This window comes from Carcharhinus amblyrhynchos, chromosome 4 (genome assembly GCF_965287045.1).
Source record: "Carcharhinus amblyrhynchos chromosome 4, sCarAmb.v2.hapA, whole genome shotgun sequence".
In the NCBI taxonomy this organism is placed as follows: Eukaryota; Metazoa; Chordata; class Chondrichthyes; order Carcharhiniformes; family Carcharhinidae; genus Carcharhinus; species Carcharhinus amblyrhynchos.
This window is the reverse complement of record NC_137327.1, coordinates 73,722,985-73,795,073: the sequence shown is the minus strand read 5'-3', so window position 1 is coordinate 73,795,073 and position 72,089 is coordinate 73,722,985. Positions and strand designations below refer to the sequence as shown.

At 43.5% G+C, this 72,089-nt stretch overlaps 1 protein-coding gene across 1 annotated transcript; it reads right to left on the bottom strand.

The window, feature by feature from the left end:
* Positions 1 to 23,311: 23,311 nt before the first annotated feature.
* Positions 23,312 to 69,874, bottom strand: LOC145342446 (sodium- and chloride-dependent neutral and basic amino acid transporter B(0+)-like). Its single transcript, XM_080188008.1, has 14 exons — positions 69,806 to 69,874; positions 69,077 to 69,230; positions 64,050 to 64,181; positions 61,187 to 61,354; positions 52,538 to 52,676; positions 49,043 to 49,175; positions 41,651 to 41,791; positions 38,849 to 39,077; positions 35,483 to 35,608; positions 30,549 to 30,667; positions 25,290 to 25,389; positions 24,863 to 24,972; positions 24,590 to 24,760; positions 23,312 to 23,461 (listed from the first exon to the last, which is right to left on the bottom strand). Exons 1-14 carry the CDS (start codon positions 69,872 to 69,874, stop codon positions 23,312 to 23,314), a joined length of 1,941 nt encoding a protein of 646 aa, XP_080044134.1.
* Positions 69,875 to 72,089: the final 2,215 nt, after the last annotated feature.

Sequence of the window (72,089 nt, the reverse complement as noted above, 5' to 3'; positions counted from 1 at the left end):
AGCTTGCACTGGTGCCAGAAAAATGGATTAATTAAATGGAGGTTCTCAGCCAGAATTACTGCTGCTGATAATGGATCAGTTATATTAGTCTAGCACTTTCCAAGCCTCAGAATACCAAAAACATATTACAAACAATAAAGATCAATGAAGTGTGGCTACTTCATGGATATAGAGCTGAATAATACAGGGGGTATGAACAGCAGGCTTCTAGCCTCCAGCAACCACGTTAATGTGGAGCCGTAGAGTATTGAGAGGCTGATTAACAAGGGCCGAGTGCAATATCTGCCCCTCATTATTGTGAAATTCCTCCCGTCTGGAGCTGCAGGTCAAATGAACGGTCAACAGCCCATCAAGTCCAGGCAAGCACCAAGCAGGCTTCAATAGTCACTGCCAGGGCTGCTGGAGAAGATAGGACCGTTATGCCTTAGATCCCTGGAACAGGTAAATCTAGGCTTTTGAGCTGGGAGGGTTTGGGTGGGTTAGAGGGAGGGGCAATGTTAGGTATTGCGCAAGGATATTTTGCACTTGCGCAAGGATATTTTGGCCTTGGACGGAGTGCAGAGGAGGTTCACTACGCTGATACTGGAGATGATGGGGTTGGACTATGAAGAGAGACTAAATAGTCTGGGTCTGTACTCGTTGGAGTTTAGAAGGTTGAGGGGGATCTTATAGAGACGTATAAGATAATGAAGGGGATGGATAGGGTAGAGGTAGAGAGATTCTTCCCACTCAAAGGACAGCAGGACTAGAGGGCACAGCCTCAAGATAAGTGGGGGGGGGGCAGTTTAGAACGGAGTTGAGGAGGAACTTCTTCACTCAAAGGGCGGTGAATCTCTGGAATTCTCTGCCCGTTGAAGTGGTGGAGGCTTCCTCGCTAAATATATTTAAGTTACGGGTAGATAGGTTTTTGGTAGGCAAGGGAATTAAGGGTTATGGGGAGAAAGCGGGAAAGTGGAACTGAGCCACTTCAGATCAGCCATGATCTGATTGAATGGTGGGGCAGGCTCGAAGGGCTAGATGGCCTACTCCTGCTCCTATTTCTTATGTTCTTATGTATTCAGTTTAAGTTGCTAGAACCTACAAACTGTACACTAGGTTTTAATAGAAGTGGCTGCAGAGATTGTGGGCCCATTGGTTGAAATATTTTGTAACTCGCTAGATTCCAGGAGAGTAACAGAGGATTGGAAAACAGCCAGTGTGATGCTCTTGTTCAAAAAGGGAGAAAGGCAGAAGGCAGAGAACTATAGGTCAGGTGGTTTAACATCTATTATTGGAAAGATGCTGAAATTAATAATCAAAGGAAATAGTTAATCATTTAGGAAAGCTGAATATAATCAAACCTAGTCAACATGGTTTTGTGAAAGGTAAATCTTTATTGACAAATTTACTCTAATTCTTTGAGTATGTAACAGGGAGGGTAGATAGAGGGAAACCTATAATTGTAGTTTATTTAGATTTCCAGAAGGTGTTTGACAAGTGTTACATAAAAGGCTGGTGCATAAAGTAAAAGTCCATGGCATTGGAAGAAGTGTGTTAGCATGAATTGAAAACTGGCTGTTAGATGGAACAGTAAAATCAAGTGTAGTATTGACATGCTGCACTTGGTTGAAGTCATTAGGCTACATTTCAGCTTCTTTTGAAGCAATTTTTTAAAGCAGCATCTCGGCCTTTTGGCTAAGATGCAAATTAGATCAAGCCTTGGAGGAGGAGCTATGCCTACTCCAATCAGCTTGGATCATGTAGATCAAGCCCAAGACAGGAGGTGAGAGCCCTGTCTTGTCAGCTTGGATCGGGAATGTCCCAACTTGTTGGGACTCTGAATTGGCTTTAATTTCGATTGGATTGTAATAAAGTAAACAAAAAAAGTAAGAATTCTCACAACACCAGGTTAAAGTCCAACAGGATTATTTGGAAACACAAGCCACTAGCTTTTGGAGCACTGCCCCTTCATCAGGTGCCCCACTCCCAATTCTTGGGATGACAGGGCTGTCCTATCAAAGGAAAGTAACTGGTCTGGTTCTGTATTCCTTGGCGTTTAGAAGAATGAGAGATGAACTTATAAGATTATGAGGGGGCTTGACAGGGTAGATGGTGAGATGTTTCCACTAGTGGAAGAGTCTCGAACAAGGGAGCATAGCTAAAAGACAAAAGGTCATTTAAAACTGAGGTGTGTTGAAATTTCTTCTCGCAGAGGTGGTGAATCTCTGAAATTCTCTACCTCAAAGAGTGGTGGAGGCTGGATCATTAGAAGAAGAGGTGAATAAATATTTGATAGATCGAGGAAAAGAGAGTATGGGGAAATGGCACAGAAAAGGAATTGAGTCTGGCATAGATTAGCAATGCTTATATTGAATGCAGGGCAGGCAGACCGACTCCTTGCTTCTATTTCTTGTGTTGTGCTCTTGTATGAGGGAGAGTGGGTGAGAAGGAAGGGGAAGGCCGGGGGGGGGGGGGGGGGGGGGGGGGGGGCGGGGTGGTTCAACTGAAGTAGGGCCCACACTGTGATCAGCAAAGCACAGCCCCCAAAGAGTGACCCCTCCCTTCTTTCCCATCCTTTAAACAGTTTATCACGTATGTCCCTCTGGACAAAGGGGTAGAAGGAATCATGAGCTAGGCTTGAATACTTAAACACTGGGAAATCTTTAATAAGATGCGCACTCATTCACAGTAAGGTCTAAGATTGCCCAGTAGTGTCCCATACTGGGCGGAGCTAAAAACTACTAGCATTTTTAGGACAAACTACCTTTTAGGCTAAATTGCTGAGAAAGTTAAAATGGAGTACACATTTCACTGTCTATGACAGTGAGGCATTCCAGCAGCAATCCCAGTCTGAAATATTCTCATTAACATGATACTTGAGATCTCACCAGCTCCCTGTCCACCCCCAAGCTCACCTCCACAATGTGGAGAGGGTGGGCAAGCAGTGATGTCAACAGCCTGCTCTTCATACTTAAATGAACAATCAAGGGTAAATGATGGCTTCTCGTCAAGCTAATTGATCTTGATAGTGTGCTGCCCATGCCAAGCTGAGAGCAGGATGCTCCATTCTTCACCTCAATTGTGTGATACGTGTACTATATTGTATGTTGGGGTTAGGGGTGCCTCTAAGACCATCGGTTAGGTAATCCCTGGGCAATTTTGTGTGTTTCCCCCCCCCCACCCCTCATTTTATATTCTCCCCCCACCACCACAATCCCTCACTCTCTCCTCACGACAAATGGACAGGCAAATTCAGCCCACTGTTTGTAACATATGGAACTTGAAAGCCAATTATCACACCGCGATGTTCCACAATTAAGTTGTGACAATTTGATAATCTATGATGTTGATTGAGTGATGACAGTTTGACAGCATACACAGGGGAGATATCCTCCATTTTTCCTCAGTGAAACACTACAGAATCTGTCATACCCAAGCCCAAACTTGACCTCAGTTTATCATTGAATTGAGAAGTTGACCTCTTTCACAGTGTAACATAACCTCAGTACAACACTACACTTTGGCAAATCTGACTACAAGGCTAAACTCCTTTCCCCACTACAAGCACAAACAAAAATGGGAGAATCCATTAAAGAAAATTGTGTAATGTTCACCTGAGGAATTGAATGATCTCCTAAGGGAGAACTATTGTTCACTGAGTCAGTGAACTAGTCGATGTTTGAGAACACCACTACAGTAACTGACTTCATTAGTAAGCATGTAGAAGATTCTGTGCCAAAGAAGCAAATCCGTGTGTTTCCCGAATGGGAACCATGGATGATCCAGGATACCCACTGCTTGCTGCTGAGTTGTTCAAGTCAGGCGACTTGACCTTTATAAGAAATCCAGATATGATCTAAGGAGATCCATCAAAGATGTCAAAAGATAGTACCAGACCATGCTAGAGCCCCAGGCTAGCCACCCAGACTCCCACCAACTATGACAAAGTCTGCAAGACATAACAGGCTACAAGATGAAGGCATGCAGAATCACTGGTACCAATGCATCCCTCCCTGATGAGCTCAACTCATTCTATGGTCACTTTGAGCAAGAAGTCAGTGAGAGCAAGCCCCCATGCCGAGAAACCCATGCCAAACTTGTATTCAAGGTCACCATCATAGACATCACATAAGCCTTTTTGAAAGTCAACTCACGGAAAGCGACTGGCCCGGACGGGGTACCTGGATGAGCGCTCAGATCCTGCGCGGACCAGCTAGTGGGAGTATTTGCAGACATCTTTAACTTCTCTTTACACCAACCTGAGATCCCTATCTGCTTCAAGAAGGTGACCATAATCCTGGTATCAAAGAAAAGCCATGCGGCATGCCTTAATGATTATCACCCAATGGCTCTGACATCGATCATTATGAAGTGCTTCGAAAGATTAGTCATGGCACAAATCAATTCCGGTCTCCCAGATTGACTGAATCCATTACAATTCGCCTATCGCCACAACAGGTCCGCAGCAGACATTGTCTCCCTTGCTCTACACTCAACCCTGGAACACCTGGATAACAAAAACACCTATATCAGATTCCTATTCATTGACTACATCTCAGTCTTCAACACCATTATTCCTACAAAACCCATCTCCAAACTCTGTGGCTGAGGGCTCAACTCCTCCCTCTGTGACTGGATCCTAGGCTTCCTAACTCTGAGATCCTCTATGATTTGCCCAGTTAAAAGGCTTCAATTTAAGGTATTTCTGTCTAATGTAACTAATTGTGCTATGCTTTAAGCTAATTTGGCCACATCAGCTTGGAATTCTGGGTCCAGCCAAGAAACTTAGCTGAATTCTCTGAAAGTATGATATAAGGTAAACAAGCTTGCTCGTAAGATAAACAGAAGCTTTCATGGCCACACCTGGAAGTGTTTCAATGCAGCTAGAGATTGCTTGTACCCAGTGTCTTAATAACGCAAGATTAATATTCAATTATGTTGTAGATACAGATTGATGTTTAGTTAGTTCAATGATGTGGCGATGCTGGCGTTGGACTGGGGTAAACACAGTGAGAAGTCTCATAGTACCAGGTTAAAGTCCAACAGGTTTATTTGGTAGCAAAATCCACTGGTGGGAGTTAGATGGGAATGTGGAATTCAAAACACAAACAGGTCACTCAAGGTCAGGCTTGAGGGGCCGGAGGAACTAGTTCTGTTTTTATTTTGTATGTTTGTAAGTTCTTTAAGTTCTGGTACTGGATTACAGCTCACAGGTTTGAAACCCATCAAAACAAATTGCGTAACTGAATTCAATAATCAAAGAACCTATGAGCTCAAATTAGAAATAGCAGTAACTGGTAATGTGGTGTTGCAAAAACCCATTAACGTCCTCCATTTAAAAAGTCAGTGCCACCCTTACCAAGACCTACCTTTATACAAGTTTACAACCGAGCACCATATCATTATCTCTCACTGCCCTCAAATGGACTGTAACAAATCAGGTGAGTCCCTGATGAAGGAGCAGTGCTCTGAAAGCTTGCGCTGCCAAATAAAATTGTTGGACTTCAACCTGTTGTTGTGAGACTTCTTACTGTGCTTACACTTTTGAACGCAGTGGAACACGAGAGGGATATTCATTACATGAAAGATTGGAGGAGGCCCACCTTTCTCTCCATCTCTGCATGGGAGGCTATCACCAGTGCAGTCCCCCCCACACGAAGACCTGTTGCCTCCCCCCAACATTGACCCACCCACACCTGCCCCTCACTAACCCCTATTGTCCGCCAAACTAATACCTGTTGCCTCCCCTACACAAACACCTGTTGCCTCCTCAGCATTAACCCACGTGCCCCCCCCACTAATCCCTATTTTCCTCCACACTAACTCCTGTTGTGCCCAAATTGACCACTGCTGCCCCTCCACACTAACCCCTCTGCCCCTCCATCTAACCTCCCCGCCCCTCCATTCTAACTCCTCTGCCCCTCCATACTAACCCCTCTGCCCCTCTACATTGATGCCTCTGGCCCTCCACACTAACCCCTACTGCCCCTCCACACTAATCTCTGATGCCGCTCCACACTAACCCCTCTATCCCTCCACACTAATCCCTCCTACCCCTCCATACTAACCCCTCTGTCCCCCTATGCTAACCACTGTGTCCCTCCACACTAACCCCTCTGGCTCGTCCACATTAACCCCTGCTGTCCCTCCACGCTAACCCCTGCTGCCCCTCCACACTAACCCCTGTAGACCCCCACACAAACCCCTGCTGCCTCCTTGAACCTTGCAACTCTCCTCTGTCCCTTGCCCCCACCTCTCCATCCCTAACCAAGACCCTTGAAAAGCTTCATGCCTACATGACTCACACCTGGTATCGTCACACACCTCGCCTATGTCTGCCCTCTCCTGCCCTCCCCGTGGTCTATTCATCCTCCCTCCCCCAATCCAGCCACCACACACTTTCCACCTAAATTCCCTCTGACTGCTCCCATTATCCATGCTCCAGCTACCCAGCGTGGTTAGTTCTGACATGTACATGCCATGTTAGTCTGGTCTTGTTTCACACCCGCTGGCAGGCTAGATGATGGGACAGGGTGGACAATTCCAGGCAGCTGGTCATTTGAATCCCACCAATGAAATGCTAAATGAGTTCCGGATGACCTTTGGCAGGAATGGCAATGCACCATTATTCTGCCATAACAGTTGGGGCTGAAAGTTCCTGCCATCATTTCCCACCATCGGGAAACTCATTTTCCCCCTCCCACATATTGTCAGCCCCCAACATCACAAACTCAGCCACTGGTGGGAGGGAGCAACTCCACCCACTGTTGTTCTCCATTTAGCAGCAATCGGTCGGTAGTTTGGAAACACCCTGAACCCTACGAGAGACTGTACAATTCACAACAACCAAAATCCTCAAATCATCAGCACCTCTCATAGTTTTAGATGAATTTACTGTTATATTTTGATAAAATATTCTCCATGTCCTCTGGAGGGTGCGTTTGAGGTCAGCTTGGAGGGATTCAGATAGAAACAATTTTCCCCAACACATTTTTGAACAATGATGAATGATTCTTTCACTTTCTTAGAGATTAGATGTGAACCTTAAAGAGAGACTTTAGTCCTAAGTCTTCTGAACTTTTGAATACTCTGGTGAAGGATGATTCCGTTCCTCACCAATCCATAAAACTCCTTCCAAGCTGTTTAAAATGGGTGTAGCTCTGATTACACAGATTCTGGTGATCCCAGTGTTCCCTGAGTATTCCAGCTGTAATTAGTCCATTTCAATATGAAACATTCTGATCACAGATTTCTTTGCAACAGATTCAGTAAGAAAGTGCAATTATTTGAGAGGAGAAATTTATAAAGGGAACAGTGCTGAGTGAATCTTGAGCAAAGTGCAACTTTGAATATGTTTGCTTAAGGAGGGGGGGGGTGGTGTTTATCCTGAAACCAGAAACTTCAAGTGATCCGTGACTGCATTCGGTGTTTAAGTGGTTCAGTTGTGTCAAACACTCATGCCCATTAAGATGGATGGGGCGGGGAGGGGGTGGGGTTTGGTGGTAGCCAGGTTTCATATTTGTGTAAGCTTTGAGAGGTTGCAGTATCCTCTTCCATTTGCTGAGTGGGCTGCCCCTCAATTTGTGGCTGCACTTCAATCCCACACTCCTGATCTTAGACCACCTGGTATAAAGGGGGCATGAGCAGGTCAGTGGACCTCCTCATTGGTTTTGAAAGGTTTGCCCCAGTGCACAAAATCTTCTTAAGAGTCAAATGTCTTGTTCAAATGAGCAATCTTTATTACTGGCATGCAAGGAGAAGCTCTATTTTTTCATGTATGGATTCGACAGTACAATGTTTGAGCAGTCAATTTATACAGTTTCAAACATTTCACTTGGCCTGCTTCATCTTTAATTAGATCCTTCCACCTTATTCCTCAATCTTGCCTTTCCTGAATGTCATGTTTCTCTCTGTCTCTTCTTCCCTCTCCAATCTTTCCTCCTCTTGATTAGATCATTCATATGACTCGATCTGACGGACAAGCTTCTCTCAAGTTTTAGCAGCTTACGTTTTATGCCAGGTATACCATGATCCCCATTACAGTTTATTTCTGGGCCTGCCCAAAGTGGCCATGAAAAGGTCCCAGTGATAGACAGTCAAGGGTTATTTGGCCCTTCTGCCTGCCTCTCCCTTCCATGCCTATATACATGTCAGTGTATCTCTGAATATGGAGCATGCTGCATCTGTTGGTCCTGGAGGTTTGTTGGAAAAGTGGAAATCTAGAAACTGGAGCATGTAGCCACTCCTGGAAATATCACCTTGGATGGATTAACATTAAGATTTTTAGTTATTGTTTCAATGTATTAATAATGCCCCTTTCAAAATCTAAGGCAAAGGCTGAGAGAAGCATAGGCTCCTCGGATCTCCTCCTTGCTCCTGAGACAAAATAAAATGAGTCTTGGAACTTGTACACTCCACCAAAAAATTTCAACTGTTCAAGGGAAGATTCAGCCATCAACAGACAAGAAAGCATGTTTGATATTGGCAAGTGTAGGGTGGGCAGTACCTTAGAAGTAGTGTTATGATCTTGATGGAGACCAGTAGTTTTCAAAAAGGAATTTGAATTCCAGTCATTAACTGAAAGAATTATGTCATAAGGTTTCATGTTTTAAAATAAAAATACTTTATAAAAGCTTTCTACCCATCTCAATACACTACTCTAATCCCATGTGTTTTAGTTTTATAGACTAATCTCTTATGTGGGACTTTGTTGAAAACCATTCAAAGTCCAAATAAAGCACATATGGTGGCTGTCCCTCATCAACACTATTAGTTTCACCTGCAAAGAATTCCTATAGATTTGTCAAGCATGATTTCTTCTTTCATAAATCCATGCTGACTGTGTCTGATCCTGCCATTGTTTTCCAAGTGCTTTGCTATTAAATCTTTGATAATGGATTCTAGAGTTTCCCTACTACCAACATCCGGCTGACTGATCTATAATTCCCTGTTTTAAGGTAAATACACAAGGATATTTCACATGGGATTAGGAGTCATTTATTACCTTGGATAGAAGGTTGGCTGACCAACAGAAGGGGGCACATGACATGCATAGGCAGCTGAGATCAAGTGAATCCCTTGAAGAGTATACCGGATGTAGGAGTAGAGTTAAGAGAGAAGTCAGGAGAGCAAAAAGGGGCCAAGAGACTGTTTTGGCAGATAAGGCAAAGGAGAATCCAAAGAACTTCTACAAATAGATAGAGGGCAAAAGAGTAACTAGGGAAAGAGTAGGGTCTCTTAAGGATCAACAATGTCATCTATGTGCAGATCCACAAGAGATAGGTGAGATCCTAAATGAATATTTCTCATCAGTATTTAATGTTGAGAAAAGCATGGATGTTAGGGAACTTGGGGAAATAAATAGTGATGTTTTGAGGAATGTACGTATTACAGAGAAGGAGGTACTGGAATCTTAAAGCGCATCAAGGTAGATAAATTTCCGGGACCTCATAAAGTGTATCCCAGGACTTTGTGGGAGGCAAGGGAGGAAATTGTGAGTCCTCTAGCAGAGATATTTGAATCATCGATAGTCACAGGTGAAGTGCCTGAAGATTGGAAGGTGACAAATATTGTGCTTTTGTTTAAAAAGGGGTACAGGGAAAAGCTTGGGAACAACAGGCCAGTGAGCTTCATATCTGTGATGAGTATGTTGTTGGAAGGTATTTTAAGAGATAGGATCTACAACATTTAGAGATGTAAGGATTGATTAGGGACAGTTCACACGGCTTTGTGAGTGGGAAATCATATCTCACAAATTTGATTGAGTTTTTTGAAGGGATAGTCAAGAAGGTAGATGAGGGCAGTGCAGTTGATGTTGTCTACATAGACATAAGCAAGGTCTTTGACAAGGTACCGCATGGTAGGTTGTTGCATAAGGTTAAATCTCACAAGATCCAGGTTGAGGTAGCTAAATGGATACAAAATTGACTTGACAGAAGCCAGACGGTGGTTGTAGAGAAATGTTTTTTAAACTGAGGGCCTGTGACCAGAAGTGTGCCTCAGGGATCTGTGTCCTGGGACCACTGTTATTTGTCATTTACATTAATGATTTGGATAAGAATACAGGAGGCATGGTTAATAAGTTTGCAGATGACGCTAAGATTGGTGGCATAGTGAACAGTGAAGAAGGTTATCTCGGATTGCAACAGACCAATGGGGTTACAAATGGCAGATGGAGTTTAATTTAGATAAATGTGAGGTGATGCATTTTGGTAGATTGAACCAGGGCAGGATTTACTCAATTAATGGTAGGGTGTTGGGGAGAGTTATAGAGCAGAGATCTAGGGCTACATGTTCATAGTTCCTTGAAAGTAGAGTCACAGGTAGACAGAGCGGTGAAGAAGGCATTCAGCATGCTTGGTTTCATCGGTCAGAACATTGAATACAGGAGTTGGGACGTCTTGTTGAAGTTGAACAAGACATTGGTCAGGCAACACTTGGTATATTGTGGACAGTTCTGATCACCCTATTATAAAGAGGACATTATTAAACTAGAAAGAGTGCAGAAAAGATTTACTAGGATGCTACTGGCACTTGATGGTTTGAATTATAAGGAGAGGCTGGAACTTTTTTCTCTAGAGTGTAGAAGGCTGAGGGGTGACATTATAGAGATCTATAAAATAACATGGGGCATAGATCAGCTGGATAATCAATATCTTTTCCCAAATGTAGGGGAGTCTAAAACTAGAAGCCATTGGTTTAATGTGAGAGGGGAGAGATACAAAAGTATCCAGAATGGCAATTTTTCCACACAGAGGGTGTGGAACAAACTGTCAGAGTTAATAGTAGAGGTGGGTACAATTGTTTACGATTTACATAGATGATTTGGAGTTGGGGACCAAGTATAGTGTCTCAAAATTCACAGATGACACTAAGATGTGTGGAAGAGCAAATATGCAGAGGACGCTAGAAAGTCTGCAAAGGGATATAGATAATCTAAGTGAGTGGGTGAGAGTCTGGCAATGTTGGTAAATGTGAAGTCATCCAATTTGGTAGGAATAACAGCAAAATGGACTATTATTTAAATGACAAAAAATTGCAGCATGCTGCTGTGCAGAGACAACTAGTACATGAATCTCAAAGAGTTGGTTTGCAGGTGCAGCATTTAATTAAGAAGGCAAATGGAATTTTGTCCTTCATTGCTAGAGGGATGGAGTTTAAAAACAGCGAGGTTATGTTGCAGCTGTATAAGGTGCTGGTGAGGCCACACCTGGAGTACTGTGTACAGTTTTGGTCTCCTTACTTGAGAAAGGATATACTGACACTGGAGGAGGTACAGAGATTCACTAGGTTGATTCCGGAGTTGAGAGGATTGGCTTATGAGGAGAGACTGAGTAGACTGGGGCTATACTCATTGGAATTCAGAAGAATGAGGAGAGACCTTATAGAAACATAATATTATGAAGGGAATAGATAAGATAGAAGCAGGGAAGTTGTTTCCACTGGTGGGTGAAACTAGAACTAGGAGGATAGCCTCAAAATAAGGGGAAGCAGATTTAGGACTGAGTTGTGGAGGAACTTCTTCACACAAAGGGTTGTGAATCTGTGGAATTCCCCGCCCAGTGAAGCAGTTGAGGCTACTTCATTGAATGTTTTTAAGGCAAGGATAGATAAATTTTTGAACAGTAAAGGAATTAAGGGTTATGGTGAGCGGGCGGGTAAGTGGAACTAAGTCCACAAAAAGATCAGCCATGATTTTATTGAATGGTAGAGCAGGCTTGAGGGCCAGATGACCTACTCCTGCTCCTAGTTCTTATGTTCTTATTAACAATTTGTTATGGATCCAACCAGGGATCGGGCTATTTTGGGTCTGCTAATGTGCAATAGGGCAGGTTTAATAAACAATTTCTGAGTTAAAAATTCCCTAGGAAACTGTAACCATAACATGGTAGAATTTAGTTTGAGAGTGAGAAACTTGGGTCATAAACAACTGTGATAACTTAAAGAAGGATAACTACAGAGGAATGATGGCACTGTAGGATTCTATAAATCTATGACCCATTGCAGTAAATAACCTGATTATAGTCTGTAAGTTGCCTCCAAGACAAGTTAATTCCTTCCTCAATATGATCATCTTCCATAACAGGAAGCTGTTCTATATCCATGTCTGAGAATTAGAATTCAATGTGAGTGTTGGATCATTCAGGAATAAAGCCCACTTACTGTATCTTATCTGAGTGGACCTTTTTCATCAGATGCTGGTGCAAACTGATCGTAAATCTGCCCTTTCAGTGTGAAGAGTGTTTTTCTTGAAGGGGCCATGATTTGACAAAGCAGTGTACTATCATTGTTAAGCCTCCTCTTTATTGTATTGCTTTTCAACATTGGATAAATTATAGGAATGAAACTGAACTGGAACGATTTGGTGTTCACTGTAAAAAAAATACCAACTGCTACCTTGGGGGAAGTCCAGACATGGATATTGATTTGAACTTGCAAATCTCTCTGTTCCAAATCGAAGGCTTTCTCTACATTACCATACAATTTCTGGCATCTGGGGGAAAATAAATGGGCCTTTTGCCACCTTGCTCACCCCACCCAACCTAACATACAGAGGAATCAGTGTAAAGGACTGAGCAATGTTTAGAAGCCCTAAACTGGTGTGCAGATTCTTCAATATCTTAGGATCCTGAATCACTGTCAACTTTTCCTCATAGGAATGGGTTATCCTTGACCATTTCCAATAATGTGGAGATATAAAATATCAACTTCCTCTCTGATAAACTGACTCTCTATAAAGTTGATTAAATATCCAGCAGCAGTGAGCCGGGACAAAATAACATCAGCCACATTTAAGTGATCCTGTACATCACTATTGGAAAGGTAGACACCGGGTTCTCCAGTTTCCCCTCATAGTCCAAAAGACATGCTGGTTAAGTGCATTGGCCATGCTAAATTCTCCTTCAATTTACATAAACTGGAGTATGCAATTAGGGGATTTTCACAGTAACTTCATTGCAGTGTTAATGTAAGCCCAGTTGGGACATTAATAAATAAGCTTAAAAAAAGACTTGAACATGAATCTGAAATAAAAGCAACAAGTGCTGTTTTTGAGTCTGCTGACTCTTCTATTCCTTTTCAGTTCTCTAGAAATGTGCTTAATTATACAGTTGGAGGTGGGGATAGGTCAGTGATAATTCAGTGCTAAGGGGAGATTGACAAAAATGTCATGGTGCTGAGACAAAGGGGCTGTTAATGGTGCCATTAGGGAATGCAGAGAGCTAATAGAGGTAAAGATAGGGTGGCAGGATGTGTCAATAGGAGACAAGGGGTCAGTGCTTTATGGGAGCAAAGCTGAACAAGGGGTGGCTGGCCATGAGGGGTAGATAGTGCTGGGACATCACATTGGCCATGAGGGGATCCAAACAGCAGAAAACAAAAGGGTGGAGTTTTGTGTACACAATCTAATCTTCACAGTCTAAAGTTGTTAAACTCAACATTAAGTCCAGAAGGCTGTAATGTGCCTAATTGGAAGATGAGATGTTATTCCTTTGACATTTGGACATTACTAGAACATTGCAGCAGGCTAAAGAGGAACATGCAGACATGAGACCAAGATGCTGAGTTGAAATGGCAAGCAACAAGAAAATTGGCATCATGCTTGAGGATGGAATGAAGATCATCCCAATATAGAGGAGCCGCATCATGAGCAGTGAATGTAATAGACCAAACTGAAGGAGGTGCAAGTGAAATGTTGCTTCACCTGAAAGGAATGGTTGGGGCATTGGACAATGAGGAGGTAAAGGGGCCGTTGCTACCCCTTCCCAGTAGTTAACACTGCTGCCTCACATCGCCAGGGACCCAGGTTTGATCACAGCCTTGGGTGACTGTATGGATTTTGCATGTTCACCCCATATCTGTGTGGTTTTCCTCCAGGTGCTCCTGTTTCCTCCCATCCAAAGATGTGCAGGTGAGGTGGATTGGCCATAGTGAAAACAAATTATCCATTAGTGTCCCAAGATACATTTAGATGGTTGGCCATGGAAGATATGTGGGTTTACAGGGATAGGATAGGGGTATGGGCCTAGGTAAGATACTCTGTCAGAGTCAGTGCAGTCTCAATGGGCCAAATGGCCTCCTTCTGCATTGTGGAGATTCTCCTGAATCCAATCCAATCCAAAAAGTTTTAAGTATTGATCCTTGCAAGGTTTTGTTAGTTTAACTTTATTTCTGGAATAGTAGCTTTTCCTTTATTTTTTAAAAAGGTTTCAGAATTTTTCACGCCCTCTCTTTTCGAGAATGAGGATCCTGATACTACAACCTGCCATGTGCGGTGACTTTCAGTTTGAAAAGTTTTCGTAGGTTTACTGGTAGGTTTTTTTTTTAGAAACAGCCTACCGACTCTTTATTCACACCAGAGTCGCAGTCGAGAGAAAAGAATAAGTTAGCATCAGCCCAGAGTACTTCCTTTTGATTTTGAAAAGTAATCACTACTCTTAGCCTTTTCTAATACTCAATTCCCATAGCCAGATTTACCATAACGCAATGGTGGTGTGGTTTTCTGGAAGGGGTTCCTTGTCACCAGATACCAGGTCTGAGGTGATTTTCTTTTTGACTGATTTGTTGGAAAATGCTTCTCATCAACAGATTTACCTAAAACTGATGTTTGTAAGCAATCTTGCTGGAAAACACACGTCATTGCCAGTTTTATCTTTCACTGTCGTACATTCTTGTGGTCAACTCGCTTGTACAGTAGCACCTGAGGGGAGGAAGAATTTGATTTTAAAAGAGAGTCATGGACAAGGAAAATAGCATTCACATCCCAATGAGATTCTAGGTTTCCCTTCCTGTACCAGACCTCTGAACTTTTGAAAATTTTGAAACTTCCTGCAGGGCCCTGCTGGTCTCGGTAATGACTACTGCTCCTGATGACACCACTGAGGCTGCTGAACAGTTGTCCAGCCCCCTGCTGCTGCTCCCAGGGTCAGGCTGCCCATCCTGAGTAGGCCGGCTACCTTAATGGCAGCCTGTTAATTAGTTGCCGCCCGTAAAATTCAGCGAGATGGCTTGTCCACCACCTGTACTTGCTAGTGATACACATTCCCTGTCATTGTTACGTCTTCCACCCAAAGTTCAGGCCATTAACTTTGTTTTTTCTCCACCGATGCTGCCCGGCCTAATGAATATTTCCAACATTCTCTGTTTCAATTTAATATTACAGTCTACCCTGTGTTCCAAGTGTTACTCAACATGGAGGAGTATTGACCCACCAGCCGAGGGTGGGCAGCATGTAGTAATCAGCAAGAGATTTTTTCTTGTCCATTTTTGACAGAATACCATAGGGGTTCATGGTGTTTTAGTTTCAGGCTGTGGGATTGGCCATTTCAGACTGCGATAAGGAGAAATTTCTTCACTCAGAGGGTAGTGAACCTGTGGAATTCTCTACCAGAGTAGGATGTGGAGGCCAAATCACTGAAATATATTTAAGGAATATATAGATACAATCAAATCACCAAATGTATCAAGGGATGTGGGGAGAATGCGTGAGTATGGTGTTGAGTTAGAGGATCAATCATAGCAAGTTGGAGGGGCCAAATGACCTACTTCTGCTCCAATTTGTTATGTTTCTCTGCCTGCAGTAAGTTTTGAGGACTCCCAGTGCCACTCCTTCCTCACAGCATATCACTGATGAGCACCTCTGGTGAGTCTGCCAGTGGGTAGATCCAGGGTGCCCAACCAATACAGAATTCCACCTTTCATCCAGGATCAGACCTCCCAGGATGCATTCATTCCAGGATTTCTACTGACTTGCCAGGTTTTGTTTCTGCTCATGTCCAGCATGAAAGGTTTGTGGAGTCCTCTCAGGGCTTTTCTACGGTTGGCGGAGACAGGGCGGGGGGGGGGGGGGGGGGAGGTGGGGGGGGGGTGGGGTTGTGGGGGGGTGGAGGGGGTGGAGGGGGTGTGGGGGTGTGGGGTTGTGGGGGGGTGGGGGTGTGGGGTTGTGGGGGGGTGGGGTTGTGGGGGGGTGGGGGGGTGGGGTTGTGGAGGGGGTGGAGGGGGTGGGGGGGGTGGGGGGGTGGGGCGGTGGGTGGGGGTGGGGGGGGAAGGGGGTGGGGGGGTGAGGGGGTTGGGGGTAGGGGGGGTGGGGGGGGTTGGGGGGGTGGTGGGGGGGGGTGGGGGGGGGAAGGGGCGGGGAGGTGTTGGTGGTGGTGGAGGGTCATTCCAAGTTGTCAATATCAGAATTGGAGTGGATCTCATGGCTGCAGGTCATCTCCTCCCGCACTCACTCACAATCTCTCACTGGCATCTCTTCCATCCCCAGTCAACGCTGGAACCTCCCCCATCCCCAATCTCTCACTGGTGCCTCCTCCTCCCCCAATCTCTCACTGATACCTCCCTGTCCCTCATTCTCTCACTGATACCTCCTTCTCTCTCAATCTCTCACTGATACTTCCTCCTCCCCTAATCCCAATCTCTCACTGACACCTCTCCCATCTCTAGTCTCTAACTGGCCTCTCCCCCATCCCCAATCTCTCACTGGTATCTCCCCCTCCCTCAATCTCTCACTGGTACCTCCTCCTCTCCTACTCCCAATCTCTCACTGATACCTCCCCCATCCCCAATCTCTCACTGGTCTCTCCCCCTCCCTCAATCTCTCACTGGTACCTCCTCCTCTCCTACTCCCAATCTCTCACTGATACCTCCCCCATCCCCAATCTCTCACTGGCATCCCCCCCCACCCCCCACTACCAAGGTTTAACCAACAATCCCACCCCCTGCCATTCCCCCTTACTCTCAAGGTTGTATCAGTATCCATATGGTGCAATGCCGCTTATTTTCCTTGCCCAGCAATGCTCATGCTGAACAGGTCACACTCAAACTTAAAGGTGAAGGAGTTTGCGATTTTGGCTGTAAAGTTTGATCTGATATGTATGACAATGTAATAATTTTGCTTGATTTGTCATAGAAATAGTCCACTCAACTTTACCACAAATCCCCTGATGGAATTGAGGAGGACTTTGACATCTATTGAGATGTGTAAAATTATGAGAACCCTAGACAGAGTTAATAGAACGGATCTTTTTCCCTCAGAAGGGAGATCAGTAAATTTGGGTTATCAATTTAAGTGGATTAGTAAAAGGATTAGAAGGGAAATCAAAGAATTTTTATTTTGTCTACAGGGTGATCAGGGCTTGGAATTCATTGTCTGAGAGGATAATCAAGGCAGAAATCCCCATTGCATTAAAAAAAGTCTACATTCTTGAAGTGCCATAACATATAGGGCAACGGACCAGGAGTTGGAAAATGGGATTAAGCTGGATAGTTTTCTCTGCCAGAATAGGCACAATAGATTGAATCATCTCCTTTGTAACATTAAGTGCTTATGTTTCCATGTTCCTAGATTGAATCAGACTGTTGCTCAATTTTTATGGTTATTGCGTACACATAAACATAAATCTTCCTTTAAATTTTCATTTCAGGCATAGTAAGAAGTTGCACATGGTTAGGAACTTCCTTAGAATCAGGTCTCTTTCTATCCCTTTCCCCTTTGTGTTGTTCCATGTATGGACCCCATTTACGGAGCTGATGTGCAAGCGGCAGTAATTTTCTGTGAAAGGAAAAGTGGGATGATTCATATGTCTGTTTCTTTTTGCTGTCCATTATCACATTACTGGAAAACTCCAGATCCTAAATAGAATTTTATTTTATTCATTCATGGGACATGGGTGTCGTTGGCTAGCCCATCCCCAGTTGCCCTTGAGAAGGTGGTGGTGAGCTGCCTTCTTGAATCGCTGCAGTCCTTGTGCTGTGGGGACCTACAATCCATTAGGGAGGATCCAATCCAGCAAATGCGAAAGAATGGTGAGTGGCTTGGAGGGGAACTTGTATGGTGTTCCCATGTATCTGCTGCCCTTGTTCTTCTAACTGAAAGTGGTTGTGAGTTTGGAACTGGCTGTCTAAAGATCTTTGGTGAATTGCTGCAGTGCGTCTTGTAGTATACATTGTTACTACTGAGCATCAGTGGTGGAGGGACTGAATGTTTGTAAATGTGATGTCAATCAAGTGGGCTGGTTTGTTCTGAATGGTGCCAAGCTTCTTGGGTGTTGTTGGAGCTGCACCCAACCAAGCAAGTGGGGAGTATTCCATCACATTCCTAACTTGTGCCTTGTAAATGGTGGGATAGGCTTTGAAAACCATTAGGTTTTTAAAAACTGTGACAAAATTACTGAATGGTATAAGAAAAGATGTGAGTTCTTATCATGTGGGAACAGGTGAGGAGGAAGATAGAATTTTATATTCCCATGCCAGTGGATTGGTAGGTGGCAGGGTGAATGTAAGATTTCTCGGCATGTCTTCCCGCTGGGTACCCGCCCACTCTGATCTCTCCATTTGGTTGGGCAAGGCCCAGATCAGATTGCCTGCCCTTGCCTTAATCGCCATGATAAACCCAGCCTCAATTCTCAGCCTGGAGGGAGGAGTTCCAGGCCAGGACTGTGGCCTGGAAATTGAACATGTTCAGGCCTCAGGTAGGAACAATTGGGGAAGAGGGGGAGCCTCATTTTAACATCTGGCAACACCCACCTCCCATGAAGGCGAGGTCCCTGCTGGTCCCCCCCATTGGCATCTACACCACCAACACCACCCTTCCCAGCATTGTCAACTACCCCTCTCCCCCACTTTCAACACCCTGAGACTCCAAAACTTACCTATTTCTGGAATCCTGGGGCCCAGGCCTTTGGGGGCTGTTTGCAGTTCCAGTCTTGGCCACTGCAGCTTCTGGCACCATTGGGCTAGACAGCTGCTGGCCAATCAGTATGGCTGGCAGTTCTCTATACGGCAGGACCTCCTCCTGAATGAGGGTGGGGGGGACAAAAGTTCAGCCTCCAGCCAATTAGCACTGTTGCGGTGTGAAATGTGAGTGGGGCAGGCATTATTGGTAGCGACGTATTTTTTCTGCTGGCTCTTCAGTAGCAGGAAGAGAAACTCCACCATCTTAAAAATCATGGTGGAAGAATTGTGGAATTACCTCAGTTAAATAAACACTTCCTAACACCCAATAATTACCTAATTCATGGCTTATAGAACAGATCACTGAAGCGTTCCCACACATCCTGACACAGTTAGAATAGAAACCGTGTTGTGCTGAGAGATTTTGGGAGTTGGGGCCCAAATTGAATTGTTGACCTTAAAGGCAAGAATCTCTGTTACCTGAGCGACGCAGCAATGGGCATTGTGTCCAGCAAGTTAAGAGAATTAAATACATGACTCAAAGAGTGATATGGAAAGAAGAGGTTTTGATTGAAGGACCATTGGCCCCAGTACTGGGGAAAGAGGGAACTGTTCTGTGAGGATGGGCTCTACTTAAACTGGACTGGAATTATGCGGCAAATTGTGTAAAAAGGGCCATGGATAGAACATTAAACTAAAAGGCCTGGGAAAGAGGTCAGGTAATGGGAGAATTAGCAATCTGAAGAGAAAAATTAAGGCAACAGAGCATTATAGCAACATTTATAAAAACAAACAAGAGTGGCACCGGTAGGGACAAAGAGTTTAATCATAAATTCTAGATGCAAAAAATTAATTAAAGGCTCTTCATCTGTGTATATGAGGGATTCATGATAACGTACATGAACAGGCAGCACAAAGAAAGATAAATGGTTTGGATCAAATCACTATTAAGAAGACAAGAGCCAAAATTTTCCAACACTTCTCATGGGGCAAGATTTTCTAGTCCCACCAATAGTGACACCCTGACCCTTCGTAGCACATCCCCTGTGATGGAGATATTTAATGATGCTTTCATGTGTTCAGTTTGATGAGCAATGCCTCAGATACCAGCTATCTTGTCAACATTCAAGCTTGGACTGATAAGTGGCAAATAATGTTCATGCCAGTCAGTACCAGGCAACAGTTATATCCATTAGAGAATCTAACATCCCCTTGGCATTCAATAGCATTACCATTACAAAATCCCCTCTATCAACATACTGGGGGTTACCATTGACCAGAAACTTAGCTGGACCATTGATATAATTACCATATAAACAAATGCTGGAAAATCTTAGCTGGTCTGGCAGCATTTGTCGAGAGAAAATAGAGCTAATGTTTCAAGTCAGGTGACCCCTTTTCATCCAAACTCAACATTAGCGCTCAACGTTAGCACAGTTCTTTTTCCACAGATGTTGTCAGACCTGCTGAAATTTTCCAGTGTTTTCTGTTTTTATTTCAGACATTTGGCAAGATGTAACAAATAGTGTACCAGAGGATCAGAGCTTGGGCAGCAACTTATTTTATAATTCCTATAAATGTCCTGGATGAAAGGATTGTAGGGACGGTTACTAAATTTGTTGATGACACAAAGACATGCAGGAAAGTAAGCAGTGAAGAGGACATTAGGAGGTCACAAACAGCTATAGATAGGTTAAGTGAGTGGGCAAAGATATGTCAAATGGAATACAATGTAGGAAAATGTGAAACTGTCTATTTTGTCAGGAAGAATAAAAGAGCATATTATCTAAAAGGGGAGAGATTGCAGAGCTCAGAGTACTAGAGGCTTCTGGGTGTCCTAGTGCATGATTCACAAAATGTTAGTGTGTAGGTACAGGAAAAGTAATGGAGTATCGTTGTTTATTGTGAGGGGATTTAAATTCAAAAATAGGGAGGTTACTCTTCAATTGTACAGGGAACTTAAGAGACCACATCTGGATTATTATGTACACTATTGGTCTTCTTATTTAATGAAGAATTTAAATGTGCCAAGAGCAATTCAGAGAAGGTTTATGACCAACCTTCTCTGTGGGGAAAAAAAATCAATTTTACCAGGGACAAGAAGATAATTAATGGGGTTTGTTAAAAGTTGGATAAACGAGAATCTGGAAATCTGTGTTGTCAGGACCTAGGTGACTGGAGGGAGGGAGGATTTTTCAAAGTGTACTCTGCAGTTGATAATTGTACACAGAAAAATCTGACCAAGTGGAATGGTTAATTAAGGTCCATCGAAGATTCAATGCAGTGTGGCAAGGAGTTATGAAAGTCTACTGAAAACCCAGGAAGAATTTTTGGGACTGTTCTTGATGCCATCTGTCTTCTGTAAGTGTTTGTGGTATCAGCTTAAAATGAAATTTATTGCATTAATTAAGATATTATTTGTTTTCTTTGATGTTTGAATTATGTTGATTTTCATGTTAATGTTACAGCAAAGTTTTAAAAAGTGAAATATTATCCATTGGATCCTTTCCATTGGGGTCGTTTGCAGATTTCTTATCTCTTTAAAGATAACTATTTGTCTAGTTGGGTAGCCTATGTTAACTGCATTGTGAAAAAAAAATGTGTAGAATATCAACCAGGAGAATGCCTGAACACACACATTCTCAAATTAATTTGATTTTAACAAGTCCTGTTGATTGCTGCTGATTATTTATAAGATTGTTCAATTTAATCATTTATCAAGCAAAGTATGGCCAAAATCTTGACTGAAGACTCTCAAATGCATCAACTAAGGCAAACATTACCAATGGCAGAATTTTCCCCAATATCGGCAAAGGCAAAGGCAAGTGGGAAAAGCTTGCCAGCACCGACGGTGGCTTTCTTCTGTGTCATATGGGATAGAGAGTAAAAAAGGAAAGGACAATCCCATGATGTCATGCTGGTGGGGGGATGGTTCTGATTGAGTTCACCCCATTAGCAAATTCATGTTTGAAGATTGCGGCACCGTTTTTAAAAGACCAGCCCAATTAACAAAAATTCACTTGAAATCCCCCACACCATCACCATTTCCACCACCCTCCCACCCCTCCACCATTCCCACCCTCCTCCTACCCCTCCACCATGTAATCCCCCCCACTGGCCCCAGGGATTCCCTTGGCTTTGCTCCCACTGCCCAAAAACTATCCACAGGCACTAGCCTTGACAATGCCCCTTGACACTGCCCTGCATTGCTCCCTGGCACTGCTTGTGTAGTGCCCAGGCATGACCCACTTCCCACGGAGCAATGCATTCATCTGCGATCCTCTGGGAGGTTTTCCCTCCTTGGGAGATCAGCTGGGTTGCATACCATGCTGCCCACACGCCAACGTGCATAGACTTTCCTACAGGTGTAGGATTCAGGCTTAGAGGCCTGATAATTATATGCTAATGTGTGGAATTGATGGGCCCTATTTTACCATTTTGGGTGGACTTGAAACTGGGAAATTTTCTGATCTGACTTTTAGATCCATTCTCAGGCACCCCCATACGCACTCTGACTGCAAAAATATCAGTGAGTCAGAATCGCACTGCACAAGCCTGTGGGCAGGGCTTAACCTACCTAAAATCCTGCAGCTCCAATTGGCACCTCCAACTGTGCATGCACAGAAAAAAAAATTATAGAATACTGCTCCCCTGCCTTCCGGGTTGGAAAATGCCTCCCCCTGGCTCCCACAGGCATTGTCCCACACCCAGAACATTACTGACCACCTTATCCCCCCAACCCCTCTGCTACCCAGACCGATCATAGGTCCCTCCACCAATCTCAGGCATACTGCCAGCAGACCCCCTTTCACCCCCCCACTGATCACAGGCAGATTGGCAGCGGACCCACCTTGCCTCCCCCCAATTGATCCCAAGCGGAGAGATCAGACACTAGGCACCCACCTCTTCACCAACTGGAGCGCCTGAATCAGACTTCTATGGACCATGTCTGTTTCATGCCGATTCTGGTTGGGCGAACACAGTGGTAAAGGGGGAAGTGCTGGTAAGTTTGGGCCTGCAGCCCATTAAGTCAATTTAAATGCTTGAAAATTCATCTAAATGGCCATTGCACCCGTTTCCGTGCACTTCGATTGCAGTCATTTTCGGGCCTTGGTAAAGGGGAAACTGGTGCGGAAGTGGGCGCAGATTGCGCTACTCGCCTCACGCCCAACTTTACCAAGTTTTCATGTCCAAAAATGGGCACAACGTGATGGTCAAATCGAGCCCGATGTCTCAACGTTCAACATCAGGCCATACATTACATCCCTGGCTGGGGGAGGGGATTATCGCACTATGCTTTTATGTCAATGTGAAACACAATTTGGACATCTTGTGAGATTTTCCACTCCCGTCACCAACTACACCCAATAAAAATGGGAGGGAAAATCCTAGCCCAAATTACTTACTTGAATCATAAGATTTCAAAAGCTCATGAAAATCTTGTAACCGATACCATTTTAACAACAGACAATAGCATTTATCATTGCTTTGCAAAAGCAATGTGAAAAGCAATGTGAACATCCAGAAATGTGATTCTCAATAAAAGAAAACTATAATCTCCACTTTGAGCTATTATTCAGAATGGAAAATATTTACAGTACAATTTCCATTTTCAAAAATCATTATTTACAAATGAATTGCAAGTTCAACAGGAACATATTCCTTAGAGATTTGACATAACTTGATTAATATTAGGAAGCTTCACATTGTTAAATTTTTGTTTAGGGTAGGTCTGGTTCTTGTATCTTTCCCCTCTGTGTTGTTCCAAGTATGGACCCCAGTCTGGCGTCGATGTGCAAGCTGCTGCAATTCTCTGTGAAAAGGAAAACGAGAGGTTTAACAGTCTGTGTTTGGTGTTTCTGGACTGTGAATGGGATGAATGCTGACAGGCTTGCATTTCGTGCCATTTACTGTTGGAACCCAGTGTTGCCTGGTTTAACAAATTGAAATGGTTTAGTATCATCACTTTCATTTGATTAAATTATTGATCCAAAGTGCGAATATCTGTTGAAGTTCAAAAGGAGCAAGTGCTTGTCATTCTATGATTCCTCATTGACCTGGAATCATTTACCTTTAAGTACGGGTGGCACAGTGGTTAGCACTGTTGCCTCAAAGCACCAGGGACCTGGGTTCAATTCCAGGCTTGGGTCACTGTCTGTGTGAAGTTTGCATTTTCTTCCCGTATCTGCATGGATTTCCCTTGGGTGCTCCAGTTTCCTCCCACACTCCAAAGATTTGCGGGTTAGGTGGATTGGCCATGCTAAACTGCCCCTTAGCATAAGGGGGTCTAGCTAGAGTAAATGTATGGGGTTATGTGGATATGGCCTGGGTGGGATTTTGGTCGCTATAGACTCGATGGGCCAAATTGCCTCCTTCTGCACTGTAGGATTCTATGTAAGAAAAGTGGAGTTGAGGTAAAAGATTAGCCATGATCATATTGAATGGTAGAGGTGTCTTGAAGCACTGTATGGTCTACTGCTGCTCCTATTTCATATGTTCTTATTTTTATTCTGAATGAAGCCAATTCAATTTCCAGATCATAATTCTTTGACCTCAACCTGCATCAGCACCAAACCATCAGAATAATAACTTCCCTTGTTTCCCAGCTGAGCTCTATGTGACCACAATTTTCTTCAAAAACACTGCTTTTAATTGGTCCTAAATTGGCAATTATACACAGCAAAATAAAAGAATGAGTGGTATGAAAAATATTCTACTGCAATGCCTGTTGTTCAATATTCATGAAGTCAAGGCACATTGTTAGCCCAAAAAACAGGACTTAGAACAAATGCTGTCCAGTGTTCTTTAACATAGTGGACTTACAAATGCCTGGCATTCACCCTGGTTCAAAATGAGAAACGTTCTCTGCTACTCTGTACGGATATTCCCCCATCTTCCAGAATTCAAACTTTATTCAAACCATATTAAGTTGTCTCCTTACCTGACACAAGGTGGCACCCTTAGCTTGGATTATTTTCACAGTCGCAACAATGGGAATCCACATGATACATGAGATGATCATACACCAGCCAATTACTATTGCCCAGACAGGATATTCAACAGTTCCATATGTTGGTCGGGCAAATGTTGCTAATGACCAGATTAAAATTGCCTGAATGAAATGAACACATAAAACGAGATCAGAAATAGTAGAGATAATCTGCAGCTTGATTATTTTTAGTCTAACTCCTTAAAAGATGGGACATCTCCTCACTGCCAGCAAACACGGAGAGATAAAAATCCAACACGTTTTCCACCATAGCCAGAAGAGCCAGTTCCTTTCCCCAATCATCATCTCAATGTCTTTGATGAATCTGTTTACCCCTGTGGAAAACAAGAAAGCAGAGAGACACAATCACTTGGTTTGTCCAGTCTTCAGGGCAGCATGTTTACTGTAAAAATTAATCTCGTTCTGGGTGTCACTAATAACCAGGCTACATCATAGAAAGGATTTCAAACAGCATTAGCAAGCTGGTCATTGTAGGCCTATGGGCTAGCCTATTTGACGACTATAGGAAATTTTATTTTCACGGCTGTCTTTGAAAGGATGCCCAAGATAATTTGACCACTTATTTTGGTAAAATGTTGAGACCATTACTTTTTTTCATTTATGGGTTGCATTATGTTTCTGTTCTGCTTACCATAGATCCAGCTGATACCAAGGAACTCCAGACCACCAGTTATAAGGAGACCCCAACCAGCACAGAAATGATCAATTAAATTCAGCCAATAAATCCCAGCCTGAGAAGATAATGGGAGAGAAAAAACACTGCTTAAACTACAGCATTTTATCTAAACTGAGAAAATTTTCTCCATTACAAACCAATCATATCTTGTGCTCCAATGAAGTTCAACTTGAGGATTGACATCTTGTCTCTTGATCAGACATTTTACAGCCTTCTCGAGATTCAACATTGAGGTCAACAGTTTCAGTTTGTAACCACTGTCCCCATTTTATTCCCTTTCTTGTTTTGATTTGAACTTATTTTTCTCCCTCAATCAAATCACAAAAAAATTTTGGTCAAAACCACAGGGATAACTCCCCTGTTTTTTGTTCAAAGTAGTGCCATGGAATCTTTGTGGCTTACCTGAGACACCAAACTGGGTCTCAGTTTAACTTCTAAATGAAAGATGACCAATCCAGCAGCACTCCCTCAGCACTGCGTGGAGTGTCAGCTCAGATTGCAGTGTTCAAGTCCTGGAGTGGGACACAAACCGAAACCTTCCGAGTCAGAGGCACAAATGCTATTGATTGAGCCACTGCTGACACAAATCTCACAACCAACAGATCAGAGGAACATAGGAGCAGGAATAGGCACCTCGCTCATCAGTTACCTTCTCTCCGTCATAAGGTTGAAAACGGGGATATTCAATGATGCTTTCACAGTGTTCTGTTCCATGAACAATTCCTCAGATACCAGTAGACTTTGTCAATGTGCAGCAAGACTTTGACAAATTTCAGGCTTGGACTAATAAGTGGCAAGTTATGTTCATGGCACATAAGTGCCAGTGACTGTATTCGTAAGAGAGAATCTAATAACCTCTCATGACACTCATTTGCATTACCATTATAAAATCCCCTCTTAATACCCTAGGGGTTACCGTTGACCAGAGACTTAGCTGGATCATTTATACAATTATAACATTAACAAATGCAGAAAAAGCTTAGCATTTGTGGAGAGAAAATAGAGCCAAAGTTTTGAGTCAGATGACCTCTTTTCATCCAGACTCAGCAATGGAACTGTTCTCTCTCCACAAACCCTATTAGACCTGCTGAAATTTTCCAGCATTTTCTGTTTTTATTTCAGATTCCAGCATCCGCAGCATTTTTCCTTTATTATTCATATCTGCAAAAAAAGCAGATCAAAAGCTGGGAATTCTGCAGACATTAACTACTTTCTGACCCCCTCCCTCCCCCTCCTCCCCATCCTCAAAGCCTTTGTGCAATTTACAAGGCACAAGTAAGGGGTATGATTGAATACTCCCCATTTGCCTGGATGGGTGCAGCTCTAACAACACTCCATCCACAATATTCACTTCCTTCATCATCAACAAGACACACTGCAAGATACACTGCAGCAGTTTGACAAGGCGTCTTCCACGGAAGCTTCCAGTCTCTGACCTCTGTAACACCGAGAAGGATAAAACAGATGCATGGAAAAATTGTCACTTCCAAGTTCCCATCCAAGGGACTCACCATTCTGACTTGGAAGTGTATCACTGCTCCTTCATTGCCACTGGGTTAAAATTCTGGAACTTCCTTCCTAACAGCACTGAGGGTGTACCTACATCACATGGACTGCATCGGTTCAAGAAGGCAGCTCACCCAGACTGCCTTAAGAGCAAATAGAAATGGCACCTAGACAGTAGCACCTTATTCTAGAAAGAATTTTAAAAATTGACTCCCCCAACTCTGCATAATTCCCATATTCTATGAGAATTTTGAATCTTTTGCAATTGGTTGCCAAGATTCCAAAGTAATAATTCATTTTCCAGCTCTGATTATACCCACCTGACACATTATAACAACTGGTCACACAGACAGAATCATCATGATCATAGAATCATGGAAATGTTACGGCACAGAAAGAGGCCATTTGGCCCACCGTGCCTGTGCCAGCCAAAGAAATGAGCCATCCAGACTAATCCCACTTTCCAACATTTGGTCCATAATCCTGCATCTTACAGCACTTCTAGACATCTTTTAAGTGAGTTGAGCATTTCTGCCTCTACTGCCCTTTCAGGGAATGAGTTCCAGATCCCCACAACACACTGGGGAAAAACAATGATCCTCATCTCTCTTTTAATCTTTCTATCAATCACTTTAAATCTATGCCCCAAGTCACTGACCTGTTTATTAGACAGTCTCTTCCCATCAATGCAAGTACTTCATCTCTTTGTGTTTATCGCCTTCAGTACTTCACACTCTTCTTCCTTAACTACAACGTCTGCATTGTCGCCCACTTTTGTGAAGACAGATGCAAAATATTGATTCAGAATAATACCTACATCATCTGCCTCTACACATATGTTGCCTGTTGTAGCTTTAGATATCACGATGAAGAAGCCTTTAATTACAACAGTGATTTATTGAAGGAAAAATAAAATGTGACTGGGTGGCCAATGGTAACACAACAATAATAACAACAGCATTATCAACTGTGAAGGCAATGGTGACACTGGGAATTGAGTTGGGGACTTTGGTCAAGTGAAAATTAAACACAGATGCAGATATTTGAAACCTTGTCTCCAGTGACAGCTCGAGACTCACAATCGTAAGTGTTCCCTGGAGACAAAGAACCACAAGGGAAGACCTACATCGGGAATAGATCTGTTTACACTGATCCTCTTAAATTTTCTCCTTTAAATACCTCCCACAGCTCTAACATTGATTTACCTTTAAGTCACTGTTTACAGTCAGTTTTTGCTAAATCACTCCTCAGCTTCATAAAAATGACTTTGTCCCAAATTAGAACTCAAACTCCCGTTTTATTTGTATTCTTTTCCATTATTACATTAAAACTTACTGAATTATGATCACTACTATCAAAGTACTCTCCTGCTCCCACTCCTTCCACTTATCCTAATTCATGTCCTAAAGCAAAGTCCAGAACCATACCCCCTCTTGTTGGATTTGCTACAAACTAGCCAACAACTTTCTCTTAACTGCACTTGAAGAGTTCTGTTCCCTCAATTCCTTTCATACCAAAGTTATTCTAGTTAATATTGGGGCAATTAAAATACCTGATTGCAAGTCCCTTTCTGTTTTTGCACTACAGAGATTTGCAACATATTTGCCCTTTCATCTCCCTCTGACTGTTTAGGAGTCTAGAATATAGTTGTGTGACAAATCATTTTGTTCCCTAACTCAATGCATACAGCATTTATGAGGATTTTTCTAACATTCAACTATCCTCACAGCTTTAGTTGTTTCTTTGACTAAAATTGACTGAACCCTTCCTTCCTTTACCACCCCTCCTTTCTATCTGACCTGAAAACCCTGTAACCAGGAATGTTGAATTGTCAAACCTTCCCTCTTCAAGCCCATTTCTGTAATAACTATTTCATCATACTGTCACATTTCTATCAGTGCCCTCAGCTTATCTGCTTTGTTTGCTATACAGTAAGAAGTCTCACAACACCTGGTTAAAGTCCAACAGGTTTATTTGGCAGCACTAGCTTTCGGAGCCTCAAGCTCCTTCTTCAGGTGAGTGAGGACTTGTGTTCACGAACAGGGCATATGAAGACACAAACTCAATTTGTTATATGCCCAGCACTGAAGTATATACCCTTTAGCACTGACAAATTTTTCTAACCTTTGTTTCCTCTACCTTCCAGACTCATCCATTAATTTCTTACATAAGAACATAAGAAATAGGAGCAGGAGTAGGCCATCTAACCCTTCGAGCCTGCCCCGCCATTCAATAAGATCATGGCTGATCTGTCGTGGCTCAGTTCCACATTCCCGCCCTCTCCCCATAACCCTTAATCCCCTCGCTTTTCAAAAACCCATCAACCTGCGTCTTAAAAATATTTAGCGAGGCAGCCTCCACCACTTCAACGGGCAGAGAATTCCAGAGATTCACCACCCTTTGAGTGAAGAAGTTCCTCCTCAACTCTGTTCTAAACCGCCCCCCCTTTATCTTGAGGCTGTGCCCCCTAGTCCTACTGTCCTTTCTGAGCGGGAAGAGTCTCTCCACCTCTATCCTATCCATCCCATTCATCGTCTTATATGTCTCAATGAGATCTCCCCTCATTCTTCTAAACTCTAACGAGTACAAGCCTAGTTTATTCAGTCTCTCCTCATAGCTCAACCACCTCAACTCCGGTATCAGCCTAGTGAACCTCCTCTGCACTCCCTCCAAGGCCAAAATATCCTTGCGTAAGTACGGCGACCAAAACTGCACACTCCAGCTGCGGCCTCACCAATGCCCTATACAGCCGCAGCAAGACCTCCCTACTTTTATATTCAATCCCCTTCGCTATGAAAGCCAGCGTCCCATTTGCCTTCCTGACCACCTGCTGCACCTGCAAGCTGGGTTTTTGCGACTCATGCACAAGGACCCCGAGGTCCCATAAGTGATATGTGGCTGAACTCCAGACTTCATAACCTTTAATTCCTTTGGATAACAAAAATCTCAAATATAAATTTACAGTTGATCTAACCTATATTGTTATTTGTGGAAGAAATTTCCAAACATTGAAACATAGAAGATAGGAGCAGGAGGAAGCCATTTGGCCATTCGAGCCTGCTCCGCCATTCATTATGATTATGGCAGGTCATCCAACTCAGTAGGCTAATCCTGCTTTTTCCCCATAACCTTTGATCCCATTTGCCCCCGGTGCTACGTCCAGCCGCTTCTTGAATACATTCAATGTTTTGGCATCAACTACTTCCTGTGGTAATGAATTCCACAGGCTCACCACTCTGATGAAGAAATGTCTCCTCAACGCCGTCCTAAATGGTCTACCCTGAATCTTCAGACTGTGAACCATGGTTCTGGACTCCCTCATCAGCGGTTCACCAAACCCTTTACTACCTTTATATAGAAATCCTTCCCGAATTTATTCCTGAAAATCTGGCTACCTATTCATAGTCACATGAATGGGAGGCAAACAGAGCGATACAAATGTATCGATGCAGGCGTAGTGAGCCCAAGAGCCTCTTCCTGTGCTGTATTGTTCTTTGTATTTACCTTCCATTTATAACTTTGTTCCTACTGATTCTACTCTCCAGTCTCTAATCCCCTTGTCAAATTAATTTAAACTCTCCTCGATAACACAAGCAAAACATCTCACAAGGTATTCAGCCCCAACACTGTTCAGTTGCAAAAGCCTCTTAAGTAGAGCGTCTGAAATCTAATGATAGCAATCTAATAATCTATTAAAAAACTTCCTACCTGAGTTACATAAACCAGGCCGAAAAGAAACAACAGCAAACATGTGACACCAGCCAAATAATTTTGTTTTGTTCGCTGAAGTGCAGGGAACCTGTCCTGTAAGCTCGTCGTAATTGTTTCTGGTGAAATATAATATATTGGACTTTCATAGCATCTGGCCCATTTTTACTGAGCCAACAAAAACTCAAGTTTCATTAAAGACAGACGCGTATTTGTTGCTTCAACCTACTGTTCATACATCATAGAAAGAAAGTAAAGATTGTGTTTTATCTTTCATGATCTCAGAATATTCTGAAGTACTTCATTATCAATGAAGTGTATGTTTATGATTGGATAGGTAGTGACCAACCTGTACACAGCAGGCAGGATTTTCTAGCCGCACTTGCCTGGAAACCAGGAAGTCCCACCCGAGATCAATGGACCTTTCCATAGTCCACCCCCTTGCCCGCTAAATACCTGTGGTGGGTGGGACGGGAAAATTCACCCTAGCATGTTTCGCACAAACAGCAATAAGATGGTGATCAGTTAACTTATGATGTTAATTGGGTGATCAACATTGATCACCCAATTGAAGAAATCACTTTGTTTTATTTCCACCTGAGGGGGCAGATGAGCTCCAAGCTGCGGTTTGCTCCTCTTGCTCCATGTGGCAGGCTGGGGACAGTTTCAGTCTCCTGGGTCAGCATGTGAGCAGGGTGTGTCTCCAGCTACAGCTTCTGGAAGCTCGAGTTTCAGAGCTAGAGCAGCAGCTGGAGACACAGTGGAGCATCCGTGAGTAAGAGAGTATCGTGGATAGCACATTTAGAGAGCTGGTCACACTGCGGGCTTAGAGTCTGCAGGCAGGAAGGGAGTGGATGACCACCAGATAGAGCAAGAGAGATAGGTAGGTACTGCAGGAATCTCCTGTGACCATTCCCCTGTAAAACAGATATACGGTTTTGGATACTGTTGAGGGAAGTGACCTCTCTAGGGTAAGCAGCCGCAGCCAAACTCATTGTACTATGGTTGGTTCCACTGTAGAGGAGAGGGATAAAAAATGTGCCAGTGTAATAGTTGTAAGGAATTCAAATGTAAGCTGAATAGACAGGTATTTCTGAGGTTGCAAACGAGACTCCAGGATGGTATGTTGCCTCCCTGGTGCTAGGGTCAAGGATGTCTCAGAGCAGCTGCAGGACATTCTGAAGAGGGAGAGTGAGCAGCCAGTAGTCGTAGTACACATTGGTACCAATGACATAGGTAAAAAAAGGGATGAGATCCTAAAAGCAGAATACAGAGGGTTAGGAAGAAAGTTAAGAAATCAGATCTCAAAGGTAGTGTTATCAAGATTACTATCGGTGCCACATGCTAGTCAGAGTAGAAATGAGAGGATATATCAGATAAATACATGGCTAAAGAGATGGTGTCGGGGGGAGGATTTCAGATTCCTGGGGCATTGGGATCAGTTCTGGAAGAGGTTGGACTTGTACAAATTGGACGGGTTACATCTGGGCAGGACTGGGACTGATGTCCTAGAGGGAGTGTTAGCTAGAGTGGTTGGGGAGGGTTTAAACTAATATGCCAGAAGGATGGGAACCTACGTAAGGAGTCCAAAAAGGAGAGAGCCAGGACAAAATGTGGAGAGAAGGTTCGAACTACATCAAAAATCAGGAAAAAAGTTAAAAGGAAGGAGAACTCGGGAGATGTTATTAATGGAAGTGTTAGAATTAAAACAGAAGGTACAAAAACTAGAATAAGGGCACTTTATCTGGATGTTCATAACATTCGAAACAAGGTAAATGAGTTGACAGCACAAATCATTGCGAACGAGTAAGATTTGGTGGCCATTACAGAGACATGGTTGCAGGATGGTCACAACTGGGAGTTGAATATCCAGGGGTATCAGACTGTTCAGAGGGATCAACACAAAGATAGGGGAGGTGATGTAGCTCTGATTTTTAAGGATGACATTAGGGCAGTAGTGAGAGATGATATAGGTTCTATGGAAAAAAAGGCTGAATCCATTTGGGTGGAAGTTATAAATAGTAAGACGAAAAAGTCATTGATAGGAATAGTCTACAGACACCAAATAATGACATCATGATGGGGTGAGAAATAAACAAAGTAATTGATGCATGTAAAAATGGTATAGCAATTATCATGGGGGATTTTAATCTACGTATCAATTGGTCAAGCCAGGTCAGTCGAGGCAAACGTGAGGAGGAGTTCATAGAATGTATCTGTGATATCTTTCTTGAACAGTATGTAGTGGAACCAACAAGGGAGCAAGCTATCCTAGATCTGGTCCTGTGTAATGAGATGGGAATAATTAATGATCTTATAGTTAGGGATTCTCTCAGAAGAAGCGATCACAGTATGGTTGAATTTAGAATACAGATGGAGCATGAGAAGGTAAAATCCAATATCAGTGTGTTGTGCTTAAACAAAGAAGATGACAAAGGGATGAGGGAAGAGTTGCTAAGGTATATTGGGAGCAAAAACTTAATGGTGGGACAACTGAGGAACACTGGAGGACTTTCAAAGTGATCTTTCACAGTGCTCAGCAAAAGTATATACCAGTGATAAGGAAGGACTGTAGAAAAAGAGATAATCAGCCATGGATATCTAAAGAAATAAAGGAGGGTTTCAAATTGAAAGAAAATGCATACAAAGTGGCAAAGATTAGTGAGAACCTCGAGGAATGGGAAATCTTTAAAGGTCAGCAGAAAGCCACAAAAGAGCTGTAAAGAAAAGTAAGATGGATTATGAGAGTAAACTAGCTGAGAATATAAAAACAGATAGCAAAGGTTTCTACAAATGTATAAAACATTTAGTCCAAAGCTGTGTGGGTTAGGTTGATTGGCCATGCTAAAATTGCCCCTTAGTGTCCTGAGATGCATAGGTTAGAGGGATTAGTGGGTAAAATATGTAGGAATATGGGGGTAGGGCCTGGGTGAGATTATGGTCGATGCAGACTCGATGGCCTCTTTCTGTACTGGAGAGTTTCTATGATGATGATGATGAAAACAAAAAAAGAGTTTGGTCCTTTAGAGAATGAGAAGAGGGATGTAATGACTGTAGATGAGAAAATGGCTGAGGCATTGAACAGGTATTTTGTGTCAGTCTTCATAGTGGAAGACACAAATAACATGATCAAAATTGATGACAGGAAGGCTATGGCAGGTGAGAACCTAGAAATTATCATTATCATGAAAGAGGTAGTGTTGAGCAAGTTAATGGGGCTAAAAGTAGACGAGTCTCCTGGTCCTGATGGAATGCATCCCAGGATACTAAAAGAGATGGCGGGAGAAATAGCAAATACACCAATGGTAATTTACCAAAATTTGCTGGACTCTTGGGTGGTTCCCGCAGATTGGAAAACAGCAAATGTGACACCACTGTTTAAAAAAGGAAGTAGACAAAAGGCAGGCAACTATAGGCTGGTTAGCTTAACTTCTGTAGTAGGGAAAATGTTTGAATCTATCATCAAGGAAGAAATAGCAAGACACCTGGATATAAATTGTCCCATTGGTAAGATGCAGCATGAATTCATGAAGGGAAGGTCACGTCTGACTAATTTGGTGGAACTCTTTGAGAACATTACATGTGCACTGGACAATGGGGAACCTGTGGATTGGTGTATCTGGATTTCCAGAAGGCATTTGACAAGATGTCACACCAAAGACTGCTATGTAATATAGAAGTGCATGCTGTTATGGGTAATGTATTAGCATGAATAGAAGATTGGTTAACAAACAGAAAGCAAAGAGTGGGAGTAAATGGATGTTTTTCTGGTTGGCGATCAGTGACTAGTGGTGTGCCTCAGGGATCAGTATTGGGACTACAACTGTTTACGATTTACATAGATGATTTGGAGTTGGGGACCAAGTGTAGTGTGTCAAAATTCGCAGATGTCACTAAGATGTGTGGAAGAGCAAAGTGTACAGAGGGCACTGAAAGTCTGCAAAGGAATACAGAAAATCCAAGTGAGTGGGTGAGAGTCTGGCAGATAGAGTACAATGTTGGTAAATGTGACGTCATCCATTTTGGTAGGAATAACAGCAAAATAGACTATTATTTAAATCGTAAAAAATTGCAGCATGTTGCTGTGCAGAGAGGTGCACTTGTACAGAAATCTCAAGGAGTTTGTTTGCAGATGCAGCAGGTAATTAAAAAGGGAAATGGAATTTTGTCCTTCATTGCTAGAGGGATGGAGTTTAAAGACAACGAGATTATGTTGTAGCTGTATAAGGTGCTGATGAGGCCACACCTGGAGTATTGTGCACAGTTTTTGTCTCCTTATTTGAGAAAGGATATGTAGCACTGGAGGGGGTACAGAGATTCACTAGATTGATTCCGGAGTTGAGAGGGTTGGCTTTTGAGAAGAGACTGAGTAGACTTGGCTATACTCATCGGAAATCAAAAGAATGAGGGGAGATCTTATAGAAACATACAAGATTATGAAGGGAATAGGTAAAATAGAAGCAGGGAAGTTGTTTTCACTAGCAGGTGAAACTAGAATTAGGAGACATGACCTTAAAATAAGGGAAAGCAGATTTAGGACTGAGTTGAGGAGGAACTTCTTCACACAAAAGGTTGTGAATCTGTGGAATTCCCTGCCCAGTGAAGCAGTTAAAGCTGCCTCATTGAATGTTTTTAAGGCAAGGATAGATCAATTTTTGAACAGTAAAGAAATTAAGGGTTATGGTGAGCTGGCGGGTAAGTGGAGTGCAGTCCACAAAAAGATCAGCTATGATCTTATTGAATGGCAGAGCAGGCTCGAGGGGCCTACTCCTGCTCCTAGTTCTTGTGTTGCCTTGGTTTTATGTTTCATCAAAAAGGTGGCTCAGAGGGTCAATTTACTCTCATCAAAGTGATAAGGCAAACTGAGCAAACTACATGACTTCCTTTTATCAGAATAGAAAGAGTTTGGTGAAATAAATTAATATCACACTTACCTACAGATGCAAACTGACTGTCAAGTCCCAGAGAGAGCAGCATGAAGAAAAATAAAATGGACCAGAAAGGTGCCCCTGGCAACTGTGCAAGGGCTTCAGGGTAGGCAATGAAAGCCAAACCAAAACCTAAACAGTGGATAGAATTTAAAAATTGTAATGTTACTGTGGCTTTAATAAATGTACTTTTTATCATGTTTCTTGTAAGGAGTACATTTGAAATTCAGCTTTGATATACATGGTGCTGATTTGTCTGAAATAACGTGCAGCTCCATGCTGAGAATCCAGGATAGTAATGGATCTTAGCTAATGGGGTGTTTGGTGAAATTGTGTTAATGCATTTGTGTTCACTTGGGTTTTTCCTTGGGGTTTCAGATTAGGATTTTGATTAGGTTAATTGACAGACTCAGAGAATGGATGGAGCTACGTTTATAGGAGGGACAGCTTTTTTTTTAAAAGAAGTAAGTAAGTTACTGCTGGGTTTTGAAAGAAGCAAGAGGTGCCTTTCTATTTCTATGTCTCTCTCTGGATGCTGCTGTTTGGGACTGGCAGAAGACAGACTTCATTCCATCTCTCTCTTCAGAAGTATTTAAAAAGCACTATTAACGAGTACAAGCATGTAAGCCTGATGTTTTCTAAATGATTTTGAAGAGAGGTTTTACATCTGTAAGAGGAATATTGCTTAAATTAGAACTGAGACAGGTTAGCAGTTAAGACTTATATCTTGACCTGTTTAAGAATTTCAGTTGGTAAATGTTAAGTTAATTCATTTGTTAAATTTTGTTAAATAAAGTTTGTTTTGATAAAAGCCTCCCAGTCTGTCAGTTGAATTATGCCTGGAGTGAAACATCATATACTCACACTAATGTCAAAATAGAAAATTGTTAGGTTTTACTCTAACTTCATAATATACATTGGGTGTTTCTGATCTGTACCTCAATAGTATTCAATTAATGCAATTTAAAGAAAAGTATGATAAGCCAAGACCATTTATTTAAATTAGATGTACAAGTCTCTCAGATTTTGTTTAGTGGCTTTGATCATTTTATGTAAATTCCAGGGACTAAAACAAATCCAAGAGTTTTAAAATCATTGTAAATGACGAATTGAACTGAAACCTTTTATCTTTCACATTGTGAATGATACAGAATAGAATCTTTCAGAGCCACACCATAACTGGATGTGCTGCAGGAGATTTAATGGCTAAGCCAGAAGTTAATTGACATTTGGTGGGACTGGATGATCCAAGCAGTGGGCAGACTGGATCATCCAGTCCCAGTGTTAGTTTTCCATTAACTCTCCTACCTAGGGCCACAATACAGCATGATAGCCAAGGTCTGCTGTTACTACCCAGCCTGCATGTTGGGGTTTTTTTATTCTTGAAACATTAACATAACTTGCGGGCAGATCCACCCCCTCCAACATCCTCCTCTTTGTTAGGGGGCAAGCAGAGAGGAGAGTGATGCTTTTGAGGAGATCTGGAAGATAAGAATGCTTAATTTTGAACTTACTTTTTCAGAGTCTTTTTTCTCCAGAGTAGCAGGAATCAGGACTTACCTTCGAGGTTTCGGCCTCATTGTTCCACCGGAGTAAGCAGAGAGGGGAGCAATTCTTTTCAGGAGAGCTGGAATGGAAGAGTGCTTAATTTTGAACTTACTTTTGGCCCCAATCTGCAGGGAGCGGTTGGAGGGCAGAGCTGAGCATAACTACCAGCCGGGAACTGGAAATTGGCGTGGGGAATTCTGGGAAGGTTTATAGTTTGCTTTTATAGTGCGGGCGCTGTGGTTGCTGGTTAAAAGTGTTTTATTTTTACCTGTACATAATTTGGGCCGTTCCACAGGGATCAGTGCTGGGTCCTCTGCTATTTGTGACTTTCATCAATGACTTAGAGGAGGGGGCTGAAGGGTGGGTCAGTACATTTGCTGATGACACTAAGATTGGTGGAGTAGTGTATGAGGTGGAGGGCTGGTGTAGGCTGCAAAGAGACATTGATAGGATGCAGAGCTGGGCCAAAATGGGGCAGATGGAGTTTAACTCTGATAAGTGCAAGGTGATTCATTTTGGCAGGACAAATTTGAGTGCGGATTACAGTGTCAATGGCAGGGTTCTGAGGAATGTGGAGGAACAGAGAGATCTTGTAGTTCATATCCGCAGATTTCTGAAGATTGCCACTCAAGTGGACAGAGCCATGAAGAAGGCCTATAGTATGTTAGTGTTTATTAACAGGGGGTTTGAGTTTACGAGCCGTGGGGTTATACTGCAACTCTACCGGACGTTGGTGAGACCACATTTGGAATATTGTGTGCGGTTCTGCTCACCTCACCATAAGAAGGATGTGGAAGCATTGGAGAGAGTGCAAAGAGATTTACTAGGATGCTGCCTGGTTTGGAGGGTAGGTCTTATGAGGAAATGTTGAGGGAGCTAGGGGTTGTCTCTAGAGCGGAGGAGGATGAGAGGCGATTTAATAGAGGTTTATAAGATGATGAGCGGGATAGATAGACTGGACGTGCAGAGACTATTTCCTTGGGTGGATGTAGCTGTTACTAGGGGGCATAACAATAAGGTTCATGGTGGGAGATATAGGAGGGATGTCTGAGGTAGATTCTTCTCTCAGAAAGTGGTTGGGGTGTGGAATGCACTGCCTGCTGTGATAGCGGAGTCAAACACTTTAGGAACTTTCAATCGGTTATTGGATAGGCACATGGAGCACACCAGTACATAGGGAGTGGGATAGCTTTATCCTGGTTTCGGACAAAGCTTGGCACAACATCGAGGGCCAAAGGACCTGTACTGTGCTGTAATGTTCTATGTTCTATGACCAAGAGGAGAGGGAGCTCAGCTGTGTCGCCAGGCTTCTCAGACACCACTGTGGCTCTGCCCACATTGTAAGGTGTAGGCACTTTAGTTACTTCGATAAGAATGGTGATGACAGTGCAGTGAACCCAGCTGACTGTGTTTTTTTAATTGTTTTATGGATGTGGACATTGCTGGCCAGGCCGGCATGTATGTCCCATCCCTAACTGCCCTTGAAGAGGGTCAGCATTGCAGCAATGCCCAGAAGCTAATGCCTTCATGTTTCTGTTAAACTTTATAGATCCACAGCACAAAGTGGTTGGTTCAGGAATAAGAAACTGGACTGACGAACCATCAGCTAACTAGTAATGGCAAGATCATTTGTTTGTGGTGACTGGACACATCAGCGCCTGTTTAATTATATGTCATTCAGGGATGTTTGCAGATGTTTCAGAGATTACAATTCAATCTCTTCCCCATATTTTTCATGAAACTGCAAATATTGACCAGGACACACACACCTCTTCAGGTTAGAAACATTTTAACAGAAGACAGTAAATTTAACTCTGCATTCACCTGACTTTGCAACCTCTGAAACAGGCTTGTCTTGTACATGAGCCATATGTCCCAGGATGGAGAAGACAGCAAATCCAGCAAACACACTCGTAGCACAATTAACAACACAGCCAATGATGGTGTCTTCGTAACAATTGTTGTGGAATTTGTTGTAGGATGACAATGTTGTTAAGCCTCCAAAAGCCACTGAGATGGAGTAAAAAATTTGCGTTGCAGCATCTTTCCAGACCTGGTAGACAAAAAGTAAAATTTATCAATGGTAGAAGATTTCCGTTCAACCCACTCAATAGATAAAACTACATAACCATGTGGAACATGGATGAACTTACTAAATGAAGTTTCCTCTTGTCAATTGTATCTCCGTTAAACAGTAGATCCACCATTCTATTTCTCTGTCCACTACCTGCTGTCAAATTCCCTCCTGGAGTCTCACTTTCCACTGTCAGCCACATTTTCTATTCAGTGATTTGATTTGTTGCTCGCAGCTTGTACACTGACATCTGGTAACCTCCATCCCTTTAGAGAAAGCATTAAGTAGTCTCACAACACTAGGTTAAGGTCCAATAGTTTTTTTTGATAGCTCAAGCTTTTGGAGTGCTGCTCCTTCATCAGATGAGGGCAGGATTTGTTTCACAAGCAGGGCATATATAGACATAAACTCAATTACAAGATAATGGTTGGAATGCAAGTCTTAACAGGTAATCAAGTCTTTACGGGCGCAGACAAAGTGAAGAGAGCATTAAGCACAGGTTAAAGAGGTGTGCATTGCCTCAAGTCAGGCCAGTTAGTGAGATTTTGCAAGCCCAGTCAAATCGTGGGGATTCCAGATAGCAGGACGTGAACCCAATATCCCAGTTGAGGCCACCCTCGTGTGCGGAACTTGGCTATCAGTTTCTGCATGGAGATTCTGCATTGTCATGTGTCTTGAGGGCCGCCATGGAGAATGCCTACTCGAAGATCGGAAGCTGAATGCCCTTGACTGCTGAAGTGTTCCCTGACAAGAAGGGAACACTCCTGCCTGGTGATTGTTGAACAGTGTCCATTCATCTGTTGTCGTCACATCTTGCCAATGTACCATGCCTCAGGACATTGTTTCCTGCAGCGTATCAAGTAGATGACGTTGGCCGAGTCACAAGAGTACATACCATGTACCTGGTGGATGGTGTTCTCACGTGAGATGATGGCATCCATGTCAATGATCTGACACATCTTGCAGAAGTTGCTGTGGCAGGGTTGTGTGGTGTCATTGTCACTATTCTCCTGAAGGCTGGATAGTTTGCTACTTACAATGGTCTGTTTGAGGCTGCGTGGTTGTTTGAAGGCAAGTAGTAGAGGTGTGGGGATGTCCTTGGTGAGGTGTTCATCTTTATCGATGACATGTTCAAGGCTCTGGAGAAAATGTTGTAGCTTCTCCTCTCCAGAAAAGTACAACAAAGGGTACTCTGTCGGTTGTGTCCTGTGTTTGTCTTCTGAGGAGGTTGGTATGTTTTTTCATTGTGGCACATCAGAACTTTCAATTGATTAGTTAAGTGCCATATTCTGTTCTTACGAGGGCATCTTTCAGTTTCTGTAAGTGTCTGTTGTGATTGTCCTCATCAGAGCAGATACTGTGTATATAGAAGGCTTGTCCATAGGGGATGGCTCCTTTAAGGAGCTTAGGGTGGAAGCTGGAGAAGTGGAGCAACGTGAGGTTATCAATGGGCTTGCGATACAGTGAAGTGTTGAGGTGAGAATCCTTGATAGAAATGCGTGTATTGAAGAATGCAGCCGACTCCAGAGAATAGTCCATGGTGAGTCTGATGGTGGAATTGAACTTGTTGATGTCATCATAAAATTGTTTCAGTGATTGTTCGCCATGAGTCCGAAGAAAGAAAATGTCATCGATGTATCTAATGTATAGTGTCGGTTGGAGGTCCTGTGCGGTGAAGAGGTCTTATTTGAACCCATGCATGAAGGTGTTGGCATATTGAGGTGTGAGTTTGGTCCCATGGCTGCTCCATGCACCTGGGAGAACTGGTTGTTGAAGGTGAAGAAGTTGTGGTTCAGGATGAAGCAGATGAGTTGTAGAATTGAGTCTGAAGATTGGCAGTTGTCGGCGTTGAATACTGAGGCAGTTGCAGCAATGCCATCGTTGTGGAAGATGCTGGTGTAGAGCGCCAAGACATTCATTGTGATGAGGAGTGTTCCTGATTCAACTGTTCCATGTGTGCTGAGTTTCTGTAAGAAGTCTGTGGTATCATGACAGAAGCTGGGGGTTCTTTGTATGATGGATTTCAGGATGCTTTCGACGTAGCTGGAGAGGTTCTCACACAGGTCTCATTGCCTGATACGATGGGACGGCTGAGTGTGTTGGCTTTGTGTATCTTCGGGAGGCAGTAGAGATCTCCAACACGGGAGTACGTGGGATGAGAGTACGGAGGGTGCTTTGCAGGTCCAGATCAAAAGTCTTGATCAGTCTATTGAGTTGACGGGTGTGTTCTTTGGTCGGATCTGCAGATAACTGTCTGTAGTGTTCCCGTTGTTCAGTTGTCGGTACACTTGTTTACAGTAATCCGTTCTGTTCAGTATGACGTGTCTACTGGTTTGATGACAATGTTGTGGTTGTTGCTGTTTTTGATACAAATCCTGCACTCAGCTGATGAAGGACCAGTACTCCAAAAGCTTGTGCTACCAAATAATCCTGTTGGACATTAACCTGGTGCTGTGAGGCTACTTAGTGTGCTAACCCCAGTCCAACACTGACATCTCCAAATCAAATTTGCTGAGAAAAGTAAATGAAATTGATTTTTGGGATATGTTTACCTCAGCATCAGTCAGTTTGGAGAAGTCTGACTGGCTTCCAATGTAGAATTCAATTCCTTTATAGGCTCCCTCCAGGGTAAGACCTCGGATCAGGAGGATGGTCAGAACCACATACGGGAATGTCGCAGTGAAATAAACCACCTGACCATGGAGAGGAGATTGTTAGATTTTCTTGTATTGCTGGTACAACATTTATGTTATTCAATGGGAAACTGATAGGATGGTAATCAAAGTAGCAAACTATACAAAGGGTATGTTTAACATTGTGCAGTTGTATTTAAATTGTAACTGAATTTAAATATCATCACTTGCAACTCTCATTCCTGTAGAAAGACAGATGTATCTGGAACTGAAGAAGACCATTTGATTCATGTCAAGGGATTAGAGAACAACACGTTGTGATCTCTCTCAGACTCCGCCCCAAAAGTACTTTGAGTCCCTGTTGAATTTTGCTTTTACAACCAGGTCATGCCGTTTTCCGTGGCTGTTTACTCAATACTCAACATCCCTTTGCAACTAAATGCAGCTAAATCCCTGTCCTAAGTTTAGGGCTTAGGATTAACCCTCTTATTGTGGACCCTGGAAGCATTTAAAACATAATGAAGGTGAAATACAACTTTGACATGAGCAGAAAATATAAAATAGATCAACTGTCCATTATACACTCCTGATAGATTTCCCTGCCCTTTAAAATTGGTGGAAAAGTAAGTTAAATATATAACAAATTGCATTTTTGTCACTGCCAAAGTGGGACTTCAATCCTGTTGATATTTATTTTGCCTTGATTATTGAGGATTTTGAAATCATCAGCAGAAAATGTTCAAATACTCAGCAGGTCTGGCAGTATCTGTGGTGAGAGGTGAATTAAAGGTCAGGGTGACTCAGGAGCTCTTTACAAATGGCCCATGGCTCCCGATTTCTGACCCCATTGCCAAGCTGCCTGCTTTTTAGGTCTACCATTTCAAGGTGCAGGTTGGTTTGGGTCAACATTTCACCTCTGGTGCTCCTATTCTGGCTGGCTCCATTGCAGACCTTTTAATGGAGTCAGGTCAGGATTTTAAGGAATCACAGTTCACATCCCATCAGAGCAATTGTGAACCATGGTCTGTATAAGGGTATCTTTTAAAACATGAGTTCAAAAGATCCTCCTCAAGCCATCAATGCCAAGTGTGAGGACATTGTGATAAAGCAGAGAAAAAAAGAAATCCTATAATTGGGAACGATGGCTATGAGTTTAAAGGAAAATTTGGCTTTTTTAAGGTGGAAATCTGGCAGATTGTGTGGGTTGTTAGAACAACAGCATTGACGTGCAAATTAACGTAACAGCACTGGGAACAAATATTTACCTGAACCAAGTTAGTTCGATGACTAGGGACATTTCACATTTACATTCTAAAATGTGAGCTCATGTAATAAAGGTAAGAGTAACTTCTGAGAAGCTCCTTTCAGATAAGAAAAGATCAAAAAGAAAGACAGTATATCAGAGACAAATTCATCCTATGCAGGGAGCTGTTTCGAGATCTTAGCCTACAGCAGGAAGCTGTGTTTATTTCCAACAAGTTCTGTCTGAAGAAAGCTAATTTTGAGAAGCTAATTGTCGCTATTCAAATTGGAAGCAATACCAAAAAACATTGGTGTCCAGTGTGGTAACTATTGCTGGATTTTGTCTATAGGTTTTAAAACCTATGAGATAGTTTTTGGGGAGGCTTAGCTCTGAAGTTAGGAAAATAAAGGAGTTTGAAACTGGGTAAATTTAAAGTCATTGTGGACAGCCATTAATGTGGTTAACTACATTTTTATCTGTATTTCTTGCTCTGTGTTTTACTGTTAAATAAACTTTTATATCATTTAAGATCACCACAAAAGCATTTTGGGCTTTCACTGGTCTTCGTATCTTTCTATATTACACCAAACTGAAAAAGTAGAGTCATGATCACACATTCCAAAGTTTTCTACCAAGTTTTGGAATACCCTGACATTTGACATCAGTTATGCTCTTAACACAATGTAAGCTGCTCAAACAACCCCATGGCCCCTCCTGCCTCCCATGCCAAGCTATGCCCATCCACCCACTCCATGGCTCCTCAGTGCCTCATGCCATGCAATGCCCCTCTAAACTGCCCTTGGTCTTTCATGCCCCCAATGCCAATCTAATGCATTTTCAAGCCCATTATTGTACAAAACATTGCATAGAAGCATTGGACTTTATAGTGACAACTGGGTGCATAAAAAGATAAGAAAAATAAGCCATTTGTTCATTACTTTCTATTGCATTTAAAAGTAATTTCTTTGCAAGGCGATAAATGTTTCAATACTCCTAACTCTATAACAGAAACTGCAAACCCTTGAAACCCCTTAACCTTGTGTAAATAAATATTGTGAAATTGACAATAGAGATCAGATCGATTGTCAGAAAAACCCATCTGGTTCACTAATGTCTTTTAGGGAAGGGAATCTGCTATCCTTACCTGGTCTGGCCTACATGTGATCCAGAGCCACAGCCATGTGGTTAACTCTTAACTGCCCTCTGCAAAGGCCGAGCAAGTCAGCTGTATCAATTGCTACAAAGTCTCAATGAAATGAAACCGGACAGACCACCTGGTATTGACCTAGATACCAGAAAAGACAACAACAAAACAAACAGCCCTATCGATCCTGCAAAGTCCTCCTTACTAACATCTGGGGGCTAGTCCCAAAATTGGGAGAACTGTCTTATCAACTAATCTGACCTTGTCGTTCTCATAAATCATACCTTACAGATAACACCCCAGATACCACCATTACCATCTCTGGATATGACTTGTCCCACCAGCAGGACAGACCCAGCAGAGGAAGTGGCACAGTGCTATACAATCAGGAGGAAGTTGCCCCTAGGTGTCCTTAACTTTGACTCTGGACCCCATGAGGTCTCATGGCCTCAGGTTAAACATGGGCAAGGAAACTTCCTATTGGTTACTTTGTACTATCCTCCTTTGGCTGATGAATCAGTATTCCATGTTGAACAACATTTGGAGAAAGCACTGAGTGTGGCAAGGGCGCAAAATATACTCTAGATGGAGGATTTCAATGTCCACCACCAAGAGTGGCTCGGCAGCAACACTACTGATCAAGCTGGTAGGGACCTGAAGGATATAACTGCTAGACTGGGTCTGCAGCAGGTCGTGAAGGAACCAACAAGAGGAACTAACATACTTGACCTCATCCTTATCAATCTGCCGGCTGCAGATGCATTTGTCCATGACGGTATCAGTAAGAGTGACCAGCGCACAGTCTTTATGGAGATGAATACCTGCCTTTACATTAAAAATAACCTTCATCGTGTTATCATCATGCTAAATGGGACTGACTTCGAACCAATCTAGTAACTCAAGACTGGGCAGCCATGAGGCGCTGTGGACCGTCAACAGCACCACAACTAAAAAGCGGCACAATTTGCAACCTCATGGCCCAGCACGTCCCCTACTCAACCATTACCATCAAGCCAGAGGATCAACCCTGATTCAATGGAGAGTTCAGGAGGACGTGCCAGGAGCAGCACCAGGCATACCTAAATATGTGATGTCAATCTGGTGAAGCTAAAAAACAGGACATCTAAAAAGCATGCCAGATGGCAAAAACAGCAAGTGATAGACAAAGCTAAGTGATCCCACAACCAACAGATCAGATCTAAGCTCTGCAGTCCGTCCACATCCAGTCGAGAATGATGGTGGATAATTAAACAACTCATGGAGGAGGAGGCTGTACAAATATTCCCATCCTCAATAATGAAGAAGTCCAGCACATCAGTGCAAAAGATAATGCTGAAGTATTCACAGCAATCCTCAGCTAGAAGTGCCAAGTGGATGATCCATCTAGGCCTCCTCCAGTGGTCTCCAGCATCTCAGATGCCAATCTCCAACAATTTGATTCACCCCATACGATACCAAGAAATGGTTGGAGGCACTGGATACTGCAAAGGCAGCGGGCCCTGATAACATTCCGGCAATAGTACTGAGGACTTGTGCTCTTGAACTTGCCGCTCCCCTAGCCAAGCTCTTCCAGTACAGTTGCAAAACTGGCATCTACCCTATAATGTGGGTAATTGCCCAGGTATATCCTGTACACAAAAAGGACAAATCCAACCCGGCCAATTACCACCTAATCAGTCTACTCTCGATCATCAGTAAAGCAATGTGAAGGGAGCATCAACAGTGCTATCAAGCAGCACCTGCTCATCAATAATCTGCTCAGCGATGGGTTTCACCAGGGTCACTCAGCTCCTGACCTCATTACTGCCTTGGTTCAAACATTGACAGAAGAGCTGAGTCCCAGAGGTGAGGTGAGAGTGACAGCCCTTGTCATCAAGGCCGCATTCAACCGAGTGTGGCATCAAGGAGCTCTAGCGAAACTGGAATCAATGGGTGTCAGGGGGCAAGCTCTCTGCTGACCCAGTCGCTGGGTCAAAATCGCTGGAGGTGGTGGGGGAGGGAGGGGGGGGTGGGGTGTGGGGGTGGAGGTGAGGGGGATAGGTGTTGATGAGTACAATGCTGATGAGTACAAAGTAGCCACTGTACAGGACTACTTTGAGGACATCCCTAAAGCATTTCTGCTGTTCTCCAGGGAGTCTCCTATTGTGATTGATTTCCAAGCCATGACGTGACTTTTTAAACCACATAGGAAGATGGTTGTGGTTGTAGAGGTTCAGATATCTCAGCTTCAGGAAATCTCTGCAGGAGTCCTTCAGGGTGGTGTCCTAGGCTCAATAGTCTTCAGCTGCTTCATCATTTGCCTTCCCTCTGTCATAAGGTCAGAAATGAGGATGTTCAATGATTGCACAATGTTCAGCACCATTCACGGCTCCTCAGATACTGAAGCAGTCCATGTTCAAATGCAACAAGATCTGAACAATATCCAGACTTGGGCCGGCAAGTGGCAAGTAACATTCGCACCACACAAATGCCAGGTAACAACCATCACCAATAAGAGATACGCTAACCACCACCCCTTGATATTCAATGTGTAACCATCACTGAATCCCCCCCTGTCAACATCCTTGGGGTTACCATTGACCAGAAACTCAACTGGAGTCGTCACATAAACATAGTGGCTACAAGAGAAGGTCAGAGGCTCCAAAACACTGTGGTGAGTAAATCACCTCCTGATTCCCTGGAGCTTATCCACTATTTACAAGGCACAAGTCAGGAGTGTGATGGAATACTCCCCACTTGCCTGGATGGGTGCAGCTCCAACTACACTGAAGCAGCTTGACACCATCCAGGACAAACCAACCTGCTTGATTGACATCACATCTACAAATATTTAATCCCTCCCCTACCGACATTCAGTCGCAACAGTGTATACTATCTACAAGATGCACTGCAGCAATTCACCAAAGCTCTTGAGACAGCACCTTCCATATCCACAACCTCTTCCATCTAGAAGGACAAGGACAGCAAATAAATGGGATCACCACTATGTTCAAGTTCCCCTCCAAGTCATTCACCATCCTGACTTGAAAATATATTGCTGTTCTTCACAGTCACTGGGTGAAAATTTCTGGAGGAGGTAGGGATAGGGGGGGTCAGAAATAGTGGTAAGTGGGGTGTGGGAGTGGAGGTGAAGGGGATGGGGGTGGGGTGGGGGCAGAAATACTGGTGAGTACAAAGTAGCCACTGTTCAGGAGTACTTTGAGGACATCCCTAAAGCATTTCTGCTGTTCTCCAGGGAGTCTCCTATTGTGATTGATTTCCAAACCATGACATGACTTTTTAAACAACAATGGCCCCAATAAATAATCTGGAAATCCCGCTCCATGCTAATCCAGCTCTATACTTGGTCTCTTTCTTTATTCCATTACCTCCTGTGCCCCTCATCATCCCTTAGCAATTAAAAACTTCTGGCCCATGTCGTGACTTCAACAAGGTCCATGAGTTGGACCTGCTAGAATATGAGCTCCCTAATTGAGGGCTAGCTATCAACAGATCCAGGCAGCAGGCGATCAATGGGGTCGTCCATCCCGACTGTCTGCCCCTCTACCGTGGCTATATTTGCAGCCAGGTGGCCCTGGAGAGGGAGCATGTGGTGTCCACGGGCGCAGTTGACACCTTCTGTACCCCATGGGCACCGCAGGGGCTGGGGTATAGTATAAAACCTGGAAATCACATTATGATTTAAAGTTTTAAGTTTCCTTTGTTTTTTGTGCAGGCTGTTCCCCCTCCTTTTGGAGAGCTGCCCCTTTTAATTTGTCCCTAAATTAATTTGAGTTTGCTGACTTGTTTGGTATGCAAAAGAGCTCCCTATTTGAGAGCTCCAGAAAATAAGTCCCTAATTGAGGGCTGCGATTTGATTTCTGGTTCGAGCTGTTCCCTCTCCTTTTGGGGAGCTACCCCTTTTAATTTGACCCTACGTTAATTTGAGTTTGTTTATTTGGTTGATAGGTATTGAAAGTGATCCCTAATTGAGGGTTAAACTATTAATCCAGAAACTCGGCCAATGTCTGGGGACTCGGGTTCAAATCCCACCACGGCAGATAATGGAATTTGAATTCTACATTAAAAAAAACCTGGAATTAAGATTGATGTTTTAAGTTTCCTTTACACTTTGTCTTTTATTTTGGGTGGCTCCCCTTCTTTTGGGAGCTGCTGCTTTTAATTTGTCCCTGATTTAATTTGAGTTTGTTTACTTGTTTGGTATGCAAAAGAGCTTCCTAATTGAGTGTGGTTAAGGCTGCCCAATCAGCGAGCTCTACACAGACACATCATTGGAGTGTCTTGGTCACTGGCACTTGGGATGAATATGCTGTACTGGGAAATTCCTGTCTCTCTGTTCTTACATCTGAATTTACTTAAAACCTCACCTTTCTCTGGCTTCTCCAAGTTCTGACACGTTTGACCTAAAATGCTAACTCTGTTTCTGTCCACACAGCTGCTGTCTGTTTGCTAAACCTTGGCTGTTTTTTTTTCACATTTCCCGCATCTGCAGTATTTTGCTTTAAAACAATTTTCTTCCGTTTTTAGACAAAGAGGTGCTTACAAAATCCGGCAAACAGTAATAACTGCTGATTTAGGAACAGTTCTTTGTGCAAATTAGTAGCTGGGAGGATCTTCTTGATAGGGGAGTGGGAATTCTGAAATCCTTTAGGGGATAATTAGATATTATAGATTGTTAAGAGTAGGTGAATCACTTTCACATTGCGACAGCTATGGTCAATTTTGGAGAATTATGACTGTTGTTATGAGTGAGATTATCAGATCTCATCCATACACATGTTCCTTATGCATTTTGGATTTCTAACACTCCTGAACAAATTCTATTAACATCACTTATGCGATAAACCAATTTGCTTAAAAAATATATTTTAAATTGTATATATTTTAATGCAGGGATCTGACTGTGCATCACTAATTATTTTACCTTTCCTGAAGATTTGATTCCTTTCGATAACGCTGCCCCAACAATGAGCCAGGCCAGAAGCAGACAGAGGGCTAAATACCAGACTATCTCCCCAGTCTCATCAATTGAACTGGAACGATCCAAAACAACTTTACTGAATAAAACACCAGGAAACATCTTATGTTAGGACATTTATTCATTAGCACTGGTACATAAAATACAAATAGACATGGTGGCACTGGAAATTGCTGATTCTTATGCTTCCGAAATTGTGGTGACGCAGTGGTTACCGGTTAGGGACCTGGGTTCAATTCCCAATTTGGGTCACTGTCCATGTGGACATTATGCTAAACCTTGATTGAACCCTTGTTCCATACTTACAGCACATTGTGCAGTCTGGTTGCTATATCATAAAAAGGATGTAGAAGCTTTGGAGAGAATGTGGAGAAGATTTGCAAGTATGGGGATACCAGATTTGCATAGGCATACATACATGAGGAGGCAGTGGTTTAGCGGTATTATCACTGGAGTAGTAATCCAGAGACCCAGGGTAATCCTCTGGGCCCCATGTTGGATGTTGAAATTTAAATTCAATAAAAATCAGAAAATAAATATCTAATGGTCGATATAACACAGCTTTTTTCTATGCAGCAAAACTGGAATAGTAATCCAAGTTAAGTGAATAATGATGATAAAATCTGAGGGGTAATACTCTGTCTAAATGAAGAATAACAGTTTCAGGTCAGCCTTGCAGTCTGAACAAACAGATCTGTCGGAAAGATCTCTCTCAAATCAGATACACTGGGCCCGATTTTACCATTGTGTTGGGCATGAAAACTTGATAAAGTTGGGTATGAGGTGATTAGCATGATCCGTGCCCGTGTCTGCGCAGATGCCCACTTTACCAAGGCCCAAAAATGGCCATGATCTGTCCCATGTCAGAAACAGGCGTGATGTCAATTTAAATGCATTTGCATGTATTTAAATACTTTTGCATGCATTTAAATGGACTTAATGAGCTGGACACCCAATCTTATCTGCATTTCCCCCTTTACCGTAGTGTCTGCCCGTCCAGATTTGGCACGAAACAGACATTCTCGGTTAAGGTCTGTTTCAGGCACTCCAACTTCCGAAGAGGTAAGTTCAGAGCTACCAACGGCTCTCTAACTCAGATCAGTGGTGGTGGGGGAGGGAGGGAGGGAGGTGGGCCAAATCATCCTCTGGTGGGAGGGAGGGAGGGAGGAGGCGGGTCAGTTGGTTCTCTGATGGTGGGAGGGAGGAGGGAGGCCTGATCATTCTCTGGTGGGGGTGGGGAGGAGGGAAAGAGGAAGCCAGCGGGATCTCTAGTGGGGAGGTGGGGGGGGGGAAATGAGGAGGAGGGAGGCAGGCCAGATCATTCTCTGGTGGGGGGAACAGGGGTGGGGGGGGGTGGTGGAGGCAGGGGCGGGGAGGTCCGCTGCCACTCTGTGGGCAGTTGGTGGGGGGAAGGGGGACCCTGCTGTCACTTTACAGGTGATTGGTGGCGGAGGGGAGGGGGGGGACACAAGAGGTTCGATCAGTCTGGGTAGTAGGGAGGTGGGTGGATAAGGGGCAAAGTTATGTCGAGGGGGTGGAGCAATGTCTCTTGGGGCCATCTCTCCCGCTGTTTGCTTCCAGGCCACTTTATCCACTTTTTGCACTCAGGAGTGGTGTGACAGGCATGTTTTTCAATTTTTGTTTCCACTGCGCTTGCGCAGTTGAAGGCTCTGATTGGAGCTGCAGCGTTTTGGGCGCGATAATCCCCACTGACAGTGCAATCGATCCACGATTTTTTGCTGGCTGAGTGCATCTGGGGGCGCCTGAGAATCAGAATGATAAAATCGGGCCCACTATCAATTGCAACAGTTAAATCAAACCAGCATATAAAGTGACTCAACCTCTTCAGCCCCAAACATGTTTTGTATATATTCAGCGCACAAGTTGTTTGGTCTTTTCAACTATGATTTACTATTGGACATTAGTTGTTAGCCTTAATTTTTCATCCCATAAATGCATGTTTTACTAACTGGTATCTTTATAACTGGGCACAAGGAATCGAGCAGGCAATATAGGCTATATTGCAAAGATGCGTGGTGAGTTTAAACCATGCTCACACACAGCTGACCCTGTGTGGCAAAAGATGGTAACTACCCACACCCATGTTGGCATTTCACTTTTATACTCCACGTGCGTCACTATTTCTAAGAAATTTCTCGAGGCCTCAAAGGTCAACTTAAACACTGAGCTCCACAGCAAAAAATGCCAGGAATGCAGATGGAAAATTTAGATTAGACGTGACTGTTCCCCAACTCTATTTGTTTTTAAATTGAGTAAACAGAATATAAAACAGAAGGAAGAATGCAGCAAACTAACATCGGTAGAGAGCCACAAAGCCATGCACATTTACAAACTGGCATCTCAGGCCATGTCAGCCTTCGTTATTGGTGCTTGACAACTTTTGTTGCCCTACGTTAGTGCAATGAGCACGCTGCTGTCCTTGAGGTGATTGACTCAATTTTCAGGGGTCTTTTGGGAGGGGTTTGGAGATAGAAAGGCTGGAGAAGCAGTGTGGGAGGGAGGAGTGGGTGTGGAGCTGGATGTCCAATACCTTCCTCTGTCACTCTGCCAGCAGTGGGAAAGATGGAAGTTAGCCCAACTGAACCACGTGCATGGCCAATTACTGGCCTCCTGCCATCCTCGCTTGTGTTGTACCAGCAGTAGGAGGGCCCTCCACTTGACTTCAATTACCTGGCTGTGAGGAGTGCACCCATCGCTGCACCCTCTTCCTCCAGGTGGTGTGTGAGTCGTGGTCACCACTCTCAGTGACACTGCTGAGCTGCTGACCCTCTAATTGATTGGCAGTGCTTGGGCTGCCACAGTTGGACCCTGGCTGGAGGTTACCCTCCAAGCCTGGTGCCAATGGTGGGACCCCACCGCCCCCCCACCCCCCTCGAAAAATCCTGGCCCATCTTTCTGAAGTGACAGCAGCATGTTGCTGGCGTGGGCCAACATCTCTCCATGTGTTTTTCATCTGTACAATATCACAGCTCTCTTCACAGAAGAAATGGACAAACTGTTATAAATAAACTACATTTCTAATTGGAAATGTTTCTGAATGAATGCTTCATGATTTAGTTTAAAAAGATAGCATAGCACCACCTATTGACTGAATAGTGTACTTACAGCTCACAAGTTTATGTTATTGGTTCCATCATCAGTTTTCAATGGAACATGCATACCTCAAACTTGGATAAGAAGATGAAACATAGAAATAAAATGTTTTAGTAATATATTTAAAGTAAATCAGTTAATTAATAAAATGTCCCCTGTTGTGGATGTTGTTTTGTAACAGGTGCATGATGTAAATAGTACCTCTATCTAAATCAAACAGCTTTTTACTCATTAAACAGGACATTCCCCCAATGAATCTTCCCAAGAGGAAGCTACTGGTGCAGCTGAGCAGGTTATAGGTGCAGCTATCTGTCATCATTTACTTACTCCCAGTATTGCTCACTTGGACCCTGGTGAGGAAGGTGGATTTCCGATCCATTTGGACAAGTTTCATTGTTTCCATGCAGCCATGTTGTATTAACGATTTCAAAATATCCATCACCCAGAGTGAGGTTACAGAGTGGATCTAGAAAATGGGGAATGTGTTTTAGAATTACATTTCACTGGTAGTCCTCTCCCCATGTCCCTCAAGAGGCTGACTTGCAAAGCACTGCCCCACCTTCAACCTCTATTTCCCTATCTCAAAGCCCTTGAAAATATTGCGTTCCATGCCCATCTTTTCTGGAAGTTCAATTTTGAATCCCTCCAATCAGGTTTCACTCCCCAGCCACAATACGGAAGGAGTTCTTATCCAAATCCTCTGTGGCTATAAAAAAAGGTAAATATTCCCTCCTCATCCCATCTGTAACATTTGACATGGTTGACCATAGATCTCCCCCAAAAGCCTTTCCACTGTCATTCAGCAGGGTGGGACTGTTTTCACATATTTCCATTCTTATCAGTTTAGTTGGAACCATAGAAACACTTGAAAAGATTTCTTTACTCCTGCCCATTTCCTCCTGTGTCCCCCTACATTGGACCCCCTCCTATTTCTTATCAGCATGCTGCTTCACCCATCTTACCTCATCATCACCTCTCTTGACTCCTCAATATCAGACTACTTATCTGACATCCAAGACTGGACTAAGAAATCTCTTCCAATTAGAGATTAAGAAGACTGAGCCCATTGTTCCCCACGCAATATTCTGTGACTCCATCATTCTCCAAGGCAACAGTCTGTTATTAAGCCAGTCTGCTTGCAAACTTGGTCATGTTTAACTCAGTCAAATTTCTGACCAGATTCTCACTCTAAAACTCAAACTGATTTATTTCTACTTCCATTATATCACTCAACTTCGACCCTGTCTTGGCTCATCTGGTGCTGTTATTCTCATTCATACTGTTGTTATCTGACCTGATAATTCCAATGTACTCCTGACTGCATTCCCACATTCTACTTTCTGTAAAGGTGAGGTTATTCAAAACTCTGCTGTCCGTGTCTTAATTCGTTGTATCCTATTTAGTCCCATATAGACCTTGGTCCTGTTCCCCTATCACTCACATGCCTGTTGACTGACCTCAGTTCCCGTTCAGGCGATGCCTTAATTTTAAAATTCTCATCCTTACTTCTAAATGCTTTCATGGCCTTGCCCCTCCATAACTCTGTAACCTCCTCCAGCCTCAGAGGCCTTTAAGAGCACTGCCGGGATTCTATGTTATCTGTGCTCCTCTAAGACTGGTCTCTTGTGTATCCAGATTTTAATTTCTCTGCCATTGGTGCCTGTGTCTTCCATTGTTTTGGTGCCAAGCTTTGGGATTCCTCTCTATTCGTCTTTACCATGATTTCCACATTGAAGGTATTCCTTAAAATCTACCTGGGAACCTAGCACTGTGAGACATTAATGCTAACCATTGCGTCACTAAGCCGCCCCGAAATGAAACAAAATATGGTATACTTCATTATATTAAAGGCACTATATAAATACACCTCATTGATGTTGTTTTCCAATGCTGAGCTGTAAATCAACGAATTTATCTGCAATATAACTTCACAAATCTTTTCACTCTGATTGCCCCAGCAGAAAACAAAAAAAAACAGAGAAAAAAGAATACCAGTCTGAACTGGTCTTGTATACTTGAAATGAAATACCAGTAAAATGGGGAAATAAGAATACTGGTGTGAATTGTTTTCTTTTGCTTCTGGAGCCTCAGGTAGAATAACCTGCCACTTTGTTTATTTTAACAAGAATGTTGACCTGAGTATACAATAGGGAAATTTGCTTTGGTACATGAAATGTGGATTGTGTTCAGAAAACCAGTTTTTGGGTAATTTCAGACAAGTCTTTGAGTAGATGTTGACTTTGGATCTGACCGGGATGATAGAATGCAAATCATCATTCTTTTGTCTCACGCTCCTATATTCCCATGTTATTACCAGGAATATTTTCATTTAAATCATTCCGATGCAGAGAAAGCTGCTATTTCAGCTTCCACTACTTAACGCCACATATACCTCACAGTTTATTAACTCTGAAATCAACTATTAAGCAGCCGTTGCTGGATGATCTAATGGGTGTGTAGCACTTTGACTTGTCCACCCTCTCTGCCACTGTCCTAGGAATGTGGAATTGCTGTCTCGTGAGCTAAAAATGAACCAGGCACTCAGAAGATGGATTTGTTAAGTAACAGCTTTGTTATGTGAGAAAGTGACTGTGAATGTTACTGTATGGGGCATCAGGGCATTGCCTTTTTGTGGTCAGGTGTCGCACATGTTTGAGAGACATTAAACTTTCAAATGGTTGCAGTTAAAGAAGACTTGTTGTGGCCTGCCCTATTTCCCATTATTTCCCAATCCCTTCTCCCTTTTTCTATTACTTAGGGGATGAATCTCCCATCCTGCTGCACAGGCCAGGAGAATCTTGCAGTGGGGTGATGCACGAGGTCCACGCATCTGTTCACACTCCTATAGCACCTCCCAGTACCAGATTTCCGGCAGCATCTTCTCCACACAGGAAATTAGTGGGAAGGCAGGGTAAATATTAAAATCCTAATTTTAATATCACTTAAATGTTGTAAGGAGGCTCAGGACTGAAGTCTTCAGGCCTGCTCACATCAACCTCTCTGCCAGAGTGGTTCATGCCAGTGGAGATTACAGTAGCTTCTCAATTTTGGGGACCCTGTTGGAGTGAAGTAGGGGGGCAATCAAGGCCCCCCAGAGGGTCGGCAGTGGGGGGGTTGGGTGGTGTTCCCTGGGCATTGGCACCATGGCAGTGCCAGGGGGCCCAGGCTAGCATTGCCCAAGAGGCAAAGAGTGCCAGTCACCAGGGAACATCTTGGGACTACCCATCAGGCATGGAACAGTGCCAAGGGAGTGGGCATATGGGAGCAGGGCCAAGGGGGCGATTGGTGGGGGTGGTGGAATCCTGCTGCCACTCTGCAGAGGGATTGCTGGCGAAAGGAGGGAGCCACAGTAAAAAGTCTGACAACACCAGGTTTTAGTCCAACCGATTTATTTGATAGTAAACTCACAAGCTTTCGAGGGGACTGCCTCTTTGTCAGGTGAATGGAGAGTTCTGGCCTCAGACAGAGCATATAAAGCACAGACAGTTTAGAGATTACTGATTAGAATGTGAATCTTTACACCTAACCTGCTGTTCAAGTCTTAAAATGGTTGACAATGTGTGTGGAAGGAGCACTGATCACAGGTTAAAGAGATGTGTATTGTCTCCAGACAGTACAGTGAGTGAGGTTTTGCAAACCCAGGCAAGTCACGGGGGTTACAGATAGTGCGACATGAACCCAAGATCCTTGTTGAGACCGTCCTCATGTGTGCGGAACTTGGCTATCAGTCTCTGCTCAGCGACTCTGCACTGTCGTGTGTCGTGAAGGCCGCCTTGGAGAATGCTTACCCGAAGGTCAGAGGCTGAATGCCCATGACCACTGAAGTGTTCACCAACAGGAAGGGAACAGTCTTGCCTAGTGATTGTCGAGCGATGTTCATTCATCCGTTCTCGTAGCGTCTGCATGGTCTCCCCAATGTACCATGCTTCGGGACATCCTTTCTTGCAACGTATCAGGTAGACAATGTTGGCCGAGTTGCAAGGGTATTTACCGTGTACCTGGTGGATGGTATTCTCACGTGTGATGATGGTATCCGTGTCGATGATCCGGCATGTCTTGCAGAGGTTGCTGTGGCAGGGTTGTGTGGTATTGTGGTCACTGTTCTCCTGAAGGCTGGGTAGTTTGCTGCGAACAATGGTCTGTTTGAGGTTGTGTGGTTGTCTGAAGGCAAGAAGTGGGGGGTGTGGGGATGGCCCTGGCGAGATGTTCGTCTTCATCAATGATATGTTGAAGACTCCGGAGAAGATGTCGTAACTTCTCCGCTCCGGGGAAGTACTGGACGGCGAAGGGTACTCTGTCCACTGTGTCCCGTGTTTGTCTTCTGAGGAGATCGGTGTGGTTTTTTGCTGTGGCACATCGGAACTGTCGATCTACGAGTCGAGCGCCATATCCTGTTCTTATGAGGGCATCTCTCAGCGTCTGGAGGTGTCTGTCACGATCCTCCTCATCTGAGCAAATCCTGTGTATACGGAGGGCTTGTCCATAGGGGATGGCTTCTTTAACATGTTTAGGGTGGAAGCTGGAGAAGTGGAGCATTGAGAGATTGTCTGTGGGCTTGCGGTACAGTAAGGTGCTGAGGTGACCGTCCTTAATGGAGATGCGTGTGTCCAAGAATGCAACTGATTCTGGGGAATAGTCCATGGTGAGTCTGATGGTGGGGCGGAATTTGTTGATATCATCATATAGTTGTTTCAGTGATTGTTCACCATGAGGCCAAAGGAAGAAAATGTCATCGATGTATCTAGTGTACAGCATCGGTTGAAGATTCTGTGCAGTAAAGAAGTCTTGTTCGAACCTGTGCATGAAGATGTTGGCATATTGAGGTGCAAATTTGGTCCCCATGGCTGTTCCATGTGTCTGGATGAAAAACTGGTTGTTGAAGGTGAAGACATTGTGGTCCAGGATAAAGCGGATGAGTTGTAAAATTGCATCTGGAAACTGGCAGTTGTCTGCATTGAGTACTGAGGCAGTCGCAGCAATGCCATCGTTGTGGGGGATGTTGGTGTAGAGCGCCGAGACATCCATTGTGACGAGGAGTGTCCCTGGTTCAACTGCTCCATGTGTGCTGAGTTTCTGTAGGAAGTCCGTAGTGTCGCGACAAAAGCTGGGGGTTCTTTGTACAATGGGTTTCAGGATGCCCTCGACGTAGCCGGAGAGGTTCTCACACAGAGTCCCATTGCCCGATACGATGGGACGGCCAGGTGTGTTTGCCTTGTGTATCTTTGGGAGGCAGTAGAGATCTCCAATGCAGGGAGTACGTGGAATGAGAGCACGGAGGGTGCTCTGAAGGTCCGGATCAAAGGTCTTGGTCAGATTGTTGAGTTGACGAGTGTGTTCTTTGGTCGGATCTGTGAGTAACTGTCTGTAGTGTTCCTCATTGTTTAGTTGTCGGTACACTTCTTTACAGTAATCCGTTCTGTTCAGTATGACAATGGCCCCTCCTTTGTCTGCTGGTTTGATGACAACATTGCGGTTGGTCTTGAGAGCGTGGATGGCGTTGCGTTGTGCTTGGGTGATGTTCGGGGCTGTCTTGTGAGTGCGGCTGATGAATCTGGTGTTAACGTACCTCCTGATGGTTTGGGCATACAAGTCCAGTCGAGGGCAGTGGCCTTCCAGAGGAGTCCAATTGGATTCCTTGCTCTTAGGTTGTTGCACTGCGGATCTCTCTGTTGGCTGTTCTGGTTCATCGGCTGTCTGATTGTGTTCGCTGCTGGCCTCTTGGGGTCTGTGGAAAAACTCCCGCAGCCTCATTCGCCTGATGAATTCCTCTGTGTCTGCTGCGAGACTGATGGGGTCCATTTTGGTGGTGGGGCAGAAATTGAGCCCTCGGCTGAGAACTTCGATTTCGTCTGGTTGAAGTATGTAGTCCGACAAGTTGACAATAGACCTCCCTGCGGTAGTGCTGTTTTCTACTGTGGTGCTGGGGGAGGCTTGGTTGTTGCTGGCGGCGATGCTGAGTTTCTCAAGTTTCCTGTTCTTGGTGTGCATGTAGGTGGTGTAGTTTCTTTGTCTCATCTGCTTGGCAGAGTTTCGCAGTTGGTCTGCATCCTGAGCGCAAGTTGAGAATATGTATTCCATTTTAGTTTCCAGGGTGTGGCGTTTGCTGTAAAGCTAGTGTATGAGGTGGTTGAGGAGTGTGAGAGAGGTGCGACGGCAAAGTCTCTCAGCGTAGTCTGTGTTATAGGTTGACCTGAGTGGGTTCATGATCTGTAGTCCTTTTGGTATCTTGTCTGCTTTCTTGCATCTCTGTAAAAACTTGATGTCTGTGTCGATATGCGCAATCTTCTTGGAGATCCTCTCCACTTGGATCCGGCAGTTTGCGGTGTCGATAGTAGTCATGATGTGGATGTGCCAGCGTTGGACTGGGGTAAACACAGTAAAAAGTCTGATAACACCAGGTTTTAGTCCAACCGATTTATTTGATAGTAAACTCACAAGCTTTCGAGGGGACTGCTTCTGACCTTCGGGTAAGCGTTCTCCAAGGCGGCCTTCATGAGACATGACAGCGCAGAGGCGCTGAGCAGAGACTGATAGCCAAGTTCCGCACACATGAGGACGGTCTCAACAGGGATCTTGGGTTCATGTCGCACTATCTGTAACCCCCATGACTTGCCTGGGTTTGCAAAACCTCACTTACTGTATTGTCTGGAGACAATACACATCTCTTTAACCTGTGATCAGTGCTCCTTCCACACACATTGTCAACCACTTTAGGGCTTGAACAGCAGGTTCGGTGTAAAGATTCGCATTCTAATCAGTAATCTCTAAACTGTCTGTGCTTTATATGCTCTGTCTGAGGCCAGACCTCTCCATTCACCCGAAGAAGAGGGAAACCCCTCGAAAGCTAGTGAGTTTACTATCAAATAAATCGGTTGGACTAAAACCTGGTGTTGTCAGACTTTTTACTGTGTTTACCCCAGTCCAACGGCGGCACATCCACATCATGACTGCTATCGACACCGAAAGGAGGGAGGCCAGGGATTGGAGTGGGGGGGTTCAGACAAAGGGTGTGGTCAATCTGCTGTGTGAGTGGGTTACTGTCCTGGAGAGGGGGGGCAACGGGGGCCCATGGTGATCGGAAGGGGGCCATTGGTGCTGGGCCTGGGAATGGCTGGGCTCGGGAATGAGCTGGCCAGTAAACAGAGGCCATCAGTGCAGGGCTACTGTGCATGCACTGATCTCAACACAACAGGTCGGCACATGTGCACTGATTTCAGCCTTAATCTTTACTTTACATTAACGGGCAGAATTCCCCCCACAAAATTCTAAGTGTTGAATTTGCATGAAAACTGGAGTAATTCATGCTTTTTCTTTCAGTGGGAGTTCAGAGAAGAATCTCCCACACTCTGTGCACTGCAGAGGCCACCAATGGGAATATCATTAAATTTCAGGGGATGGGGCTTATCCTTGGTGGAAAGGCTGAAATTGGCATGCTGAGCGCACGCACCGACCTCTCAGTGCCATCTGTCAGGTCCCTGCACTGACGGCCTCGCGATTGCTGACCAGCTCAATCACTAGCAACCCCGACTCCCTGGCCCCTATGGCTCAATCACTGCCCACCGAACCATTCCTGGGCCAGCCCTGACCTCCCAATCCACCCCGGTCAGCCCCAATCACTAGCCGCCCCTCTCCAATCACCCCCATCTGACAGTAACCCACCACCCTCATGCAGTCCTGACTCCCCCCCCACCACAGTGCTGATCCCCAACAGGCTGCCCAATCGCTGGCCTCCCTTCTATGCAGAGTGGCAGTGGGTCCACCCCCCCACCCCCAAAATTCACCCCCTAGGTCCCATCCCCTTGGCACTGCCCATATCTGTTGGGCAGTGCCAAGGTCCCCCCTGGACATTGGCACTTTACTCCTTTGGCAGTTCCAGGGGGCCCAGGCTGGCATTGCCCAGGGTGCCAATGTCCAGGGAGCACCACTCCCTCCACACCCCTCCCCCTCACCGCTATATCAACCCTTGCTGCCAACTTGTGTAGGTCAATCACAGAACTCTCCATCCCTTTGGTCTCTTCAAAATTGTGGTGATGGTGTGTTAAAGTTCACTCAGAGAGTCCAAGTTGCTAATGGCAACATGCACACTGTATTGTGGATATTGCGGGTGCAGGCTCCAACATTCTTTCCAGGAATGTCCAGGAATCTCTCCCAATCTCATTGCCTGCCATTGGCATATCTCAGAAGGATTTGCAAGCTGATATTCAACCTGTTTGTCCATATTGTGAATAGACTTTCCTTGGCCATCAAGTCATGGAATAGGTCTTCAACTCAGGGCTTCTGAGACCTACCAACTGGGCCACAAGACTTCCCTTCAAATTTGTATCAAATAGTCTACATTACCTCTCCTCATGTTTCTCTCCAAAAGGAAAGGCATGGCAGTATTGTTACTGTACTAGCAATCCAGAGACCCAAGGTAATGCTCTGGGGACCGGGTTCGAATCCCACCCTGGCAGATGTTGACATTTGAATTCAATAAAAATCTGAAATTAGATGTCTAATGATAACCATGAAACCCTTTGTCATAAAAACATATCTGATTCACTAATGTCCTTTAGGGAAGGAAATCTGCCATCCTTACCTGGCCTGCCTACATGTGACTGCTGACACACAGCAATTTTGCTAACTCTTAAATGCTCTCTGAAATGGCCCAGCAAGTCATCCAGTTCAAGAGCAATTAGGGATCGGCAATAAATGCTGACCCAGTCAGCGGTGCCCACATCTCATGAACAAATTAAAAAAAGTATCACTTATTTTTGTCTTCCTGAAGTTAATTATTGCTTGTTAATTACATTTCCAAGTTTTGTGTCATCTTTAAATTTTCATACTTTTTGCTGTCTATGGTATATGTATCATATATATATTTATATTAAAAAGGGGAGTGATCCTCATCATGATCCCTGTCTGCTTGCCTTCAATAAAAATGCTTTCTATCTCACATCCAGAAAAGAAAATTTCACCAAACAAAAGGCACAGTACCTTTGGGAGTCCTGCTGCATGTTTCATCTGCACCCCACCAACTGAAGCAGTCTGCCCACGGCAGGGGGGATCGGAAGGAGGCAAACAAGTAATACAGGCTGTAGGCGATGATGCAGTTGTAGTAAATGGTCACAAGTGTTGACATGAGGACCATGGTGATGCCTACACCTTGAAATGGATTGAGGGAGAACGTTGGGTTAGAATATTTCAACCACTATCAGAGGGGTGAGTTTCCCACCCCTCACTTATATCATGTTGTTAACTAAGAGCTTCTCAAACATTTTTCCCTGGGTAACCATTTTGATGTGCCAGACTTTGCATGACGTGAGAGGGGACATTTGTGTCAAGGAGAGTCATTGGGCAGGACTGGGGGTAAGAGTGTAGCGGTTTATATGAGACCTTAATGGTTAAGCATGATATGAAGCGTTTAATCTGCATTTTTTGGCATCCAATCCTGAAAGATCTATCGATTACAACACGTCCAGCATTAAACAAAAACACAAACCATTGAAAGGGCTTTGCAGCTGTCCAGGTCACTCTGAGCTCCACAACAGTTTTACTGCTTCAGACTTCACTCCCCACCCTGGGTCATGGCCCACAGTTTTGGAAGCTCGTTCTTAACTGGTTTGTGGAATCACAGTTTGAGGTCCTGGCAGCTTCTTGCACCCGCCCCCCTTTCCCTCCCTGAGTCAAGTGGGCATTGTTTACGAGTGCATCACATAGTAAATGCCAACAAGCTAATCAAACAGGAGGCAGGAAGGCAGTCTCTCCTGCTGCAGCAGGGATGATGGATTTGAGTTTCCTGGTCACATCATCAGAAACGTGCTTCAAATGATGACAACCCATTGGCTCTCATTGTTCTAGTCCCCAGCATTTTACCACATGATGACCAAAATCCTTTGTCTCCTCGGTACACAATAGTACAAGCTCAAAATTTCTCCTGCACCACTTTTCCTTAAGTTACTAGCTTTGGTTACTGGTTAGGTATCCCATACCTAAAGGGTATGTGGTGAATGTTGTCCCCATTTCTTGAATTTTACAATTGGTTCCTACAACTAAATTTTCACAAAATAAGTGGCCTTATAACTGATTGCCTGATGCCAGCAGTCAGTCTATGACCAGCAGAAATACAGTTATGGTACCTGTTAACTTTCGATTGCTGTCCACGTGAACAATGTCAAAATCAATAATGGAGTAACAGGCAGAAAGTTGGGTCTAATATTGGGGTTAATATCTGGCTACATTTGAACTGAGTGAAAAATTTTTCCTGCTGTGTCTGTCTCTTTGCTATCTGTAAAGAGACAGACACAGCCGACCAGATTGTAAATCTAGTATAATGGGGCTAACAGCTGGGATATAGAGGATGAAGTACCACTGACGTCAGCCAGTCATGTTTTAGACACTGTCTCTCTCTTTCTCTCTCTCAAGTGAGGCGGGGTTTGGGTACTTTCAATTCCCTGGAGCTGGACACTGGGGACGAGCATTGCTGCTTGGATCTTGCCTGACCTGAATCGGAGGGTCAAGCAAGACAGGCTCAGAAGAAAATTGACATCAGTAATTTGACAGGAAGCGGCAATCCACCACTGATTGTCACTGCAAGGAAATTATGGCCCATGTTGCTGTTACAATGTAGGACAGTATATCTGGAGGGTGCGGTGGTGGGGATGTAATCCACCCAAAGGGCTAATAGATGGGATATGTATGATGTAGATGGCAATGTACTACTGGCATCAGTCAGTTACATTTTAGAGGCTATAGACAGAGAGGTTGATATGGAAACATAAATGATATAAATAAAAATGTGGGGAGAATGTTAAGCAAGTCTGCAGACAACACCATGATTGGTAGGTGGCTAATAGTGAAGAAAATGGTTGTAAATTACAAAAAGATGTAGATAGGTTGGCCAGATGGGCATTTAACCCTGATAAGTGTGAGGTACTTTGGAAGAAGAAACAAGATGAGGGAGTATTTAATGAATGGCAGGACACTGGGTAGCTCAGAGGATTCTGTAATTATTTACAGATCCCTGAATGTGGCAGAGCAGGTGAATAGGATAGTTAAGAAGGCATATGGAACACTTGATTTCATCAGTCATGGTATACAGCATAACATCAAGGGAGTAATGTTGGAGTTGTACAGAGAATTGGTTAGGCCACAGTTGGAGTAGAACATAGAACATTACAGCACAGTACAGGCCCTTGATGTTGCGCCAACCAGCGGAACCAGATCTGTGTGCAGTTTTGGTCACCTGTGATAAGGGTACAGATAAAATTCACCAGGATGTTCCTGGGATGGAGAATTTAAAGTTTATTGGATAGGCTGGGATTGTTTTCTTTAGAACAGAGGAGGTTGAGGGGGGACATGATTAAGGTGTAAGAGAAGGGTGAATAGGAAAGAGCTGTCCCCTTGCTTGAGGGGTCAATCATGACAGGGCATAATTTTAGAATAAGGGACAGGAGATTCAGAGGGGATTGGAGAAAATCTTTTTCACTCAGGGGGTGGTGGAAATCTAGAATGCACAGCCTAGGAAGGTAGTGGAGGCAAGAAACCTTACAACCTTTAGAAAATATTTGGATGAGCACTTGAAATGTCATAACATTGCAAGGATATGGGACAATTGCTGGAAAATGGCATTAGCGTGTCTTTGCTAGGAGAGCAAGACATTAACTGCTGCAACTCATGATGATTTATAACACAGGGGTTTCTCTTCCTCATTGAAAACTGCTGAATGATTTCCACGTAAATAAGCCACTGGACAATTAAAGCTGCTGTTACTTTGCCAGCAAGTTCTGGGTCAAGATGCCTTAAGCACTATTATTCATTTAAACTGTTTCTGAGCTTGTGTTGTTAAATAAACATTAACCTTGTAGGATTGGCACAGCTTTCCACACCGCAACAGGTCCACTACTGGCAAACTGCCCAAAAGAGCATTCGAGGAAAAACAGAGGCATCCCTGCGAACATCAACATGACCACATAGGGAATGAGAAACGCACCTAGAAAATACAGCAAAGGAAATTGAATGAGAATGTTTCCCTTTTGGACTGGCGAGATTTGTTGGTGTAAGTTCAGTGTGGAGACTCAGAAATCCATGTAACATTGTTTGTCTTTGATTCCATCATAGAATATTTATTTTTTTCCTTCTTCTCCCTGCCCCCCACCCCTTCCACAATATAAAGAGGGGTCAGAATTCTCCGACTTCCCCCATGGATGAGATTCTTGGACTCCATGGGAAAATGCTTGTCAATTACCGATAACTTAGATAAAAATAGAAAACGTGGAACTCAATTCTGTAAAAGGACATTTAGACCTAAAGTTTTGGGGGCTGTTCTCCCATTGCGACCTGCAAATTTTTTGGCGGGTCTGGTCCGGAGAATTGCGTGTCAGCCATTTTGCGGGATTCGTGCATGCGTTCCTGATGTGTATGCGTCTCCCAGAGCTAGGGAATAATCGCAGTCAGGACCAGGCTGAAAACAGGCGGGAAGGGAAGTAAGTTATTTAAATCTGTTTTTAATATATTTTAAATCTATTTTATGTGTTGGACCCGATATCATTTCCTACCCCGCCCAGAATACTTCACTCTGGCAGGGTCTATAGTATCTTCCCACATTCAGGGAGCTAGCAGGAGACTCTGTCGGAGTGAAGGGACAGGCAATCGGAGCCCCCTGAAGGTCAGGTGTTGGGGATGGTGCCCCCTGGAATGGGGACACTAGCAGTGCCAGCCTGTGCTCCCTGGCACAGCCCAAGGGGCAAAAGTGCCCATGCCTGCGGGCACCTTGGTGCTGTCCATTGAGCATCGGGCAGTGCCAAGAGGACAAGGTCTGTTGTGGGGGGGGCGGTGGGAGGGTCCAGCTGCCACTCTGCATGGGGGTTGGTCTGTGCTGGAGGGAGGCCAGCAAATCGGGGTGGGTTGGGGGTCTGATGGACTGCCGGGGGGGGGATCTGCCTCCCGTCGGTGAGGTACCTGACCTAGGGGGATTGTGGGGGGTGAGAGGTAGGGAAATTGCCACTGCTGATCCGGGGGACTGGACATCAGGTGTTCCAGGGTGGGGGAGAGGTCAGGGCCAGCCCAGGAATTGTCGTGTGGGCTGTGATCGGTCAATGAGGGGTGCTGAAGGGGTAGCACTGTGGGGGTCCCAGGCTGGCCAGCAAACAGAGACTGACAGATTGGCACCACTGCGCATGTGCAGAGCTCCAGAGCTGTCAGACTCTGGCGCAACTAGGGTCTGCCCCCACCTCCTCCCCCAGGTTTTTAATGATATTCACAATTGTGACCTCTGCATTGCACAGAGTAGGGAGATTTGGGTCTGAAGTTGTGCTGGAAATTAGTCATGATCTAGACCAGTTTTCTCGCCAATTCAGCACTTTTTGGAGACTGGCCTCATTAACTTTTTCTCTCTCCATAGATGCAGTCAAACCTGGTGAATTTATCCAGAATTTTCTGTTTTTATTTCAGTTTTCCTACACCCAAAGTAATTTGCTTTTAATCCATAACGTATCCAGCACAACAGCGATGTCTGACATTTATGCATCAAGGCTTTGAAAAGCCTTCAGAGCATAACCTTGCTGGGCCATGTTAACGTTTTCATAAAAACTGAACTGATTGCATAATACTGCAGAGTTAAGTTGAAAGTGAAGCTCCACATTGGATGTAGGCTTTCGCATTTAAAGAAGGCGATAATTTGGATTAGTCATGGCAATAAGCAGTGATAGGAGTGAATTATCCAGAGGAATTTTGTAACCAGGACTATAGGTTCAGAAGCCACAAGCAGGCACCACAATGGGGTAAGAGGCAAGGCAACACAATAAGAAACACAGATCATGGCAGGTTTTATGAAAACAGAGTCAGCTATCTGCTCATGATGAGCAGAGATTGAACAAGAAAACTCAAACTCATAAGGGGTAACTATGACAAAATATTCCTCCTGACACTTGAAAGCCTGCACAGCAGTGAACCAAGTGGTATGCACCAAGGATGTCACGGAAAGTCAGAGTATTTATTCTCAGTGTTTATGCCAAATGAAACATTGCTAATTCAAGTTAGCCACAAGTATTTTTTCAGGTTCAGTGATGTCAGGTTCTCCTCTACATTGTCTGAACACTTCATTACGTAGGCATTGATTCACACTGCCCAATATTTACATTTATAATGTTCATGAGCAGCAGCATTGCCTTTGCGTGATTTCAATGTTATGTTTGTATCTTTTAACCTATAAGCTTCAATTTCTTCAAAGATTGAACACAAACACTTGCTGAGATGAAATTTGAAACACTGTTATTTTGTTTTATTACACAACGAATGAACACGTAAAGCAATAGTCAATGATCAGCTTCACTTAGGTCAATCGAAACAACATACTTTTGCACTGTGATTCAAAATTTACACACCACATTTCTCCAAATCGCTGTGTAATCTTACGTGATTTAATTTTGCCTCCAGTTAAATTGGCTTAAAGCCACTTCGAATTCATTCCTTTTGAAAAAGTCTCTTTCTTTTTATCTTAATCAGTGCAAAGGATTTTCCAGTGCAATTCTTCCATAATCGTTACAAGTTAATGACTGTTTTTTTTATTCGCCAAAGGAAAGAGTCAGCATATGTAACCACCTCATAGAAGAAAATATCACGAGAACGTAGTTTGCCTAAAGTAATAATTTGATTACACTTCATCAAGTGTTTAAATATTTGGGCGACCAATGTTTTATTTTCTGCTCAATTAAATAATGAACTGATTGCAGCCTATATTAAATGTAATTTTCCCATTGCTACCAATGGAGCACACTTCAAACCTGAGCACACTTTCAAGTTCATTAGCATTTCAGTAACGATGATTAAGAAAAAACATTTTTTTGATCCATCATGTTATTGAAAGTTCAGTATTAGAACCATAGAATCCCTACATACACAAGGAGGCCACTTAGCCTATTGAGTCTGCACTGATTCCCCCAGTGATCATCCTGCTCAGGCCTTTACCCTATCCCTGTAACCCCATGTTTTTACCATGGCCAATCCACCTAACCTGCACCGTGGGAGAAAACCAGAGTACCCGAATGAAACCCATGCAGACACAGGGAGAACATGTAAGCTCCACACAGACAGGCACCCAAGGGCATAATCGAACTTGGGACCATTGCGCTGTGAAGTAGCAGTGCACCATGTGCCACTGTGATGCCAACCATTCCCCCCCTCACTCCTCCCTACCCCCAAATATTAACCGACACTCAACAGCGCAAGAAACTGAACACCGTGGTATATGGAATCAGAATACGTTCTTGCAGAAAACATTTCTGTTTTGTGTGAAGGGCAATAAGCAATGCCAATACAGAGTGCCAACAAATTTGCACATTACACAGTCTGGTCTTTCACTTCAGTGCAGTGCTAATTGAGAGCTGTACCATTGGACTTGTCTTTTGGGTGAGATATTAAATGGAACGTCTATCCACCCTCTGATACAAAAGACTCAATGTCAGTGAAGTACTGCTGGATACCTTACCAATATTTGCCCTTCAACTGTTATCACTAAAAGAGGTGATTTCAAAGGTTAGAGTGGCAGACAGACTATGGAGTTGAGATCACAAACAGATCAGCCATGATCTCATTGAATGGTAGAGAAAGCTCAAGGGGCTGAATGGTCTAATTCTGCTCCGTTTTATGTAAATTAGCTACTTTTCTTTATCTCATTTCTGTTTTTTTGGGGAACTTGCTGTGCACAAATTGATTTCTGTCTTTTCTTGCAACAGTAACTGATCTACTCTGAAATATTTTGCGATGTCCTGAGGTAGTGAAATGTGTCAAGTCATTGTCATTAAATGTAAGTGCTTTTATGCCGAGAAGTGAAAATTGACTTTTACAACAACAACTTGCAATTATATTGTTTCTTTAACATAATGAAACATCCCAAGATAATAATTTCACCTTGCTTTGGAGTCAATTTTAATCTTGATTTACATCTAAGTTTATTGTCGGTTTGAAGTACTGCTGCAAAATATTTGCAATGCAAGCCACCTTTGTGTATGATCACAAGTATTTTCAAATTCCAACTGTGATCAAGAGACTCCCACTCTGCAGAGAGTACTTCTAATTGGTATGCTGTCTTTTCCTCTTTAGCTCAACTCATTGTTCTCTTTAATTGGGAAAGGTCACTATCTCAAACGTTTCAAAGTTAGTAAAAAGTAATAAATCAGTGAGTGTCAGCTCACTTCAAAGGAACAATTGCAATATTTCTTTGAATTAATGAGTTTCCCTTTGTTCCCCAGCTAAACTGGCCTCACCCACTCACTCTGCTAAAGTCAGCATGATCACTGAGCATTTTGCTGCTACACGATTAATCATCCCTGCCATAAACAGTTTTCAACAACTACATTTACCTAATGATCCCTTGATATTTTGGTGCTTTTACATTTGTCTGTCAAGTATTCACTTTATTTCCACTTTTTCTGCCCTATATTTTAGATTTCAATGCATTGGTAATTGGCTCGTTGGTTTAGGGGTATGATTCTCACTTCGGGTAATAGCATTAGAATGCGAGAGGTCCCGGGTTCAAATCCCGGCCGAGCCCAGGGTGTTTTTGGCAGCATAGTGATACAGCGCTTAGCACTGCTGCCTCTGAACACCAGCACCTGGTTCGCTTCCAGCCATGGGTGCTTGTCTGTGTGGAGTTTGCACTTTCTCTCAGTGTTTGCGTAGGTTTCCTCTGTGATCTCTGGTTTCTTCCCACAGTACAAAGATGTGCAGATTAGGTTGATTGGCCATGCTAAATTGTCTTTATTGTCGGGGGATTAGCAGGTTAAATACATGGAGTTACGGGAATAGAGTCTGGGTGGGATTGTTGTTGGTTCGATGAGCTGAATAGCCTGTTTGTGCACAGTAGGGATTCTATGCTTCTATGATTACCTCCTCCATTTTTATAAGCCAGGTAAGGGAATCTCCAGACGTTGCCCAGACCCACTGCATAACCGATAACTGAGAGCAAGTAGTCAGTCTTCGAGGACCAGTTGCCTCGATCCACATTCTCGTCACTTTCACCCACATGTCTGTTGGTGGCAGTCTGGGGGAAAATAGAGGAAATGGACAAGTCAGAAATTAGACTTTCTCAGACTGAAACTCAAACAGAAAATACAGTTTTCACCCCTGACAGAAATGCTGGGTGGAGTTCCCCAGCTGTTCACATCCTGCCGTGCTGCCAGTGAGAACAGAGGATTTGTTGGTAAACCAAATCTCCATTAAGTGCAACAGGATCAGGGAATCCTGGCTCTGGATGAGGACGCAGAATCCGGCCAATTATGTTGCTCTCCATTTAGCTGCAATCAGATGGTTATATCCCAAATGGAGGAAATGGGGTAATAAGAATACTGATCTAAATTGTTCTTGTATACTTTAAAACGGAACACTACTAAAACGGTGGAAATAAAAATGCTGTTCCAAACTGGTATTGTACACATTAATATGGAACAGCAGTAAAACAAAGAAATAAGAATACTGGACCAAACTGACCTTCCCTTCTGTTTCAGAAACCTCCTGAACTTAGAGACTCTGAAATTCACAACAACCAAAATTCCCAAATGATTGGCACCTCTCGGAGTTTAACACAAGTTTACTACCACTTTCCAACAAAATACTCACCCTGTTCTCTTGAGGGTGTGTTTGATGGTTATTCCATGAGAAAACCAAAGCTAATTTTCTCTTGTCCATTTTTAAACAAGGATGAATAATTCTTCTATTTCTTGTCCAGGAGTCTTCAAACTTTTGTCCTCTCACAGAACCCTGATTGAGTACAATTCAGCTTCTCACCAGCTACTGATTGCTCCACACTCAGAACTCAAGATCTTTGTGCAAATTTCAAGGGGTGTAACCCTGTTTAATCAGGTCATAATGACACCCAAGCTCCAAGAAACTCTACTGTTAATAGATTAATCTGCGATAGGAAGGGTTGCTATTGCCGATTGCATGTAGTAAGTACTCCCATTTGTTAATGATACTGTGATCATAATGTACTGCTATAGGTTTGACAATGGGGACACGTCAGAGTGTTATAATAGCAAATCTCTGCACCTGCCCAGTTCAGAGGAACAGTAAGTTCTTGGTAACATTCGAAACTTGAAGGCAGCTGTTTACCATAACTGAGCTCATGTTCAAACTTAATTAATCTCAATTAATGGGGTTTTGAGGACAGATAGAGTTAGGTTGATCATCTTTCTCCTCCAAGTACTCTCAATGCTAAGTCCTAAAGATCAACTAATGCCAGTTCAGCTGCACCTACATTGCAAGATGTGAATGTACTTTTAATTGGTTAGGGTTTAAGTATTGGAGTGTGATAATTAACATTTAGTATTAACCTCATTTCTCCAGGGTCATAAAAGAAGCATTAACGTTTAAAATAAACTGCCTCCCTCGAAATAGTAGAGAGAGGAATTTGATTGAAATTGAGGGGATATCAAAATGTGGTTTACAAATTGAGAATCTAATTTGATAGGGTAGATGAAGAAAATTCAGCTCTCCAATTAGTTTTTAACCATATCTTCCCACCTGTGGCTACATCGTGTCAGGCAGTACTGGAAAATTCAAAGTGCAGACAAAGGTCCAATTCCCGCCAGCGCAGTGCCCATTTACCTTTCACTGCACTGTGGTTGCTGCTGCTCCGACTCAGTCCCAAGGCTGCTCAGGCAGAATGTGGGGCATGGAGTGGGATGGCAAGGCACAGATTTGACTTGGGGTGAGGTGGGTGGTTATGGATGTGTTGAGGTGGAAGGGCTGTGGCAATGGGGCTCAGGGAAAAGTGCTCAAAGACACATGACTGGGGTGTGGTTAACTGGGGAAGAGAGCACAGATACACATGACTGTAGATGGTGCATAGTGGGGCATATGCTGAACATAACTGTCAGTCATGATAGTTATATCCAGCATGGTCAGTCCCTCACACACTTCAATACTGAGGATTGGTGGCTTGATACTGGACAACCTCTCAATGAATGTAACGTGGGGGGTCAGGGGCTCTGATGATCTAATGGCAGGTGGGGGGATCTTAATATGTCACAATGTAATGGGCCTCAAGATGGGAAGGAGTCCTGTCAATATGGTGCATCAAGACATTGTTAGGAATTAATATCTGCAGTGTTTAAAAGCCATTGAAATATTTGGACACTCTCTTGAGGTTTGTTTTTAAAAATAGGTGACAAATTTACTTTGGTCTATGAGTAAGCTACTTCTTCTGAGAAATCACACGCTTCAGGTGAATAAGCAGATAGGCACTTTGGGAAATAAGAGTTTACTTGAATTGAAATGAAATAAAAACCGCTGTTGCTAGGTTGTGGACTCTTGCTGATTGGCTAAAAATACCTGGCCTAGGAGAAGTTATATCTGAACGTGATTTTTTTTTAACTCAATGTCTGCTTTGGATATTTCCCCCTTGTCAGGGGAAGGTCCTAAAACAATCACACCCAGTGTTTCACTGAAGATTCTTTTGAAAGGACTTCTGAAGTACTGTGTCCAGCACTCTCATCTTCACATGCAAGAACACCAGATCACCAGCACAAGATCTTTTTGAATATTATCTCTCTTCATAAAATGAATCCTTATACCAACCTTTGAAAAGATCGTATTTGACCTTTTTTTGTGTGTATTGGGATTTTAAATTTCTGAATTATATATTACATGTCAACCAGTTTTACAGCCCAGTTTAAAATGGAGATCTTGTTTCAAAATAAATCATATATTCTGAGTTTATTGAAAAAAAGGCTGGTTAAAGTACATTTTACTCTGGATTTAGCATAATCAAAGGTCAACGATCGGCAATTTTGGAGAGTGAAATAAACATTTACACTAACGGTGAGACTGTGGAGTAGTGGGGCTGGTTAAATTATACAGTCCTCCCATCTTAGTCAAAACAAGTTCAACAACAACCAGTTCT

Bases quoted from the DNA above. Each gene is read 5' to 3' on its own strand.
- LOC145342446 (XM_080188008.1), bottom strand. From the start codon at position 69,874: ATGGACAAGAGAAAATTAGCTTTGGTTTTCTCATGGAATAACCATCAA. The intron at 64,182-69,076 runs GTAATCATAGAA...TGTATTTTCTAG, and splicing joins GGCTTATAAAAATGGAGGAG to GTGCGTTTCTCATTCCCTAT. The intron at 49,176-52,537 runs GTAAGTAAATGA...TGTTTTATTCAG, and splicing joins CCAAGTGAGCAATACTGGGA to TAAAGTTGTTTTGGATCGTT.